The sequence below is a fragment of the Diuraphis noxia genome, unplaced genomic scaffold, assembly GCF_037042655.1.
Source record: "Diuraphis noxia isolate RWA-SAM2 unplaced genomic scaffold, SU_Dnox_SAM2 contig0002, whole genome shotgun sequence".
In the NCBI taxonomy this organism is placed as follows: Eukaryota; Metazoa; Arthropoda; class Insecta; order Hemiptera; family Aphididae; genus Diuraphis; species Diuraphis noxia.
Window position 1 is genome coordinate 68339475 of NW_028301712.1, and position 60948 is coordinate 68400422.

Here is a 60948-nt window from a genome sequence, read left to right on the forward strand (position 1 = left end):
AAAATAATCTAAATGTAATTTGCGCCACATCTTGAAATTAATTTTGGTAGTTTGTGCCACGTTTTGGTACATTCATACATTTCAATATGAATATTTTAAATGTACATAAATTAATATACAAAATGAAGTTGTAGCCGTATGTATACAACTTCATTAAAGTATATTTGTATAAAATAGTTATATTACAGTTTATAAAATACTTACAAATTATAAATATATTATTTAAATATTACTATACACTAGCTGAACCTATGCATTTCATACCCCGTTAAAAATCCTACCTCTGATATATTAGATTCGTTTCCTGTGATTTTGCTAGCAGTATACTTTTAGATTATACATATAGATAGATAATGGTTAAAATATATTAAGTGATAATCTTACTACAGTATTAGCTTATCTTCTGCCCATAGGTCTGATATATTATCTCTGTACCAAATTTCATTGCAATTGGTTCAGCAATTTAGGAATACATAAGGGACTAACTGACAGAAATCTATTTTTATATATATTTCTGAAGCTTGTATTGCCATTTTATTTCGTGCTTGAGACGTATAACTATACTGATGGACATTTTTTGGGAAGCATAACTGTTTAGAAATGGAGTTATCATAACAAAAATACAAAAAACACATATAAGACGTAGAAATATTTACGGACTATGAAATACACAGTTATTCAACTGAAGTTATCAATAATTCGGGGATATATCTATAAGTATATATAAAAATGGAGACAAAAAATTCGATATTGCATCCGTTGAGAACGGCTGGGCCGATTTGGCTCAAATTTTTTTTAAATGATAGAGAATGTCGGGGAGCGGGTTTATAGCATAAATTATGGACCTAACTCTTGTGAGTTAGAGATTTAGAGGCTTGAAATCGATAAAAATCGAAAAAAAATATATATTTTTATATTCTGGTTGATATACATTTTTTATTATAGACACTTAGAACTTTAGAGTAAAATAATAATAATAATAGTTGGCACATTATTCATTTTATTTTGAAACATTATCGTTTTATATTATTTATGAATTTTTTCAATCAAAAGCGACTATTGTCTTTTGGAGAGAATTTTTATGCTTGTATCATGCCTCCTATGAGAAGAACAAACATTGGACGGCGTACACGTAATGCAAGAAACATTAATGAATTTAGACGTGCTCATAATACACAGGGCCGCGCTGCACAAACGCCGCCTCAAATTCGACAACATGTTAATATAAGAAGAAGAAGTTCAGATGTAGCCTTAAATCGCGCTGCTTTTGAATACGATTATAAGTATTATATTATATTATAAGCCTACGTGCACAACGACCAAGAATTCAGCGACAGCGAAATCGTTGCGAGAATGCAAAATCATCATTTGGGATGAATGCACGATGGCACCATAAACTAGCTTTGGAGGCAGTTGACCGAACGATGAAAGATTTACGAGGTAATTCGAAACGATTTGGTGGGGCAATGATATTGCTCTCCGGAGATTTTCGTCAAACACTTCCCGTCATTCCGAAATCTACTGCTGCCGATGAAATTAATGCATGCCTGAAATCGTCGTTTTTGTGGCGGCACGTCAAGAAGTTGAAATTGACGACGAACATGAGAGTTGCGTTGCAAAACGACCCATCGGCTGCTGAATTCTCGAGACAACTGCTGGCGCTTATGGTAATGGACACATTCCGATTGATGTTTTGACTGGATTAATATCGTTTCTGGCAAATTTTTGTGAGTTCACATCGTCGAAGGAAGAACTCATTACAAAAGTGTTCCCAAGCATTGAGGTCGATTATAACAATCTTGATTGGATGAGTGAACGGGCAATACTAGCAGCGAGGAATAAGGACGTCGATAGCTTGAATTTTACAATTCGGAGTAAAATTGCTGGAGAAATGCGTTCGTACAAATCCGTTGACAGCACGACCGGCGAAAACGAAGCGGTCAACTATCCGACAGAATTTTTGAACTCGCTTGATGCGCCAGGAACTCAACCGCATAATTTACAGGTAAAAGTGGGATCGATCATAATTATGTTGCGGAATCTAAATCCTCCTAAATTGTGTAATGGTACACGATTGTCCGTCAAGAAACTGATGAACAATGTAATACGCAATCAACGATCATCAAGGGCAATTTCAAAGGGGAGGAAGTCCTTATCCCACGAATTCCGATCATTCCAACAGATCTTCCATTTCAGTTTAAGCGGATTCAGTTTCCGGTTAGATTGGCTTTTGCGATGACAATCGATAAATCGCAAGGCCAATCGTTGGAAGTCTGTGGGATCAATTTGGAATTTCCATGTTTTTCGCACGGGCAGCTGTACGTTGCCAGTTCGCGTGTTGGAAAACCGCCATCGTTGTTTATTTTTGCACCAGAAAACAAAACGAAAAACATTGTTTATCAAAATGCAATATATTGATTTCTGTAACAATTCATTACAATGGAATACTTGAATTTTATTATCAATCTAGATTTTATTTGAAAGCGTTAAGTTCACCGGGTCAACTTAATTTAAAAAAAAAATTTAGGCAAAACAACGTTTGCCGGGTCAGCTAGTATTATATAATAATAATGAGTAACCATCACTAATAGCAACCGTTTATAAATAAACAAAATAGTAAAACTCAAAATAGGTATCTGTTTTAATTTTAAACACCTCACAGGGGCCTATCACTTTTAACTTGACCTATCTTCTGCCCATAGGTTTAATGTATCTCTGTACCCAATTTCGTCACGACCGGTCCCGACCTCTAGGAATGCATTAAAGACAAACAGACAGACAGTCAGAAATCCATGTTAGTATATACAAATAGATCGAAGAAAAATTAAAATATGTAGCTTAGATAATGTGGTTAATTTATAAAAATATAGATTAGGTAGGCTTAATACATTCGTGTCTGTGGAACCATACCCTTATAAAATGTCAACCCAGGACCTCGAGTTTGGTGACCGGAGCCGGCAGGCGAAGGGAGCCACTATACTTGAAAATTTTGTTATTTAACTGTTAATAATTTAAAAAAAAATCAAAAAGTAGTTTTTTGATGTTTTTTTCGTAGATACCACGTATTTTTGAAAAAATTAATGTTTTATAGTTTTTTTTTAATAACTTGCAAAATAATGATTTGCGAGAATTTTGGAATAAGACTTTTGTGTTCAGTGCTTTAAAACACACATTTTTTTTTTTTTTTGGGGGGGGGGGGGGAAATCGCGTGGGTACTAAACTGCATTTGTTCCCTATAATCCTTATCACAAAAGACTTGCACCGTGCACCGAAATCGGTACCCACTCATGACTCAAAGCCACAGGCCCCCGATTTTCACTTACATCTTGCATGTGACGGGACATGCATGCAATCCGCAATACGTGGATGCCATATCCCTCAAAGATTTGCATACAGTGATGATTGATAGCTAGACATTCGATTACAATTATTCGCATTTCCTAATTGCTTATACAGTCAAAACAGAACAGGGCATGCGACAGGACACGGTATTAGTGTATTACACTAGAAGAGGAAAGACCGCTTGACACTCAAAGTCACAGTTTTCGGTTTGCCTTAATTTCTTTTTGAATTTCCGGTGAAACGATTTTCGCTTGACCACCACGAAGGCGCCGGAGGTGGCTTCCACAATGCCCGGAATCGATTTGCACAAGCAGCTATAGTACCCTTATAAAATGTCAACCCAATCGGTTCAGCCGTTTAGAAGTTATGTGAAAAAGATAAGTACGGAAGGATAATTCATATAACTCGTTTTCTCGTATGATGTATGAATGAATCATTTTCCCGTGGTAAAAAGTAGCCTAGTTCATCAGGGTTAAGGGTTAATGTCAGCTTTTATTGGTAAAACTATTTTTCAAATCAGTCAGTAGTTTCGGAGCCTATTCAATATAAACAAATTAACAATCGATCAAATCTTTCCTCTTTATAATGTTAGTGTAGATGTAGATATATTTTTTTAACTGTCCAATTTTTATTGTTTTTATAATTATATGGCAACACGATATATATATATTATTTTTGTTTAACAACCCAAATGATTCATAATTCATATTTTGTAACGTTGTAAGTGGTGACTAGGTGAGGCGAGAAACTATAAACTGCTTATTGTCACAGTTGTTAATCATTATTTAAAAATATATAATAGTTATGTTTTTGGGATGGAACAAGATGGTAGTATTACGGTAATTTATCCCATATTTGTTGTCAACGAACTATTGATTGGTTATGTGAGTTGATGTCGAAATAGTCGAATTACTGATGGAAAATTATGGGTCATCTCATCGATTCCATTCCATTTTGTGTCGATAAATGTAAATGATTTTTCTAATATAATAATGATCAATGTTAATGTTATTATTATTATCTATCCATGACCGTGATAACGCGAGTTCATTTATCATGTTGTGATAGTGAGCACAATATTCCATTATTTCCATTTCCTTTTTAAGGTTATTACTGTTATTAGTTTATTACTTAATAAGATCGAAGCGGCAGCTAGGTATTAGTGAAAATTTTTTCGGCGACTGAATTTTGCAGGTCGTTGACTAATTGTATTTATAATTTTTTTTTAATCGATTTATTAGAAGTTTCATACATTTCGACCGTCATGTCTGTTTTAATTCAGTGCTCAAAGCACATACGCACAGCGTACAATTTAGGCCGCCATAGGATTAGCAACACATTAATATCAAATACGAATTCTCATATTTCCCAAAAAACATTTCCAGAAACCAACAATAATGGAAGTATTCCATATCGCAATACAAATATACTCCCAAATCGGTAAGTTTTGCTAGTTATTTTCAGCATATTATATGTGTTTAATTTTTTACTAAATTTTTTGTATACTTAGGTCATTTTTTTCATCAGCTATTCATCAAAACTCGTCACTTAACAAAATTGATGAATGTATTAAAAAACTTGATTTTGATTTAAGACGAATGGGACGTATTTCGAAGAGGGAAATTGAAGAGATTCTTAATGAAATTCAGATTTCTAGTGAGTTCTTCCTGGAGTTTTCACCTCAATAATATAATAATTCTTTAATCTTGTTTATTATTTATTTAGAAGCTGCCACTCCATCACAGTCATTAATGGTCCTTCGATGTTGTGGTAACTTCGTACCTGATGAATTGCCTGAAAATCGAACAATATTAGTTCAAAAAATATGGCAAGCTATAAATAAAATCGGTAAGAAATTATCTATTACAGTATTTATTACAAATGAGTTAGAATTTTATATTCATTTATTTATATTTTATTTTTAGGTGTTCCTCTGGATATAAGTCATTACAACACATTGCTGAAAGTATATTTGGAAAATAATTATGTATTCTCCCCAACTGAATTTTTGGAAAATTTGGAGAAAGCAGATATTACACCTAATCGTGTAACTTTTCAACATTTAATCACAGGATATTGCCAAAATGGTGATATTGCTGGGGCTAGTCGCATATTAGAATATATGCGTGATAAACAGCTACCAATCAACAAAATAGTTTTTAATGCTTTAGTCATGGGTCATTCACAAAATAGGTATTATTACTATTTGGTATACAGTATAACATACAATTATGCATTTTTTAATATATTATACATTTTTTTCCTATTTAAAGTATTTATATTTTGCTCACAATTAGCACTAAGGCATACTCAATTATTATACACATTTATGATTTGTAACTAATCCTAGTTCCTATTTTAGTGATATGGAGAGTGCTGTAGGTGTTTTAAATGTTATGAAAGAATCAAATCTAGAACCCACATCAGACACATATACATTATTAGCTTCAGGGTATGCTAAAAATGGTGATATTGGTAAATTAATAGATGTTTTGGACACCTGTGATAATAAGGAAATATATTTAAGTGACAAAGAATATCTAGATATCGTATATTCATTGGCAGTCAATGGTCATAGTGATAAAATCGATCAAGTAAGTGCATTTTAAATTTTTTTATTTCATTATTAAATATTTTGTTATCAATTATAGATATTGGCTAGAATTCCAAAAACCTCTGGATATAATCAAGATGCTATTAATTGTATTTATAAATTAGTCACTTGTGGCCATGAAGAAATTGCATTTAAAATATTCGATACAATGACAAAACCATTAAAGGCTGATGGAACTTCTCCACCAATTGGCCGTTTCTTGATTGGACATCTTACAAAAGTTAATAGTGTAAGGGCAGTTTTAATATTTGAATTCTATACATTTGTTAATTCTTTTGAATTTTATTCATATTTATTATTAACTTATCACTGATTACATATATTTTATGTATTATGTATGGTCACAGAATAAGTAATTAATGAAAGAGATAAACTGAAAAATTCAAAAATCTATTAAATTTTTATTGAAACTAGTCTATTCACTAATTTACAATAATTTAAATTTTCTTTCAGAATTTACCATAAAGGGTGATTCACCAACCATGTTCCCCATTTTTTTTTTAACAATACAATTATTCAAAATCTGATTTTTGTATTTTTAAATGTACTTAAAGTACATATTATTTTAAAACTTGAGAGTTTTTATACTATAGAAGTGTCCTTAAGAGATATGCAAACCTCTGTTTTAGTAATGTAAACACTTTTTTCTCTCTACTAAAAATTATTTAGGTGATCATTTTTCTGTAAATTTTGTTTTTTTAGGGTTAGGGCTTCAACAACTGAGGTCATTAACCTGGGGAACTGTAGGGGAAGGTATTGTAGGTTTTAACACGTGGGTTTTTGGAAAAATTTTGAATGGGTACCCGTAGGTTTTGGCCATGCGCGGTGGGGGGCAGTGGCGACCTCTCTCTCCAGACACCGCAAAATGCCCAAAGAGCAATGCCGCCCGTGACTGAGATTCGAACCGGCGACTGCGTGCGTCGCAACTGACGCCTCAGTCCGCTCGGCCACTCCACCCCCCTTTTCTGTAAATATTGATATATTAAGATCTAAATTTTAATGATTAGTTTTTGAGTTAGGTATTTAAGTTGATGTATAAGAATAATTAGTGAAAGGTATGGGAGTAATGTAGATCTGAAAATGTTTGTAATATATTGAACTTCCAACATTTATAATTTCTAAAATTGGTCCATGTACAATATATACTTGATACAATATTGCATAATACTTATTATGTTTTATAATTTTGTGAAAATATTTTTAGCTTTATTCTTATAGACATGTTTAGAACCGAAACTTTGTTTTTGAACGACTCAAATTTTAATACATTTATTATTAAAGGAAAAAATAGTGGTAAGCATGCTTTGTGAATCAACCTTTATACATTTTTGTCATTTTATTTTTTCAATTCAGTCAATTGAATGTTAAAATTATGGGAATTATTTTTATAATGACATTATCAGTTTGCCAACAGGTGTAGAAAATCTGTCCCCCAAAAACCCATGTTATAAAATAGTATTAGTGTTATATTGAAATTTATTTTTTTAGTCTTTGGATAATGTTATTGGGTTTTGCAAGAAGTTAGTATCTGAAGGGTCAAATTCTAAAGCATTTGAAATTGCAACTGAAATGGCATTGAAAAATGGGTCAGTTGATATAGCATTAGGCATGTTTGAGTATTTGAAAGAAAATGGGCAACCTATTAGACAACATTACTTTTGGCCAATTTTAGTTGCTAAAGATAAACAAAATGATTTGCAAGGTAATTACTATTTTGTGTTAAATATTAATTTTAGTAAAATATGTTATAAAAGCATGATTTAAGTTATTTTATTCAATTGTTTTATTGTAGGATTAAAAAATGTGCTGAGTATTATGGTTAACAAGTATGAATTAAACCCTAATATCGATACCCTTCGGTATTATGTTTTACCAACAATGTTTAAAAATAATTTGGATGGAACAAAAATCATCAATGAGTTGCAATTGTTGGGTATACCTTCAGGCACTACTACACATTCATTAGTGTTGTATTTACTGTCTGAAAAAAAGATTCGTTTAGCGGCAGACATTGGTAATATCTGAATAGATTTAAATATAAAATATAATAATGTATACTAATAACTTTTTCATTTTTTTTTTTTTTAACAGCTGCTACTAGCCGTGCTTTCTATGTTCCTTCTTTAATTCGCCGTCCTTTAGTTAATGCATTTTTAGCTGGTAATGATATAACATCATTAATTATATTACTCCAACAAATTTGCAATGGATTTTCGCGATACTCTCTTGTAACTGCCCCTGAATTGTCAAAACAAGACAAATTTGATAAAAACTCGATTCATACAGAAGACCAAATCACTGAAATGCGAGAATTCATCAGTCAAGTTCTAATTGACCTTGTGCGAAGTTTAAAACAGACTTCAGGAGTTGTGGAAATTGTTCATGAATTATTAGAAGTAAATTATTAAATTATTATTTACTAAATATATAAATATTCAGTTATTCAAATGTAATAATAATAAATTTAATTTTTATAAAAAAAAACTAGAACATGTATGGAAAAGGCTTGGGAATTAATTCTTATGCATCAGAACAAGTACAAAATCTTCTACAAGGAAAATTAACATTTGAAATAACAAGTTTATTAGAAAATTTAACAGATTCTAATTTAGTGCTTAAAGCTGAATTGAGTGCCAAGCCAGGAGGTTATACATTATCTAATGTAGTATGTGTTATTAAATTTTAAGTTTCTGTTAAATTAACTAAACATATTTAAATAAATTAAAATGGTTGATATTTTCAATTTAAAAAATTTATTTTTTATTCTAGGATGAAAGTACATTGGAAAACATCATTAGCAAAGCAGAAGCCTCTGGTGAAGCTAAAAACGGAACTAAAAGACAATTATTAAATTTGTATTGTAAAAATAACAATTTTGAAAAAGCTTCTGCATTTAAAGATGTAAAAATTCATTTATAATTAAGAAATAGTTGTATTTTTATTATATTTTCATTGTTTATTTTAATTTCTAAATTCATTTTATGTATAGAAATTAATAGCTGAAGGATTTAGTATACCACCTGGATCAATGGTTTTACTTATTGATATGTACTTAAATCACAATAAACTGGACGAAGCAAAACAAATTTTACATGAATTAAAAACTAATAGTTCTGAATTTACCTTAGACAAATTTAAGGTTGTTAAAATGGCGGAATTGATAGCTAAAACTGATGGTATTGAAAGTAAGTATCTATTTGCTTGTGATTTAAATTAAAAGTTTGTATTCTGAATTTTGTTTATCAATTAAAATAACATGGTATGTTTATTGATTTAGACGCTATAGATTTTCTATCTTCACTTAAACAATTTGATGATAATACTGAGTTTACATCATTTCAACATGCCAATCTTTGTTGGAAATTATTAAATACTGTTGCTGAAAGTGGCAATGTAGAAAATCTTCAAAAAATATTTGATTTACTTATCAAGAATAACTACATTACTGTTTCAAATATACTTTTAGGACCATTAATCAAAGTTCATATTGTCAAGTAATAAGTTATATTGTACTATTTTAAGATGATTTTAATTTAAAATTGTACTATTTTTTTGTGTTTAGCAACGATATTAAAGGAGCTCTGGATAAATTTGAATGGTGTTGCAAGACATACAGATGTACTCCATGGAAAAACGAATTAGCTTTAAAGTTTATTCAAGCAGAAGATGCTATTTCCTTACAAGTGTTAACTGACTTAAGTACTACTGTACATGGTGAAGTAAATTCTCTGTATGATCTTATGTTTGCATTTATTGAATGTGGGCGTGTCAAACAAGCCCGTAAAATTTTGGAAGTAAGTGAAAAGTTAAATCTTTTATATTCCAAGTTGATTATTGTGGTTCAAGTTAAATATTTATTTATAAGGATTTTAGTACCTTATAAATTAACATCAAACATTACCTAACTGCAAATAAAAATCTGATATCATTTTTTACATCTTATGTATTGTTCGATCTTAATTAAAAAACTCTTGTACACTTTTTAAATATTTGTATATAAATTGAATGCGTCTTCTTTTTGATACTTCGACATTTTATCTTATTTAAATAAAATATCTACCAATACTAATTTGAAGTAATTTCTTTTGATTTAAAATTTTGATAGTTTTTATACTACATTATATTTAAAAAAAATTCTTAATAAACATGAATGTTAATTTTTATTTTTAGACCCCAGGTTTACGAACTAGACAAGATCGTATTAATTCAGCTTGTGCCAAATATGGATTGGATAATGATGAAAAATCCCTCATTCGTTTACTAGAAGTTACAAAAAACATTGGTCAATTTGACAGGACTAATATATTTAATGAACTCCTCCAGTTATACAGTAAAGTTCCTTGATTATTATAAATTTCCGTCCATAATGATATTAACAAGTTTTATTAATTATATTTGTCTTAGGTAAAAATAATAGAGTAGAAGAAGCAATGGCTCTTTGGACTCAAATGCAAGAAGAAGATTGCCAACCATCAGAAAATTTCATGTGGTCTTTAAGCCAGCTTTTAAAGAAAAATGAACTCGAAGTTCCATTTACAGTTAAGAAACCAAAACAAAATGTTTCAGTTGTCCCTAGTGATGTTAACAAAACTTTATCTACTGATCTTGAGTCATGTATCAATAGTAATAACATCACTCAAGCTCTTGCGTTACGTAAAACTTTACGATCCAAAGGATATAATATTAACTCCTCACTTGAATCTAAAATTATTGAGTTGTTAACTCGTGAAAAAAAATTGAATGAAGCATTTGAAATTGCTAAAGACATGTTGGAAAATAATAGACCAATAACAAAAAGTATATTAAATTTTTTGGTAAAAAATCTTTCAGCAGCTGGCCACACAAGAAGTTTAGAATATCTTAATGAAAAAGTTACCAAGGTACAATAATTTTACTTAATATGTATCATTGTACTAATACTGGTCTCAATCACTAATACTAATTTAACAGTATTGAGTTATCAAAACAATCATTAACCCTTGCACTGCTACTAACATACTTTTACATTCCTGTATATTATATTATCATTTGCTGGTAATCATACTATTTTAGCAAACCTGGGCTCACATTATTTTAAACTTAATAATTAGATCATAAAAATCTAAAATTTAAAAATAAAAATAAAATCTTTTTATTTTATGCAGCATACTCAGGTTGCATAAATGGTGCATAAATAGTGTAGCAGTGCAAAGAATAACATATACTTATGTTTTAGTGCTAAGTCAATTTTGTTGAGTTATTAAGATTTTACGGTTTCTGATCAATGTAATCTATGTCAATAAAATCAATTAATTTTTTTTAAGGTTATGAGCAGTAAATTGAATTTGAACAACAAAATATTTAATGCTTATCAAGCAAATGGTAATGTTAATGACTTATTAGTTCGTTTGGAAACTGATATCGATGAAAGATTAAATGATACAAATAAATTATCTGAATTCATAAAGAATGTGCCAGGTGGTAATTTAGTGAGCATCTTAAATAAAGACTCATCTTTCATACCAATAAGTTAGTATAATTTATTAAGAACTAATTATTATTTTATAAGTATGTAAATATATATTTATATACATTTTATGATTTCAATTATTTCAATTAATATGATTTGTATGTAATTATATTTTTTTAGTTGAAAGATTACACACCAAAATCTCACCACATGGTTATAAAGTGTTTGCAAATAGTTTGTGGTCTCATTTCATGTTGAATAAAATGTTTGATGAGGCTTCTAACATCGCCAAAGAATTAGAAAATGAAAAGTTTATTCAGTATCGACAATTACTAGCTGATATTCGGAATAACAACAATATTGAGTTGGGCTATAAGCTCTTAGAGGTTATACCAACTTTTAAGGAAGTCAATCAGAATGCAAACCTAGGGTTAATTTATAGTGCTATAATTGATTCTTATGGTTAGTTAAAAAAAAAATAAAAGTATTTAAATTTCATAATTTAGTTGACTGTTAAATGTTCCGATCTAGTTAATCAAAACAACGTCATTGAAGCTAGCCAAGTATTGGATAAGGCTTTAGAAAAAATTACACTTGCAGATATAAACAAATCGGCTGTATTAAGAATTAAAAAAAATTTTGATTCCCTGGGAGAAAAATTTAAATACGACACAGATATTTTAGAAAAGGTGAGTGATATTTTATTATTTTAGAAGAGTATTAATATTATGATGTAATAATTATAAGCTGTAATTTCAAGAGTAAGATTACTAAATTTTGTATCTATTTCTTTAAAATTTTTTCAAATATATTTTGATATTATTCATATTTAATAATTTATACACATACATTAAAACATTTCAGTCCTAATATTTCTGATAGCCGACGCCTTTTAGTTTTTAGTATAATATATAAATACTATAAACAAAACATTGAAATGCCGCAACGTTTGTTTTTTCACAGAAAAACTTCAAGAGTTCAAATATTCATAGTGACGATTCTAGTGATTCATCTGATGATGAAAAAGTAGCTAAAGTCTAAACAAAATATTTTAAGTGTTTACAAAGTAGTATATTCCTTCATTATAAATTGTGTTATTGTATTTTTTGTCATGTAAATATATTTTAACTAATTAAAAGTCCTAAATTGTTTTATTTTGACTTAAATAAAAATTTCCATTAAAAAAAAAAAAGAATTTTGAATTATTTCATTTGAATTAATTAAGCAATCAGTTAGAAATTATGATAAATATATTGAGTATATATTTAAATTACTTTTATTTCTCCGAGTCAACTTGGGTTTTATTGTGGTCGAAAAATGACTACTATACTAGTGGAATAAACTATTTTCATCATTCATCAAAGATAGATTTAAGCATAGTGGTCAGGTTGGTGTTATATTCACAGATATTTCAAAAGTTTTTGATTTAGTAAATCATTCCGTGTCAGTTGACATCTTCGACTAATTATGTGAACACTTTTGGTTAAAATCCTGCTTAACCGATAGGTATATATCAACTTGTACCTTTATTTGATCCTTGAACATCTTCTTGAGTATTACTTCTCGGCGTACCACACATTTTTCTACACTACTGTTTGATATTTTAATCAATACTTTTTGCCAGTCACTTGACTGTTAATTACTTTTGTTTGCTGAAGGTGTACAAATATTTCATTGCATTAAATCTAAAAATGATGGTATTCTTTCTATTACAATAATCGTGAAATAAGCATTAAGTAGGTGAAAAAAAGTTGAATCGACTATACCTATATACTCATTTGAAATGTTACTTATGTAATTTTCCAGACATCAGTTAAAAAAAAAAAAATGTGATGGTTCTTTCCACTTTTGGTGACATAATATATTGGCATATTGTACCGAGTAAATTAGATTGAGGATCTAGGTGGTTTTATTTTAGCACTAATATTATGGGTGTGTTAATGTTTGCCAAAAATAAATTCCATATATTTAACAGTTTATTACTTAAATATTATTTGTTACAAATCATGTTACAATAGTTGTTGTCATTAACTTGTAGTAAGTCGATATCGACGTAGAATGATATGTACCATACCTACATGTTTCCCGGAGAATGTGGTTACTTCACGTATACCGCGGCGCCAGATCCGACGAATTCGTCTCATCGAATATTTGTGTGCTTTATCAGCCCACTCAAACTTAAAATCAACAACACCTACAATCTTAGACTATGGTCTGTGCGAGTCCAACACTTAGACTCCATTTTCAATTTAACTCTGAACATGTTTTCGGTCAACAGCTTCATGACTTAACGACCCACCGAGTCTGGCTATCATTGAATTGGCTCCCAATTTTGGGTAAATATAAATTAGATCCTTGAATTGGCTCCTGAAAAATGTATATTTGAATTGGCTCCTTAAATTGTAAAATATTATTTTTTAACCAGGGGTTCTCATATTATAGGCATTTAATTTTACGACGTAAAATCCAATTAATATATTCAACTTTCTAAATATATCATATATCGTATTCAATCTGATACAAAAATTATTATAAGGAGTTCCAATACAACAAAACCACACAGAAAAGAAATTAGAGATAAAATAAAATTTTTAGAAAATGAAATTAGTAAACACTAAATATGATACTGGTGTAGATTCGAGGTTTCAATACATAAAAATATTGACTAATAAGTATATGCCCCCAAAAATTGTCTAATATAATATTTTTATTTAACTTATTAATTTGTATGTATATACATTTTATTATTTTTCGTTATCCTGTACCGTTTCTTATTAATGTATCTTTAGTTTTAATTGTCAAGCTGTAATAATTTTATATTGAGAGCTTTAAAAATAAAAAAAATAAAAAAAATAAAAAAAATAAATTTTATGATGACACACTTAGCTAAAATACTGTCTGTTAATTTAATTTTTGATTTATATAATATACATAAATTTTATAATGACGCACTTAGGTAAATTATTGTCTATTTTTAAAATTTTAAAATTTAATTTTGTGTAACGATGTAAAATATACGAATTACGAATTATACGTACTTTAAATTATTAACATTTTGGCAACCAATACATTTTTGAAAAAAAAAACGGTAGGGAGCCAATTAAACAGTAAATGGGAGCCAATTCAAAGGTACTTGTAAGGGTAAAATATTGACTACCTGTATTGGGGAGCTAATTCAATTGCCCCGCCGAGTCTTACTCCGCAATTCAACGGGTCAATCCGGTCCTGCACATACGACATGTGCTAAGGGTTGAGGATTTTTCATTTTTTTTTATTGTTGCTGGTTACGATTTGTTTCGGGTTGTGTGCAACTACGTTTCCTCGGTGAACGAAATGATGAAGAACTAAAATGTAATAAATTATGGACAGCTGTTGCTATTTTGCATATACGATACGCCGGATAACAATTAATGTTTTCGCGAATAATTTAAAACAATATATTATGTTATTATCAAGCCTCTTCCGATTAAGACCTTCTGCGGGGGACCAGAGATAGATATATCCATATATCTGATATAGATATTTTTCTAAAGAAAAAGTGAAAGACAACAGGAGAGACTGCTGCTTACCTCTCTCCCCCTCACCGTGCACAAGTCTGTGTAGACTGTAAGCCTTATATACTATTATCTGACAAGAAATAAGTGAAGGTAAAGCGTACAGCTATACATCGCACGTTTTGTTTACTCGTTTACTCGATATGTATCATGATGATAGTGCGGGAAATCACTGTTTGTAGGGTAACCTATATATTATAATATTATTGTAAATAATGGATTCCTAGCCACACCGGAATAGTGGGAACCGAAAGAGTAGACATGATGGTGAAACAAGCAACCAGTGATCAAACCATTGAAATATTAAATTTTCTTTCCAAAGATGACCTTAAAAGAGAAGCTAAAATTATCAAAACAAACTTATGGCATAAGGAATGGAATTTACTGAGGGACAAGAAATTAAGAGAAACTACACCCATCATCAATAGACGGATTAACCCAATAACTCTAACAAGATAAAAAGACGTAATTTTAACCCATTTTAGGATTGGACATATCTGGTATATCTACCCACAAACTCCTCACGGATAAAACACAGACCTAGAACCATACATCAATTGTGGATCCGAAATCTCCATCAAACATTTTCTATTAGAATGTCGCCAATTTAATAAAGAAAGAGGCAAATACAAATTTCCAAATAATATCTCCGAATGCCTCAACAATGAACCTCTAAACATCAACAACATATTCAGATTTATAAGACACAAGTCACAAATTTATACAAAGCCTTATACCAAAAAACCTATTTTTTATTTTGTTTTTTTTCTTATCTCTCTTCTGTATATCTGTTTATTTCTATTTATTAATCATGATTGTTACTTATTTCATTAATAAATACTCCGAGTCAAAAAAAAAAAAAAATTATAAACCCATAGTGAATTAATCAGTTTGTAAGTCACCAAATGCGGCTAATGACTTATGCAGTCGAGGCCTGGTTTCTTTATAATAATAATAATAAAAAAAATTATTGTATCTTGTTGACAGCCTACATCACTGTGAGATGTTTTTTGTCGCTCAGTGTAATCATAATTCATATGAGCAAATTGCAGAGTGGCTGAATATCTTAATTAATCAAAAATAGTTGTTATAAAAATAATAATAGACGCGTATAAAGGTACACATATTTTGAGATCGTCGTCACACCTAATAGTTTTTATAATAATTAATTTACAAATTTAACGAGTCGAAAAACGGTGATATTATTTTACCCAAACATAAATTTTAGTCTGTGTTTTTTGTATATTTTCTGTGATTTTTCTACTTTTATTTTTGTAATTATTGTTTATTTACATATTTCACTTATTATTTTACTTTCATTGGAATAAACAGCTGCACTTAATCTAAAAAAAATCTGAAGTATTCTTGAGTACCTACACTTAGACTTTGGGGTCTATTGTTTTTTTTTTAATTGTGAAGTTTTTTAAAAATAACTAGACTTTTATACTTTATAAGCAAATATAAAAACATACATAATGTTATGCTTGCAGTATTGTACAATTTCTTATTCAAATCAAATCTTCAATATGGTGAGTGGAAAGGGTGTTTAAAGTTAAACAGCCACAGATCAACCCTTGTATACTCCTTTGTAATATTTACCCATGATTTGTAATTATTATATATTTTCTACAGCATATAAATCGATGGGTAATAAAAGGATAAAAAATATGTAATTATACATACTATATAGGTTTATAATTTACATGTTTATTATGTAGGTATTTATTTTTATTTATTAGTGTAGTTCTAATGCGCTATTTAACATATATATTTATCCAACATTACAGTATATAGTATATTAATATATTATACATTTTTTTTATGATTTTTTTAAATTTTAAAACCAAAAAATACAACATTGTTTTGGGATAGCTTATGAAAAAAAAATTATAATCAATTGTTATAAAATAACGAACAATATTTTTAACCAATAATATATTGCATTATCAATATAGAAGTTTCGGTATAACCGCAGGAACACAAATATTATTATTATATTTTGTTGTTTAGTACGTTTCTTATATTTTATGTATACCTAATGAATTTTATGCAACATGATATTATTAATGTTTTTTTGTTTTTCTTTCGTTATGACTTATGCCTTATATCGTTCTCACAAAATTACATAGCTTTTCATAATGATAATAATATATTATATAATATCGTTAAAATATGATACGATCGACTTTCGTTTTAACTTCAACAAAGGCAGGTAATGTAAAACGTAACATAAGTTTTAATATGTTCGCGGTTGAACGTTACAGTTATTTGATTTATATAATATATAATATATTATAATGACAACTGCACGCTTAAAGCGATGAAAACATATTTTTGGCTGACCAAAGTTTTACTGATCATATTGGGAATTATATTATACTGTAATTATATTCAACGATTTTTAAAGAAAAAAATCATAAAGAAAGTTATAAGACGTTAGGTATCCTTTTAAAATAGACAGGTGCCTGGTATCGATAACATTATTGTTGTTGTACCTATAGTAGTATATACCTATCCCTCTAAAATGTAATATTATTCTCTACCAATATGAAAATAAGAGGAAATGCGAGCACAGTATAATAATATTTTAATGATAGACAAAAACTCAGGCCTTGCGACCGAAACGTATCTTATTCCCGATCTACGCTTTATTTCTTTTATATAATATAGACTTACGCATTTATTTCGTTTTTAATATATAATATTAATTAAGTACCTAATAATATTATTCGAATATAATACAATTTTTACATAAATAAGTAACAATAACAAGATAAACAGTACATTTCTTTACGAATATAATATAGGTATATTTTGTTTGACTAAAATATGTTGTGTTATTGTTATTATTGTTTTCATTTTTTTTTTTTTATATATATATATAAATTATAATTTAGAGAATAAGTATAAACGAGACTGACAAGAAAAATGCGTCTATTAAAAATGTCGATATAACTTTTTTTCTAAGGTATAATAAACTATCGTTGTTCTTTATTATGATTTACTTGGAATGAGGTATTTTTTAAAATTTTGTGTAAAGATAATATAAATTTTGTTCCAATGATTCATTTATAAACGCACCTCTCAGGTCTTCGAGGATAACAATATTATTACAATTAAATAACGAAGACTATTTTATAATAACGTGTTAAATCTATCCAATCAAAAAAAAAAAAAAAACGTAATGATGGTAATTATAATAATAATAATAATAATAATAATAATAATAATAATAATAATAATAATAATAATAATGGTGGTGGCAAAATAGTATTTACACAGAGAACTTAATACATTTTTTTATATATTTATTAATAATAATAATACGATGGTATTATTTTCTGTACTAGGTTTAGGGTAGGAAGGTGTATTAAAACTAAATAATGTTTACACGAAGCGAATAACAGTGGCTTAGTATAGAACAACACCCATGGGAGGGTTAACGAAGATAATATTATAATTTATATATAATATATAATGTATGTATTAATATAATATATTTTATATTTTTTGTTTTTATTTTAAGTAGGTAGGTATATAATTTCCGTTAAGAGAAGGAAAGAAGAAAAAAATAAAATGATAAAAATATGAGAGTACCTATCTATGTATAATATACTACCCGATAGGATGATATATTGGCAATATATTATATAATATTATGACTGTCAATATTCTACCAATATAATAATAACGCTGAGAAGAAATCAGTGTATACTATAAGACGTTTTGTAATTACAGTTATATCTTTTTTTTTTTTTGTTCGGTATTGATAATAATTTCGTCTCACTTTTAAGTACAACATATTATTATACGAAAGATCTTTCAGGATTTTACTTTGGGGGTAGGGCTGATAATTTTCTTAGGGGAGGCTTAACTGGGATCCCTCATAAGTTTGGTATGCTGATGGTGAGTATGTAAAATTTTAGATATTTGCAGTAACTTTAATAAAAATGGTTACCCATTATTTTTGCATAAGCATTATTAAATTTTCCTGAAATTTTGGGGTGGTTTTCAGCTCACTCAGTTCCCCTGGCTGTATCTCTGAATAATATTATTTTAATAATACGCACCACAATAAAACGAGGTTTGTTTTTACAATATCTCTAACTCTAAGTTGCACCAGGACGATAAACGACAATCAGTGTATAATCTATTAGGTATAGCAGGGATGTATAAATATTGTCCAAGTTTATAAGTAAATATATTATGTCTATGCCTCTATGGTGGTTGGTGATAATTTCATTAGAGATAATCTGTTATTCTTTTTATCTTTTGGGGATAGTGACGACGGAGGATATAAGTTTAACATGTGAAAACACGCACTGATAAAAATATCGTCATGTACACATTGTGTACACGAAGAATGTTAATATAATAATATATTTATGTGATAGGTACGCCAACAATTAGTATTAGGTATATGTTTTTTTTTTTTTTTAGGATAGAGTTTGAATAATATTGCAACATTCTCTACGATGATATTAATACACAAAATGGCGCGTTTTCTCGTTTAGACAATTAATCTATTTTGGTATTATTTTGAAGTGTATGCCTATATTAGATATAGGTGTCTGCTTATATTTCCGATTTTAGTGTGCTGTTTGAGAATTATTATTTCTGTATTATGGTATTATAATATCCGATTGGGGCGAGTGGTTAAGCGATGGCAATGACCGGCGGCGATGGTCTGTCGTTCGGTCGGTTCTTGTATATTAGCGTTTTCTAGTTTTTAGCATCGTCGTCCGGATCTTTCAGCGTGTGCCACTGCGCGATCGGACGCCTTGGCGACGCCAACATGTCGGACCAGTGCCGCAGTTCGGTGCCGGTGGCATTGTAGCCCAACACCACTTTGCCGATGGGCTCAGATGTACCGATGCGATCGTAGTCGACCACTGTCACTACCAGGTTCACTTTCTGAAAGTATTTCGACAACATTAAAAAACATATTTTATTTTATGATAATCTTATATTGTTATCAGTGCTAGGGTTTATATCATGCATGGATAACACAGCCAGGATTTTTTTCTGGGGGAGGGCTACAATATTTTATTGCTAGGGCTAGGATATTAGTGGTACTACTAGCCTGGTATTATCAAGGATAGTAAGTTTGATATTTCAGTAAGGGGCCTTTAAGCCCTTAAGCCCCCCCTAGCTACGGTACTGCATGGATATTGGATATTATGTTTATTTTGTAGTGGTGTTCTTTTTACTCATTGATTAGTAGTTACCCCATGAATGAAAAAAGTATAATATATCAAAATTGATACTAATTATCTATTTTTCACTTTGCATATTTTAATCAACATAAAAAATGCATATTGTATATGAATGTTCAAACAAAAATATAGTGTGAAAGGCTAGAGCTTTATCATTTTTAATGTCATAAAATCGTTGTTCTTGTTGTATTTGACAAAAAAAAGTATTTAAAATTGTTATGGATTTATATATTAGAACTAGGGCTAACAAAAATGGGACAGCTTACAAAATATGTCACTTTAGTCAATATATTTTAAAATTATAAAATGTTTTCAGTGGTGAATTTATATTACTTTCTTTGAAGGGGAGGAGGAGACATAAAAACATGTATTTCAAAGGTATTATTTTTATTAAAAACAAGTATTGGCTGCGTATTTTATATATACCGTGTTTCCATAAAGATAAGGCATGCAAAAGAAGTTAAGTTGCTACGAAAAATATAACTATTTCGCTTTCGTTCACAAGTAGATAGTTTGGAAATCGTTTTTAAATTCATTGTAAATTTGATTATATTTCAGATTTCTATTGTGTGTATTTTACAATAAATTATTGTAAATTAAACAAATATTTTACTATTTTATGTTGCATATATTATTTATATAAATCCTAGCCTTAGTTGTTATATAAGAAATAAGATATGTATTAGTATAAAAGAGTAAAATACGAATAAGTAACTAGCAAGCAAAGTTGTATAACCAGTACGAAAATGACTCTTCGGTTGCATACAAAAAATTGTACACTTAATTTCGACACCAAGAGACTAACGAAGAGACAAAAACGACACACTATATTGATTCGTTGTATTAAGACAATGTACTACACATTTTTAGTGTTTTCATAGGTTGTGTTGTCATATTGCAATAATTTTGCATATAAAATAGCGTACGTTCAACCTTGATTTACTATAAAATGAGATACGATGCCACACGTCCTGTTAGTACACGGTAGTATCATTCTTTTCAACTTGTCCCATAGTGTTGATGATTTTTTCGGGACACATAAATGTCTGGTTTATTTGTTTTGAGAGTTGATATTTTTACAACATATAACACTTAATTTTATTAATTATTACTAACTAAAGTTTCAAGTTTGTATAATTAAATACTATCGATCGTCATTCGTTGATAAATATGAACACGAATGCGGTGGTTGCTAGCCGCTCGGTATGAAAGGCATAATCATTTTTACTTCAAATCATGAGAGTTAATTCATATTGACTTGATCCTACTAAGAACCTGTAATCAAATAGCTACTGCATGTTGTACAAGTATATTAAGTAAGTACAAGTGTAGGTACTATGACGCACATATATAGTGGAGAATACCTATCGTATAGCCACGTGGAAGAAAAATGAGAAAACTTCTAAAGATGTATAAGTGTATAACCGGATATTTTTAATATACATACAGCTTTACTAAATTTAATTAAAATCCTAAAAGTTGCCTCACAAAATAGTATAAAACACATCGAAGTATTATATACGTGACATGGATAATGAAACAGTTCGTCGAATATATTATAAATTTATAATTTATATCTACAATGTGATTGTTTTAAATGTAAACACGTAAACAATAATTTTCTCAAAAACTTTAACGTTATAAAGTATATTTTTTTTAGATAGCTTGAAGTTGTTACAAAATCACATATTGCTGTTAAAATCATAATTATTTGTTATTGCTCTAATTTTTAAAGTTTTTACTTTTTTTTGAAAACTGCAGAATAAATCATAAATCTGCGATACCTAGTTTTATTAAATATTTTGAAATATTTTTTTCTAACTATTAAAATAAGTAAAAATATAAAATTTTAATTTTGAACGAGTAATTAATTAGTTATAAGTTTAACATTAGTATTTATTATTTAAAGATAAGATAATTTGAGTGAAGTTACCAGTATGGCCAGTCGTCTTTAGTAGTTAACTTATAGCTTAAAATTTTTTACTATAAACTTAACCTACTCCAAAAAATTTTAGTCTATCACTCAACTTAATTTTGAAAATTAAATCTGATAACTGATAAGGTTATGGTGTTAATTATGTGATCGTTTAAAATCAAATTTTTATACAAGTATTGAAATTCTCAGAAAAATATTCTGCTTAAGATTATGAAATGATAAATATATCCTTCAAAAGTTCAAAAAGGAACAAAATGATTGGATAATAAAAATAATTGTGCACGTCAGTACGTCACGCTTCCATTTAAAGATATGTGTAATATGAGTAATAGTCAAAATACTATTACAAAGTTATTGTTGAACTTAGAATATTTTAATTTGGTTTGAACGCTGAAATCCACTAACACATGAATAATATATGGTTAAAATAGATGGTTTCCGTTAATAAACAGAAGTTGACGTAGGTAATACTATATTTACTATGTTGGCCCACAAAACTTAGGTATCTACATAAAAAAGTACACACAGGTATTTAACATACCATCATTTAAATTTTTAAAAGTAATCATAAACTAGGATCTCTAAATATTATTATAAATATAATAATTTCAGTTCCATATTTTAAATTAAACGTAGGTGAGCTATTTTCATATATAATTTACTAGATACACAAATGATATTTATGTATTGTTTGGACTGCGTAACCTTGAACTTTAAAAGTGAAGTCTGAAATAAATAAAATGTAGATTTTTGTGTAGCTACAATTACCTACGATGGAAACTTTGGTTGACAGTCACACTTTCTGGATTTGGGTTGCAGGTTATGCATAATATATTTTTAAATACTTCGAAGTTTGAAGTAAAAAATTTTTCTATAGTAAAATAATTTATGTGACCGGCGTTTTATAAATAGAAGAAAATTGGCTTACACATATTATCATATGTTTTGACATTTCAAATCGGGGGACAGTTAAAAATTTCCATTTTCTGAGGTATTTCGGTGATTTGGGTTTTTAACCTTTTTAATATTAAATTAAATTATATAGATAGTTCAAGGTTAATTATCAATGAGATAATAATTTATCGTGTTTTGTCTGTGTACAAATATTGATAAGTGATTTACGAACGTTTATTTTTTTCTACCTAATCATTGTATATTATAGGGAACTACCTAGCCATTAGTTACCTAGGTATTAACTTATTATATGTTAACCATATTAACTATCTTATTGTAATTGTTGAAAATATAAACTGTATTTAGGGGTGTAGTTGCCGGGCGGATTAAGGCGTCGGTTGCGACGCGCACCATCGCCAGTTCGAATCCTGGTCATGGGTGGCATATCGCTTTCCGGGGCAGTTCATGGTGTCTGAAAGAGAGGTCGCCGCCCCCCCCCCCCCCACCCGGGCATGGAAGAAACCTACGGGTGCCCATTCGAAATTCTGCCAAAACATCCAAGAGTACCAAGACCAACAGTTTCCTCCCCGACAGTTCCACAGGCTAATAGCGCTTGTTGTCGAAAAAAAAAACTATTTACTTGTATCTGTTCGAATGGCACTTCGAATGTGAACGACTCGTTGTAATATGGATTTAGGGTACACTTTTTTATACTAGTTTTCTTTTTCTTTAATCTTTTTCCATTTTGCATCAAAGCGATCTTCACGTACGGATCTACTCAAAAATAATATTATATATGCCATATGAATTATTAACGAAAACTGCAGATAAATACGATGGTTTTCGTCGTATGGTTTTTACCTGAGAGTCCACCAACGTCCATTTTCTTCAAGTTTTTAGCTTCCAATATTACTACTGTAAGTTTTCCGGCAGTGGGCACGTAACGTAATGAGAAGCAAATGTCTCCCAGCTTGTTGTCCTGAAAAAGCGAAAAACAGATAGTTTTAACGTCAATGCGTGTTTGTAGATATAATCGTTCGAATCGGTACAAAAAAAAAAAAAAAACAATCCAATTTTCTAAAAATAAAAAACAAATAGATTTTTTACACGGGAACTTGTACTAGGTAATACAGCATGTTCCAAATGATTTGTGCCACTAGATGTGAATTTTGAATCTAATGATGTTATAATATTATTATTATTTTAGGTCTTAAACGCTTTGAAATAGGTATTCAAATTCTAAGTATCCACTATACCTAAGTGTTTTGACATTCTACGCTATATAAGGTCTAGAACCCACTGTTCTATATAATATAATAATAAAAACAGTAATGTTAGTATAACAACAAATAATTAATATAATATTTACTATAGGTCAATATATATATATATATAATATAATATGTATTATAGGCTCTATTGATTATAGAACTTAATATTCCGTTTATAATACTATCCATACTATTGTGCCTGGATGTTATGCGTCCAGGTTTTGTCAATACGATATCGTGTTTCATAATAAAATATTAAGGATATTTTTTCAATTTTGATGAACGATTTATACTATGGATTTTTAAACATAATAATATACAACGTTAATATCATATTTTTAAATTGAAAGTTAATTTTTGAACTTTTAAATTATTAGTCGCACAAGAATTTTGAACTTGATAGAACTATCGAAATATTAATTAATGAAAAACTAAAACACCTACGTAGGTTTATTTGTTGGTTCTTTACACGGTATTAGTAATATTTTATCCTTAATAAACACATCGTATTTGTACAAAATTAGCGTAATATAGTTATTATTATTATATTCAGCGCCATTAAATACCTACAACACAAATTATACATACTATATAATATATATTCTAATAATATTATTTATACTCTGATCTTAATTAAATCTAAAATAATATCATACCGTTGTTTTTGTACGTAAATGTTACTCAAGTCTATGTACAAAAACATAACCTTTAGATCATAACAATAATATATACGTGAAAATTTGCATATTTCCAGAGAACTACTGTATAAAATAGTTTCGCTCACACTTGAAATTGGTATCAAAGGTCGAACGGTGTCGATTAATATACATAGGTAAGTAATTATTCTATATTAAGGGTAACACGTTGTTGTACAGTTTGAGTTATTGATTTTCTAATATATATTCTTTATTAGTTAATTCTTGGCGAAAATGTAAGTATCTCTACTTAATATGAATTCTTGTATATTATAATAGATTTTCGTTTCTGTCATTACTGTCAATATGTAATTAATGAAATACCTAAATGATTTTTAAGCACGCATGACTTATAATATCGTTTTGAATAGTAACAACTGAAATGAAAATTGTTTAGTCTTAGAGTTTAGACCATTGATACCAACTCTGCGTCTGCGACACTTGATCACAACAACAATAATATTAAATATATCGTCAACGCTAATCGTCGACGAGGGAAAAACCGTGTAAAAGTTTTTTTTTCAACGAGAAAAACTGTCAAACGCATGAATATCTAAAAAATATTCCTAGAACATTGAAAACAAAGGATTTAAATATAAAACTGATGTATATATAATATATTTATATATATATATATAAAAAAAATAATAAATAAAAATCATAATATTAGCAGAACACCACAAAAACACGAGACACAGCACACATTTTGGTATGACACAGGCCTATATTTCGGCTGAGGAGGCCGTCGTACTTACGTGAGTATATATTTTTTACATTGTTGGTTTTCGTGGTGCACCGTGTTCCAAAAAAATCGGGTTGATTTTTTGTATTCAAACCAAAACAATACAAACAGAAAAAAATAACAAAATACAATGCTTGCGAACAACAATAGATAATAATATGAAAAAAATGTAGATGTAAAGAAGAAATAAAATATTGCAACAATATATAGGTATATATAATATAAATGTAAGTATAAGTATATACAGGGTGTTTTTTTTAAACCGAACATCATAATATTATAGGTTAGTTTGTGAAATATTTGTATTTTAGTTTTATTTTTCTGGAAATTTTAAACCATAATATATTACTTTAGCTTTACTAGGTGCTCTTAATAAATTAAAATAATATATAGGTAGTATAAAAAAAACAATAATAAAACGATTATTACAAATATTATTTGAAACATAGCCGGTTAATTAAAAAAAAAACCGTATATACAATATATACTACACTCCACACACACACACACATATTATAATATATCTAATAAATATATAGTTATATTAATTATATATATCATATTATAATATATGTGTGCGTAACGATATAATAATATATAGAATAGAAAAGTATTGCATGCTCGTTTCATACGAAAATCACTGATCCCAAAATTAACCAATTAATTAATTAAGTAGATAAAAATAAGAATTAAGTTCAAACAATAGTTAAGTATAAAATAAAAATAAGTTAGAAAATAAAACTAATATTATCTATATGAAAATAACCATGAAATAGTGTATTTTTCCTGTCCGCTGTAGATAGTTATGGAAAAATGCACATGGTATTAATAGGTGATAAACTGATAACGAGTTGTACTAATTGGTTATCATGATCCGATTGACAGTGGAATAAAATATTATCATAACAATGTAATAATTTATTAATTTGTCTTTTAAAATGTTGTTGTTAGTAATTAGTATTTTATTCTGAAATGCTCTCAAATGGAGGAATACTTCAATAGATTTCGAAGAATTTGTCATACCATAAAAATATCATAAGTTTTGCGTGTACATAATTAATACGACAAAATAATAATAATGATAATAATAATAACAATAATAATATGTTGCTTATGGACAAGAACAATATAAAATTATAAAAAAAGCTTATTATTAATATACAATATAGATTCTCATAAAAAATTCGCCACGATCGCATTTTATTACTGACCTGTCCTCCTTCTCCTTCGACCGACTGCAGTTCTCTCCATTCCTCAATCGTCTGGGCCAAATCGATCTGACACAAGGGCACTTTTACTTCTCCTATCTGATCGTGCTTGGAGAACCGGTCGAAATCGAAAATGGCAAATACCAATGTCTTGTTCATTGCATCTGCATAAGGTATTCCCTGCGGGATGATGGAAGAAATACAAATTAAATAATGTAAACTTCCAAGTTACCATACATTCATCGATACACATATAATATACTGAATAATACTGTGTGCGCTTATATTCTAGGTTGAATATAAAAGGGGAAAGACAAAATAAAATAAAATTTTTATCTATCAGTGGTCAGAAATATAGTGGGTTTGTAAGTGAAATCCTTTTATTCCTCAAATAATTTACCAATTATATAGTAGTCTTTGTATCTTATAGAATTTAAAATTAATGAAAATATATTATGTTAGTATTATTTTATTATTTTTTATAATGAAAAAAATTTAAATCTACCTATACCTATTAAAAAATAAATATTTAAGTGATAAATACCTAAGTAACTATAAAAATGTACATGGAAAAATATATTGCTTAGAAAAAAGTGTTTTAACTTTCAATGAATAAGAGCTTAAAATAAGGAGGAAAAACAATACATATATTTCACCACTATAAAATTATAGAGAGCATCTGCCTCTTCCACCATTTGACAAAAACAGATTACGCCTAAATAGGTAATTATTATTTGATTTTGGGCATGTTCATTTGGAAAATGATAATTATGAATATATATTAAAAGTACCTTGAACTGGAATGTTTCGTTAAAGACGGGATTCAGCGTTTTTCTATGCACTTTTGTTTCGAATTTCTTCTTTTTGTCCGGCAATAAGTAGACCTTCACGTAAGGGTCCGAGGTACCTCCCATGTCGAGGGCTGGCAGGTCTTCCGCTTGGATCACGGTCACGGAGAGAGTATTGCCTTGGAAATCATATTCCATCTGTAACATGTGCATCATTTTTGCACAGAGTCAGCAGGTTAGGAAAAAAAAGGGCGTATATTATTACAACGTAATTATACCTTGAACTGTAACCTTCCTAACTTTTTCTCGTCCTTTGTACTGTCTCCTTCTTCCGCAATTTCTTCAGCATTGTCAGCCAATTCTTCCATATCTGGTTGTATCTGAACAATCACCAAAATTATAGTTTTGAAGATGTAATTTTTTTTTTTATTAACCAGTTAAAAGTTTTCTTATCATATTATTATGCTGACAGTGGAATTTGCATTGATTTGTATAGTATGATCCGTCTTTTACTAATAAATATGGAATCCTTTTAATAATTTAATATGTTTGATAGATTTAATTTCAGAGATATAATTATACATAATCATATAGAGTTACAGCTTTAAAGATCGATAGGTATATATGTAATTTTTTAATTACTTCCGTTGAATTATAATGAATTAAAGTTTATAACAGTATTAAACATACAATTCTCTTAAATTCTAATAACAAAATATTATAATTACGTTTTATTCACTATTATTAAATGTACTTATTATAAGACAATAATTTATTTTATTTGATTATTTTGTACAATTGTGTTGAAAATGATTAAACCATAAACCGATCATTGAATTATTGTGGTTACGCTGTCTAATTTTTTTTGAAATCCTTACTTTTTCTTTGTAGGCTGAACCCAATAGTTGGACCGCCTTTAGATCCACGACGCCTTTTCCTTTTTTGCCATCTTTTGTTCTTCGCTTTCTGAAGAATCTGTGTATGCAAAAGCCCACGAATCCGACTGCTAGTAGTACTACCGCTATGTTTACATAATATTATATCAATACAAATAATTAAATTAGTGAAGTTATTGAACGAAATATGAGAATTTGACTGTATTAATTTACAGAAAATTGTTGCTGACCTATTATTATAGACCAAGATGCCCATGGTGGCATTTCCGAACTATCCGTTGGAGACAAGGTGTTTGGCGTAGACGTTATGAACGGTATGCTCGGCGTCCTCAAATCTTTGTCTGATAGTTTAGTTTCTGCACATATATAAAATTTCAGTGGAATCAGTAATGTAAAATAAAGCACTTTTTTTATGCATATTGGCCTACTTATACATTCATTTTGTCCAATTTACGATCTAACAGAGCGATATATTGTGTTTATTTCGCACTAGCCACGTACCGTGTGTTCTGTGGAAGAAGGGGATCAGTAAAAAGGAGGTTAAGGATCCACCAAGATATATATATCAAGGCAGGCAATAAAGATTTATGCAAAAGCCATTCCAATATAAACTGCTTCCTTTGGTATTATAGGCTCATCGCAATATGCCAGACACGCGCTTTTGTGTATTTTTTTTTACGAATTTTATATGTATTACGTGTGTGTATTTTTTACATGTATAACTATAAAACGAATCCAATTATTTAAAAAATGTCGTTTATGTTAAGTTATTTCTAACGAGCCAATCATGAATGAATGGAAATATATAATAATTTGTAATAGCGAAAGTTGTATATAGGTAGGTGGTAGGTAGTATACGTGCAAGCGACAGGCGCTTTTTTAAAATATCAATAAATAATTTTCCAGTACATTTCTCAAACAGCCATGTATTTTGAAATATGACGAGGTCGTAATGTAATAATATAAATTACACGAGATGAAAAATGGTGGCCGAGATCTTATAGATGAAATTACCATTATTATTTTACTGCACACCAGAATACCTTTAGTAGCATGTAAGACGTGTAGGTGGTCGTGTACTCACTTATGTTGTCTGCGTTTTCTAGTTTGGGACTCATTGTCGTATCGGCATATCCATTGCCGTCCAGAACAGGCGTGCCCTGCCTGACTGATTGGTCGATCCCTTGGGCTGACGTACCGCCAGCTGTCTTATTTTCGCCGATCGCTGGACTCGGTGCCGACGTACCCGATTTGTCTGCTGAATCGGATCCATCAGTCGACTTGTCAACAGGTGCCATATTTTATCCTGAAACGAAACACTGTTGTTAAAGTAAGAATAACAATAGTAGTATACACATAACCGGTAACCATAAAATATGCCTAGGTTATATTCATAATATTGTAACACTAAAGTCGGATTTACAACTACGTCGTGTGCCGTGTCGTGTTGATCAAATCGTTTTGTGATTGGATATAACTTTTTTGGTATCATATAATAACCTAGTTGCAACTGATTATACCAAGAATTGACTACATCAGAACTTTACCATCTAGTATTTTCAATCCTCCTTTTAACGCATGTCTAGAAAGGATGAAATTCTATTCATCCAATGTCTCAAAAATAATTATAATCCTGTTTACATATTTAAATAAAATAAAATCTTGAGTAGGTTAGGTTAGGTTAGGTCACCTCATGATATTTCGTATTTATTTAAACAATGGACTTACTCATTTCATATTTTATTTATTTATAGCTCAGGCTTTAATTTTTTTCTACCTATTTTCAATAAATAAAATCATGTGTACGCTCAGCTTTTGTAGTAACTTTCCGAATTATTGGTCAAAACTTGTAAATCTTTAGAGTTACGTCATTTATGGCTTTCATTACTCAAGTGTTCTATGACATTCTTATGACATTTTGTGGAACATTTTGAACTTTAATAATGTGTAACAGGGCTTACTACACTTTGTAAAGTAATAAATAACTCAGTAATTTAATTTCATATATACGACCGGGAGGAACGGCGTGTTTGCTAATATTTATAAAATTCCTTAGATGGTTTTTCATGAATTTTTTTTTTATTCAGAATTTATTGTTATTGAGTCTAATCGATAGGTAGGTAGTGTTGGTTTATTAGTTCTTCTTCGTTTAAGTGGTAGGCCTTCAAGACCTTGCAGAAAAACATGTTATTTTATATTAATATCTAGAAATGTATTATAGGTACATAGTACAATATATACCTATTTAGTACGTTTAGTGCAAATTTAATCTTATTTAATTAAAGTATTTATATAATTTTTGTATAAGTATTATACAGAATAAAATACCGAGCATGCCTTCCCTCCAGCATTTATTCTTTTAATAATTAAATTTAAATTCTGGTTTTTAAATTTTGATTATTCTTAAATATAATATTTTTAATTATTAAAATATTTATACTATTCTAGTAGTTCCATGTAATCATGAGGTGATACAACCTTCTTTTTTAATTTAATGAAACCAACCTTTTTTAGAGTGAATTGTTAGGCTGATGATTTTTTCGAAAATGTTGATAAATGTACATAAAAATTTGAACTAGTAGTTTCTGAATTATTTATATGTATATACAATAAGAACAATGTCTTAATAAACGCTTTTACAAGACTAAAATATATGTAATAAATATTTGAATTTAAGTAAGTGGTTATAGTATGTACACTAGTATCTCAGCCTACTTGCTACCTATACTCAGACAATCGTCACAAAATATTAAATGTTAATGGATTCATAATAAAATATTAAACACTATAATTTTTTTAAATCACCATAACCCCTATATTTTCTACTCCTACTAGTTTACCAGACTTATTATTCTTAGACCTTAGTACACACAGTTAAGCAGTTTAAAAACTATTCGTTCGAATTTAGATTTAGATGTTTTATTTTCAAAAAATCATTTATTTTATAATTTACATTTTAGTTCAAATTGGTATTCGTTTTAATTATGTATGCAATGGTATCAGCAAAAATTGTTTGAAATGGTTATGAATTATGATCATGAAGATTAGAGGTAATACGTATATAATAAAACCTATGTGGTAAAACGTAACCCATCTATCGAACGACGCGCTCCTGGTGACAGAATAATCATGTTACATGTTAAGTTATATTTGTATACGAAGATTGGTTTGGCTCTAATCTTCATGGTTATGATAATATTAAATACAGTAAGTTGTTTAAATAAAAAAAATCTCGAAAAAAAAAACAAAAATTTATGCCGAAACCAGGGATCGAACCAGGGACCTTTAGATCTTCAGTCTAACGCTCTCCCAACTGAGCTATTTCGGCTACATGACGTAAATATCATTTTGAGACTTTTTTAACAATTACGCAATACCTACTAAGTACTTAACACTAAACAATAAACAACGAAATCGTCAAATCGAATACCTATGTCACTTGTCACTTGTCAGAGTTTGAATAATTTGAGTTAAGTTACATAACCTATTGAATATAATATAGAAGTATAGAGTATAATGTAAGACGTAAATATAGTAATAGGTATTTTATAGTTTATTGTAAAATGTTTTTACTTTCAAAGTGATCTAGAATTTAGCACGCACCTATAGGTACTAGGTGTCTAGGTAGATGTAAGATATTAGATTTATACGTGTCTAGTTATTTTAATAAAACTTAAAACGTGTCAAAGCCTTAGGTCTAATAAATTGAACAATATTTTTATTCCGTAAATTTTTATTTATACCTAAGTACCTACTACCTAGGCTATAGGTACCTAGCTCATTGCTTTTAGTTCTGTGGTGTTATTCTAGGGGTTAATTACAAATTAACGTATTAAAATTTTTACAGTTTTCATATATGTATATAATTTAAATAATATATTTATTGGGGGTAAAAATATGGATGAGTTCACAGACCCCCAGGGGCGTATTTAGGCCGGGGCCGCCGGGGCCCCCTAGGTGTGTCGAAGTCGGGGGCCACAGGACCTTTATTGTTACAATATTACATAAAAAAAAATACTGAACATTTTTTTTAAAATTATATTTACGTAGAAAAAAATTTGATCTAAAATACGAAACGAAAATAACGGTGTCCAAACAAAAATAAAAGCTCATTGTTCTCTTGCAGAGTATATTCACTGTAACGCCCATAATTTGAACTTGGTTTTAAATGATACTATGACTGCCTCAATTGAAATTCAAAATTTTTTTTCTATTTCTCCTATTCGATTTAATTTTCTAAATATTTTAAAAGATTTAACAAAAATAATATTATTGTCTAAAAATAAAAATGAAATTTCAGAAGCTAAACAACTTGTAAAAAGTCTTGAAAGTTTCAGCTTTGTATTAATGTTTGTATTTGTGAGTGATATACTAAAAAACGTAGATGGTGTCTCACAATTATTACAACACAGAGATATTGATCTTCACAAAGCTACAGGACTACTACAAACATTAACAAGTAATTTGAAAATTGTAAGAGGAAATTTTTCGGAATTTTTCACAGAAGCTACAAATCTTTCGAAAACATGGGGCATAACACCAACATTTAAAAACCAAAGGTATAGCAAAAAAAAAAATGTTTTTTGATGAGCTTTGTGAAGACCAAAGATTAAAATCACCTGGAAAAAAATTTGAAGTTGAAATTTTTAATATAACACTTGATCGTAGTATCAACGAAATGGAACGTAGATTTCAAAGTTTTAATTAAGTTTCTCACTTTTTTAAATGCTTACAACCTATTTCATTATCAGAACTAAACGACGAGGAACTACAAAAGGAAGCAGAAATAGGTACTACAAAAAAAGTATAACCACGATATTTCTCCAGACTTTGTTCATCAGATTCTATCTTTTCGATCATGTTTTAAGGATATAATATTGAAAAATTCAAAAACAACAAAAGAAATTGCAGAAATGTTATTAATTGAACATTCTCCTCTTACAACAACATACCCTGATGTATGCACTGCTTTTATTTTGTATTTGACGTTACCCATTACAGCTGCAGCAGCAGAGCGATCGTTCTCAAAACTAAAAATAATAAAAAAATATTTACGGAGTACGATGGCTGAGGAACGACTGAGTGGTTTGGCAAATATTTCCATTGAGAATAGGCGGGCACGGCAATTTAATTTAGTAGATGTAATTGACAAGTTTGCTCAAATAAAGGCTCGAAAAGTTAATTTTTAAGTATAATACTAAAACATATTATATGTTTTTATTTATAAAATATGCAATAAATAATAAAATAAAAAATATATTTTATAATTATTATTAGCTCATGAATCATTATTGAATAATTTTTTATATTTGTATTATTATTAAATTTCTGTGTTAAAGGGGGCCTCTGTCTCTTATGGCCCTAGGGCCACCAAGTTCCTCACTACGCCACTGAGCCCCCCCCCCCCCCATAGTAATCAGTTGGTACTTCATCATATTAAGTATGATACTTTTATATCTATGTATATAAGTATTTATATATACTATTGTTTCTATTGGTGTAAAAAATACAATTTACACATGAAAAGTTGAGAGGGAAGACATACATAAAACAGTGCAAATTTAAAAGTCCTACTGGTCTTTTTTGTTGTTACTTAAGGCTCGTGAAGAAATTTTAAGAATACCATGAATTTTTTAATAATTTAAAATATTTTTTCCAAGGCGAATCGGAGTGATTTAAAAAATAAATAATACCGTTTAGAACCTAACCTTATATACAATAGGTATGTAAAATGTAAATTACGGAACTATAGCTGTAAAATGAAGAATTAATAAGCATTGATATATTATTATTATTATGTGTACCTATAACTGTTTTGTCTTTCTCCGTGTTGATTCGAAGTTATTCAAATATTTACAGCGTTAATCGATACAATATCATAGCAAAAAAAGTTGTGCGTGCAAATCCAAATCCAGATTAATCCTGATCGATAGGTTTTACGTGACAACTGACAATTGAACAAAATAATATTACATAGTAATATTGTATTTTGTCTGCTGAAATTATCGCATCCGTATTTTTTTTCGCGTTCGGTTATTATCGGCGCAGTTATGATGGGCTAACAGATTTAAGAAGACAACACGCATTTGTTAATAAGATTTAATAGCCTCATGTGTTAATAATCATTTTCTTAAATGTTGATTTTGATTTAGAGGACACTAAACTTGTATGTGTTGTCTCCATCCTACAAGTACATGACATACCAAATTTTATGCTCAGCAGATCACGTTTAGCTCCGTTAGTTTAAAATTTAGAGTGAGTTGACTTCTTATAAAAATTAAAGGCAACATTATTATGAAGTGCTTCTCATAGGCTTTTTATTATAGTTTAATTTAAAAGCGAATTATTAGTGTATTAAAGTTTTAGATTGTTTGTATATCTTAAAATATTCGAGCGTAAAATTTGTTTTGTTATACACTTGTAAGACGGGGACAACACTTGTGGGTGCAGCGTCCTCTTAAAACCATAATTATTGTAATGAAAACACGCATTATTTCTTTAAATTTTTAAGGGAAGAAATAGTTCCTTCTCACACCCCTAAATAGCACCACTTGGCACCAATTTTAATCCGGGCATACAATGACAACCACGCATGATTGTTAATCTCCCAATAAAATCAAAAATGTTTGAAATCTGGAGATCAGATTATAAATATTTATTGGTTCATATAAACACATTGTTGACTGTTTTTCTTTAAAGGTTAGTGCATATTCGAATTTACGGTGTGCATATAGTATATTATGCATAATGCAAAGTGTAGAGTCTGGATAAAGAGCATTCACATATATTTCCTGTCGTTTTAAAATGCGTAATTTGTCTATAAAGTCGCTTTTTATATAAAAATATTAATATATCCTACGTGTTATGATTTAACAATCTGATTTTTTCTGGACGAATACAGTCCATTTCCTTTACATCATTTTCGTACTAAAATGGAACACTTGCCTTCATTACAATGTTGATATATATTATATATTATACTTTACTAATAGTTATAAAATCAGCAGATAATTTAAGTCACGCAATAACTTTTTATTTTTAAATGTAAGAAATCTACTGAAATACCTAGTGTAGTCGTATAAGGCCCTGTAAGTCTTCGGCTGTGACTAAGGTACACGTTGGGGGCATAGTATAGCAACACAAAAGCTTTGCTATTTTTAATTTTTGTAGAATATCTTCCTATGACTTACTATAGATTAGAGATTTACATCTGTATTTGTGTATTGTATACAAAATTGGAAATATTATATTTTATGATAAATGGCGTAATTTTTAACTAAGTGCAGGGAGTTATGCAAATAAGTAAATATTATTTATATTAAATTATATAAATTTATATTAATAAACACGAATGAGGTTTGTGTTTAGTGTGGTAGGGTGTAATCTATTTAATAGATTAGATTAAATCTAATATCAGTATATCACTATCAATATTTAGATAATTACTTTACACTGTACACAGTCTTGTAAAAGATACTTTTAAAAAGTATTCAAGTACAGATACAGATACTTTTAAAAAGTATTTACAGATACTTTCAAATACTTTTTTTTTTTTTAAATATGTTTTATCTTTTTTCCTTAGCCTAGTGACCTTATAGATAAATTGAATTATTATTTATTAATCAACTAAATTATTATTTTTATTTTAGAACTCTAATTTTACTTAAATTAATTAGAATAAGAATAATTAAGTTAGAATAATTAAAAAGTAAGACGAAAAAGTATTTAAAAATAGTATTTGATTTTAAATACAGATACCTTCAAAAAAGTATTCAAATACTATACCCAAGTACTTTTTTCAAATGTATTTAGAATACGTATTTGAGTACTTAAAAAGTATTTGAATACTTTTACTCAAATACTTCTACTCAAGTACTTTACAAGTCTGACTGTACAGTAGTACATAACTATAAGATGAAATGTAAAAATTATTCGAGGGCGTGATCATAATAATTGTAGTTGTATAATTTGCGTAGATTTTTTTCTTGTAACTCACAAACAAAAATGTAAATTATTACAAATAATTCATAGTAAAATCTATAAAATACTTAAATGTTGATATTTTTAGTAACGCTTCGATAATGATTTCCTCGCTTCTCAGGACTACTATTCTTCTTTTTTTCGTAAATGTATAACTATGATATTGTTTATGTTGACATGATATGTATATGGTATTTTGTAATGTTGCTATTAAGTTCTTACCTACATCTTCTTGTAAACCACAAATATTAAATATTCGGCATTTGTGGTAAAAATCCTGCAATAGTACCTAAAATAATATTTTAATTTCTTGTATTCTAAATGTGTTTCAATAATTAATCATAACTAGCTGAACCCGTGCACTTCGTATAGTCCGTTAAAATTCCTACCTCTTATATGTCTCAAAATGTGTGTTACAATTGTCATTTTACTATCAAATTTTTATTTATAGTGTTTTATTTTAATTAAATCATAATCAAAGTATAAAATAAACTTTTTTATACCAAATGTTCAAGTTGATGAAGAGGGCAATTGTCTACATGATCCCCTGTTCCCCTAGATTGCGCCTCTGTAGCTAATGCCCATAGTTCATAGTTGTCGGGCTTATGATTAATAAAATCAAAATAAATATTATAATGTAGTGATTTTAATTATTATTACTATGTATTAATGTATTTATGTTTTTAAATTTTTGTTATTGTTGTGTACGAAAACGGAGATCATTTTTAATTATTTTAATATTCTGTAATTGTAATAGCAATAAATTAGTCTATCTGTCACCATCCGGCCATCCGCCAAGTTCAGACCGTTCAATATGTTGTAATATAGACATTATCTCTAAATTCTGTCATTGTCTTTTTTCTAAATTAACATCATGACGGTCGAATGATAAATGTAACCACCATAATATCACCAAGTTAAAAACTCTTAGTCAAATATCTCAATGTTTTTCTTATACGTACCAAATATTAAATATGCCACAGAACCTACTATGGGAATTAATTGATATTCCTTTTTAAATAAAAACTAAATTTAAAAATAATATTAATATATTATACATCTATTTCACTGTTATGACAACAATGTAAATAATGTATATGCCAGGTAGTGCCGACGACAGCACAGCATTATTGCTGTTATAGTGGGGGTTGTAAAGATGTGTGAGTGCACACGGCAAGCAACGCGCCTCGCTACGTAACAATACGGCAGACTTTATACTTCCAATAACTATTTAATTAATTTTTTGGACTTTTCTCATTAGATGACTCATATGCACACCAAATACTTGCGTTAAGAAAAAAAATCGTGAAAATCGATCCGGTAGAACTTCAGATATAACTGTCATAAGAAATCGCCTCACGTTTTAATAATATAATAGATATTCATGTGGTTCGTCGTGCATATATATAGAAAATTGATATATAGGTAGGTAGACATACATTTCAATATGATAATATGGCATACGTCATCAGGAGCCCAGTCGTGTCAGCCATTTATTATTTTTGTTTCTATGTACGACCCTTACATTATTATAATACGGTTTTAGTATATTGTAATCAACTAATAAATATGTAAATTAGTAAATCAATATAATTTAATGAAAAAATATTTACTTATAACTAATAGTTTTATAATTGTTATTATCGTGTAGACATTAAGTATGTTTTGTACGTATACATTTCGTTATCGACGTTATTGTCTTGGTCCTTGGATGTTAGAAACTAAATATGTGCTGATTTCGAAGACACTTGTTACGGTTTCCATCAGCTCTTTGATCAGTATTCTGACGAAGGAGTATAAAGGGATTTAGACACTGTATATTCTTCAGACGACATGACCGTTTAAATATAATACATCCATTGACATGATAGTACCCTTATATAGTATACATATGCGTAAATATTACGTTGAGTCGGATGTCTGGAGGATCAATAAAGTCGTATACACGTATAAGAAATATAAGAAAAGGCAAGTTTCCGGGTGACGTTGAAAAATCGCCCGTGTAAATGCCAATTAGAATTAAACAGCGGGGGATTTGTTGAAAGGGTTAGAGAAACTCTTTTCATCTACCAAGTATATTACCTATATATACACGAATACTGTACCACGACGTGCGTTCATGTTGTGCAGCTACGCGTTTTTTCCCGCTGCTCGTTAGTACACACACACACACATATGTATATTATATACAATTGTGTATATTATATACAATTATGTATAATTGTATATACAATAGCAGGTACACTGCTACATTATATTATAATATAATAATATTAATATACCTGCACACCGTTCATATAAAATGTGTAGGTACCTACGTGAGTATAAAGTGCGTGCTTGTTTGGTCGACGTTTGGCGCGGTGGGTCGAAATCGATAAACCTCGTTGTATAATGTTATATACACACACGCCCGTGGCAGGGAATACTAAAGTGCGTGCGCGTAATTTATGGAATGCAGAGTGCAGTACGGATATAATATAATAACAATACTCAGGAGATGGATAGAAAGAGAGAGAGAGAAAACATATACAAGTCATAAAATTATAATAGATAAAACTTAAGTTAGGTATTGAGTTTACGCAATACGCATAATACGGCTACATAATTAATGCAAGAATTTAAGTTTGAGAATCGTCGCGCACCCGTTCAATATAATATTTCAAACGTATATTATAATCGGTTAGGTACAAGGGGGAGGGAATTGGGGGTTTTTTTTTAGAATTTTGGAATCTGTTAATTGATCTCCCATCTGATAGTCATTCGGAACTTGCTGGTAGCACTGAGTTAAGATATGAAAGAATAATATTATACCTATAAAATTCGAGGATGTTTTGAAAAATAACTTTCACATCAACTGTAACTGGCTTAATACGAATTTATTAATACTTCCGATATCTGTGTATACCTACCTGCAACGCATTAAAAAAATCCTTAAATTTTCAAGGACCCGGAGAAAAATAGACAGTTAGCTGTCCTACAGCTATAGCTACCTTAAAAGCTATAAACGAATACAATTATAGGTACCAGTAGCTAGGAGCTAATTGGGGTCATATTATAAATTATTACCACAAAATGTATGGTTTAAATTTCATGCTCATATAATTGGCAATTTTTATACTGCCAAGTATAAGTAGGCATTCAGTATTAAGAGGTTTTCTATTTGTTTATTTTATTTTGTATATCTATTGAAATAATTTAGTAATCAATAATATTGTTTCAATATTTACAACACTGGCCCTGTATTTCGCTCAACACATGTAATACAAATAAATAGGCAGTATAATAATAATAGGCAATAATAATATTTTAATTTCATATTTTAAAGCCAGACATTAATTTTGAACAGTACGATAATAAGCGAACACGCTCCGACACATACTCTCCGACTTGAGTGTGTGTTGCCACGGCGACGAAGGATTGATAGTCGGAAAGTGGTGGTGGCGGTGGCCTGCTATTTCGCTCTCTTGGTTATCCTCTTTCTAACACTCCACCTATCTATCTCTCTCGTCGTTATACCTCCATTGATAAAAATCCAGACCGCTAGTGGTGTATTCCATCCATGACGTCACCCGCAAGCGCAATGAGTATTACACATTTTGCAAACACGCCCTTCAAAGATGTATATAGCAACTACATATTGCCGACGACAATATTATAAATATTATTCGTCTGTGCAGATGACGACGGATTCTTTACTATATACGTATATGACGTCGTAGTCTGCAGTGGGGGATTTATAGAGTTATATAATATTTTTGGAAACGGGTGCAAAGGCCTGAATGTACAATTTACCAACATGTATACTGTACAGTGTATAAACTATAAATTCTCATGTTACCTTGGAAATCCTACCAAGTCTTTAAATGTCAGTCATTTTTCTACCCTTAAAAGTGTATGCCGAAAACACGTTATTTGTATTTTTATACAAATACATTATAAAATCTTGTTTTATACGTATAAAATAATTGGTCATGCATTTATTTAATAAATAATATTTTATTTGTATATATCGACGTATAAGATAACCTAATGAGTCTGCCTATATTTTTAAAGGTTAATAAATACATTTACATTGTCTTTCGTTTCTTATAGAAAATATTTAGGTATCTTTACAGTTCTTAATTCGTAAAATGTAATTTTTGAAGAAGTTTATTGCATAGCGAATCACCTAACAATAGTTTTATAACACAACTTATAAAGTTATATGAAATAAAATTACCAGTAATTGCATTATTAAAAAATATGATACATGAGTACCTGAAAATGTTATGATCACAATACCTACTAATGTAACAGAACATTTGATTCTTGAAGGTTGGACTTCCCCCGGACAGAGATGAAAATTACTGATGGCCACCTCTTATTCTTTGGATCCACCACCGTGTATTAAAATGTTTGCGCTGGTATGATTTGTTTGACTTTCAAGGACAGAAGCGTCAGAAGCTGAATATTACTAAATTTATGGCTGATGGATATAAAAAGGTGGCACCCGCATATTTCAAGAGTTGGCGAAATTCTATCGAAAATTTACAAAAAGATATCGTGGTATTTATAAGTTTGTATAGATTTCGATTTTGTACCCGGGTACAACTTTTTTTTAAATTCATAATAAACATATTATTATAGTGTACGGTACACGTCATGGACAATAGTGTAAGACTAAACATTTTAAAATTAATGCGTTGTTAACTTAAGTAACAATCGTGGATACCACATCCGTAAGGTGGAAATTCTATACAGCTATGCATTCAGTTTTTCATATTTAGCATTATAATAATGCATATCTTGCTAAAATATGACGTGGCATTAAGTCACTTTAGTTTTCGTCATAATGTATAATTTATATGCATGGCAACAAAACCACCTATTGTGTATTATAATATTACGATACATAATTATACATTTTTGATATGCTTGTTTATACATAACGTATGTGATGCGATTTACACATTTTATGTGATATTTTGGGAAACACGTGTGATCAACCACAATATGTGAATAAAATACAAAACATGTCACTGCTGCGTGTCATCTCTATCTCCAGCGTCTTATAAATTTTCAAAATTTAATATTAGTTTGGATCACAAAATTCAGGATAGAAAATACTATAGAATTTCACGATTTTAAGATTTTCAAAAACTTTCTTGTTTTTTCAAAGCAATGATAGTGATGTCTATATTAAGTTATATGAATATTTTATTTGCGTATAAAAAATATTTCAAGTGATATCAATACGCATTGTTTTAATTTTTGCGCTTTGAATCTTTTACATAAGCCATATGACGTCATAGACTTGACATATACATATTATGGAAATCATAATTTGATTAAGTATTCACACATTTTATTTATTATATCATCTAAGTACTTCAGAGAAGTGAGGAATGTATGTGTATATTGGCTAACAATTTTATAGTGATTTTATGTTAACGCTTAAAATATCAAAATTGTTGCACTGCTCCCTTATTTTTTGGAACTCACAGATCAGTGGGGATCTTTGATTTTTTTGGGGAGATTTTTGAGATAGCAAATCATATGAAGTGGCGGAGATAAAGGGTTACACCTCTCACAATTGTGTTCTTTGTTTGTCTCTTTGGTATCACTACTTAAATTAATTTAAATGCGTTATTAATAATAAAAAAAAACCCTCATCTCTGAATAGTTCTGTGTACGATACTGAACGCATGCTTACTTCATGAAGCACCTTTAAATGGAGCGTGAATGGCATTCGTATTTCTAAGTTGTAAGTTCTCAGTTCATCATAGTTATCAGATTTATTATTTCTCTTAAGTAGAAACTGGAGAAACTAGTTGCTCATTTCCTCGTCTAACTCTATTATTATATTGAATTACACTTTACTGAATTTAAACTTTTCCTCCGTCTGGAAAATCGATATGTACTCGTACCTACCAAATGTGTCTGCGTGTTATGTGATTTGCAACTTTCATAATGCAATCTGCACCGCACGTTTATTATATTATATTTATTACTTGTTACGTGTTGTATTATTTGTGATATATTGATTTCAATATTTTCGTACTTAGTGTATAAATGCATGGTATCGGGTGCAATATGATATGATACAACTAAAAACGTTTGAAAAATGTCTAAATACAAAATATAATAATTGTAATAGAGACAAATTTAGTACAAAGGTGAAATTGTTGTGACGGAAAATAACCCTATCAAAAACATGATTTTGTGATGACACTGCACTATCACACATGACTTAACGTTATATATATACACATTATTTGTGTGTTATATAATATGTATATTGTATAATGTATATGTAGTAATATACTACTATGCTAATGACGTTGCATTAATTATTGGGCGTATGTAATTTATGCCAAAAATAACCCTTAAAAAATATACAAGTAATTTGTGCCACTTTTAAGGTTGTAGGTACTCGTTCATTATGCCACATAAAACTAAATATAAGAGCAATAAGTAATCTGCGCCATTTTATACCTTAAAAAATTGTTATTTGCGCCACTTTCAAATAAAGTAATACTTTGTTTTAACAGATTAACATTTTGTATTTTTAATAACTTATCAATCAGGTTTATTTTAATAGTTATGTTTCTCTAAAATTACTAAAAATTATTAAAAAGGGTACTAAAAAGCATAAAAATCAGTCATATTAAAATTATAAATAAATATATTTCAGTATAGTATGCACTTTAGTCTTAGAATATACGTGATCAATCTCGTCTTTACTTATTAGCAGTAGAACATAACACTATGTATAGGGCATGCGTCAGTATATTATCGTATAGCCAATGCGATATCAGTTAATTTATCAGCTGGAAAATTCAAAAAATTATTGAAGTTAAAAGTGTGTCGCAGATTACATTATATTCCATTTCGTTTTCTGTTGTGGCAACAAATTACCAAAACTAACTTTTAGATGTGATGCAAAATACAAGTTATATTTTTATATTTTGGTGCAAAATACCATCCCTGAATTACATCTACTCGAACGGTTGTGGCAATTACCCCAAAAGACACACCATGGTTCCCATTACTGGCGGTGAAAATTAATTTTATTTGTTCTGATCTCGTCTTTAAGACTGCAGAATCATGCGATATTGTATGTATCTTTTACTTAACCGAAATACCTAACCGTATAACTCACTAAATACATAAAGTATATGGATATATTATAATCAGTGGCGTATCCGTGGGAGAAAGTTATTACAATCCTATGTTATTTTATTAGGGTTCTAAAATTTCATATATTTTTTTTATAAATATTGTATGAAAGTTTCTTGAAATATTTCATTTTGATGAAAAATAAAAAATAAAATTTTAATTTAAAACTAAGGGAAAGTATAGTAATCACTTTTACTTAGTTTAATTTTAAATGGAAAATGTTATAGATACATTATTATGTTATAGTACATAACATAAATTATCATAAAATACATAATTATTATTTATCTTATATATATATTATATATATATATTTATATTTTTCATATATCGTGATCAGGAATACAATATTCATAATCACTAATCAGATATGAAATCAGTCTGATCAGATGGTCACCATGATGATTTTATGAAATATATCAAACAACTCAAAATTAAAAAAAAATTATTTCAATATTATAATATTCTTAAAAATAATACTGTGTAATTTCATAATAAAAATATTGAATCCTTATAGATCTCCCATGTAGATTGATACCGGATACGTGCTAATTTATAATATCGTATATTTAATTTATTGATAGTAATTTGAGCTGTAATGTTTATGATAAAATTTAATTACAAAAAGTTTAAAAATTTATTGTATCATTTATATACGTGTGTTGCAAGTGTTTACTATGTTTATAACTATTATATTTATATACATACACATATAATTATAAATTTATAACATATTACTCTTATGTAAAAGTTATATTGGATAAGGTCGTAAGGGTAGAGGGTTACGGTTGTTTGAAATAATGAAATATAATTGTAATATATTTATTATTGGAATCATTTTTATGGTTTTATACATAAACATCATACCAATTAGCGTGCAGTACAATGCATGTTTATTTGCGTGTTTTGCGGTGAACCGAGAAAGGATTGTTTTCACTTTATTTCACTTTTCTTTACTTCCCCTAGATGAATATAATACAACCTAATCAAATGAAATATTGTTTAATCAAAGTGATTATATATAGACAATGTTATCAATTATTTAGACTCAATTAAGCAGCATATTACAATAAAAATAAAATAGTCAATTTGTACTTTAACAAATAAAGTTAATTGGCTTTAATTTTTAATTTACTACGCGACTATTACATAATTATATATTATATTGGTACTCGGAAGAGAGAGAGAGAGAGAGAGAGTGAAGTATATGTTGTGAATCGGAAATAGAAACCATTATTAGAACTAATGAATTTCGATTTCGATGCGATAATTTGAAGTGACTGAATTGTATTCCTAAATTGCACTGCAATATCAAATTACTCTGAAATTTCTCAACCATGTTATGGAAAATAATTTTAGAAGAATATGGAGAAGGGAGAATCATAGCAGCTCAACTATTTTTCAGTTAACTCACAGATATACTTTGTAAGTTTAACAGTTTTAAGAAAACATTAGACAAGTTCCCGAATAAAGAAATGTCTATGACCTATAATAGTTTAATATTAGTGGCTAACAAAAAAAAAAAAAAATAGAATCATAAAACACAATTGTTAGACTTACTTAAGTGTTATAAACAGAAAAGTAATAGGTGTGTAGAACTAATAAATATACTTTTGCGTTGCTTTTAATAATGCACATCCTCAAATAATATGGACGTTAATAGATTAGTTCGAACAAATTAAATTTAAGGAAATACTCAGTGTTTGTTAGTTTTATTTTTAAAAGTATCAAATTAAACATTTAAGTCAAAGCAATCAAAGTAAGTGAAATAAAAATAATGAAATAAATAATGTGTTGTTTATCTATATAGGTATCAATATATTAGTTTCATATATTGACTCCTTAGGAATACTCCATTAAAATAATCTATCTACTATCAAGTATCCCTCTACCATCGTCTTCATATCAACATCCTTTCATCATGTTTAACCACCCCAGGTAACTTATAACGTGTTATATTTTGTTTTATGAGTTATAACTAAATGAGGTTTGAGTTCAGAAACAAATTTATTAAATATTTAATAGTTAAATCATAACATTATTTATTTAGTTACGAAAATCAAAATGTCATTACATTATTAACTATCTATTGTAATTATATTTTAACGAATTTTTCTCAGATTTTTATAAATGAAAATCATGCAATTATTCAACTAGATTATATTTTAGATGTTTGTCCACCTATATTTGTAATTTAGCGCTTGGAGTTTGATCTGAAGTGCCGTAAGTTTGTTAAACGTAGAAATATTTTAAACTTACAGAATACTCATTGCTGAATTATATTTATTAAATAATAATCATTAACTTATTACATTTTTTTAACCGTTTTTAAAATTACTTCTCGAGTCAATTGCAAATTTGATTTTGAGCAAAATAATAAAATACATTTTAAAATATTTTTTTGCTGTAAAACGATTAAGGTAGGTGGGTGGGTAGGTAGTTAATAAATTTATATATTATACATGTGAATACGAAAGGGTCATGATTTCATGAATTATTAACGTTGTTTGTGCGATCTAATGTCGATTAAATTGTGTGTACGGTATACCTATAAGAACATAAAAGTATTCGCCTGAAGCCTGGTTGATTAAAATAACGAGAAAACCGTGAGTAATGAGATCATTGGACGAGTTATGTATAGTTGTACATAAATATGAATAATGTAACTACGCCACTACGGTGCACACATACACACCTAAGTACGATCACCCCTTTTTCCTTGCATTTCAACAATGCATTTTTTAAATTTTGATTTTGGAATATTCAATGACACGAAATAGCCATATTTCTTAAATTTTAAATTTTTATTCCATTCAAGGAGTGTCCATTGGCGATAACAACTTTTTTTCAAACGATAAATACCCTTTTCCCTGTATATTCTTAAGTAAACTATTTTTTTTGAAAATGTCAATGATCCTAAATCAAAATTCAAATTAGTAGTTTTTGAGGTTTGTGTAATAAGAAAAATATAGGACCATCATAACAGGCTTAAAATATAAGAGGGCTATGCTGACTTTAAAATTAAAGTTATCTATCAACATTTTATTACTTTCTACTTGTTTGTAATATTATAATAAAAAATTTTCAAAAAAATCACTTGTTTCATAATTTCTAACAGAAAATGTTGGTCCTAATTTGAAAAAAAGAAGTTTATATGGACGTTCCTTAAAAGAGAAAAAATGAAGTATTTGAAAATATGATTAGTGAAGTATGCCTACTTAAAAAAGTCCAAGAACCCTAATTATAAATTCATTACTAAAGGAAAATATGTAGTTGAGCTTGGTGAATCATTTTTTTAATTGAATGGTACTTACGTAATTGTAAAATGAATCGATAAATACCACGGATGTGGTATAAAATCATATTATATTTTATTGTCAATTTTATTATATTTTTCGTAAAAAAAAAAAACTGTCTTTCAACGCTATTATGTGATGAGTATAATTGATTTTCCGATTTCACAAATTACCTCAAAATTAATCAATGAAAGCAAATATTTGATTTTTAAGCTTATCTAAAATACATTACGTGCTTAATAATAATAATATATCCCCTGCAATAGAATTAAAAACGTTTGAAAAAAATATTCATAAATGGGGTGTAAGTACCTGTAGGTTCGTGTTATAAAAAAGTATTTGAAGATTGATATTGGAGAAAAAAACGAAATTATTACGAGTTAATTAATTTGATTTGTTACTATATGGTTTATTATTCAAATTATAGTGTGCCAAAGTTCTGGTGGATTTTATAGTTTCGATAAAACAATATAATAACTGTCCATTTCGCATCACTACCATGTCTGCATAACACAAATAATAAATATATTATAATTGCATATCGCATTTCTGCACTGTTTTCGTTATGACAGACGTCATATTGCCTTAAAAAATGCATTTGATGGGATATAGAAAACAAAAAATATGTTAGATTTCCTAATTTATTTTCGTTATCGTAGTGCTTATGACTGATGACTATATATTATATGATATTATAAGAGTATCAGCGTTATTATTATTATTATAGGCACGCACTTTGTGAGGAGTCATCAAATTCTGACTTCTTTGATCAAAAAAATTTAAAAAAAACAGTGTATATAACTCACATTAATCGGTTATATTCGCTGGTAAACGATTTTCCGTTTCACCGAATATCGGTAATCTAGGAGATTTAAAACCACTAGGATTTTGGTTATTTAATTGTATATCTAAACCCGGATAGTTTGATTTAATGTCATCGGTTATATATAAAATATTTTAGAAAATTAAAGATCTGAGTTTGGGATTTTCAAACCATCGTTTTTGGCGAATTAAGATTTGCATAAAACTATAGCAGTGCTGTGAAAACTAGTATTGTTATTACTTATTATAATATAGATTATGGATATAAAATGATATGTCACGTTGCGAATGAGTAATGAAAACTCACGTTTTCGTATTATTTCCGTTTCTATTTCCTTCTCCTCCTCCTCCATCAACTAACACAGAAACGTGGAAATCGACGCACGCACTTTCCTTCTCGGCGCTTAATACGTATATAATAATAATGTTATAGCAGCGATTTTCTCGGTCGATTTTTCGATTTAACTCCCATCTGCTGCTACGCGGGCATGCGTGCGCACATGTGATACCGCACCCGGGGCGGCACTAACCGCGGTTCAGTCATGAAAACGGGCCAGAATACGACGACGCTGTCGCCGCTGGCCATGTGCGCACGTCTATGTTCGCTTTAAAAAACGAACATCAAACCCTTGTGAATTGAGCAATATTATAATATTATGAATATATCACAGTCTGCTCAAACCCTGAGGGGAATATTTCATATCCGACATCTGCACTACCCTCCGCGATATAAATCGAAATTTATATTAATATTTTAAATTCGATATTATATTATTTTATCGTCATCGAATAATATTATTATCCTATATCTATACCTATATCTATAGACGGATCATAATAATTATTATAGTCTGACATTTTAATTAAATCGAATTTCACATTGCATATGTATTGTTATGTTCGTATACTATCGCCACCGAAGGGTCTACTACCAATTAGTCACGAAATATACGTACGCCATACCTCTACAACACACACACACATGTACATCCTCAATTTAATGCGTATTGTTTTTAAGGAGATGATATGGTTTGTAGTGTGATAAAAATCAGTGTGCGGGTATGTGTGTGTGTGCTCTACTCATGCCGCGTGATGGTGAATATCAAACTTGGACCCTTCGGTTGTGATGGCAGACGATGTAAAATCCCATTGTTTTATAAATCTAAACATATAATGATGTATATTATATGGTAGGATTTTCTTTCTTTGACGAGTGCCCTTTTAGCTTTGAAAACTCTTCTTGAGCTTGTATCTTTATATATAAATATATATGTCACCGTGTACAACCTGCACTTCACTCGTAGTATATAGATAATATGTTCGTATCGAGGGGAAAAAAATACTAAATTCATTATCGCGTAGATAGATTCGTTCGAAATATCGGTGGTTGAATTTAAAAGGAAATGTCTGCTACATGTTATAATAATCCGTTTTGTTGTACATCCACATTTTTATGACATTATAAACATTATTATTACAACATTATTACCTACATTATAGAGGTGTATAAAGATACGCGTGTCCATTTTAAACGGCGAACATGTTTAATGTACTTTTAAATTTTGTGTTTGTCACGCGTGTAATCCATAATAATATTTTGATCGCAGCTAGCTGATAAAATGTGTGTTTTATATAACGATTTTTACTCACACCGTATTATTAAATATTAAACGCCGCCACACATTCATCGGGATGATAAACCAGTAATTACATTGGTTTGTGTAATATTTATTTTGATCACGCGTATCTACCGTATTCGTACCGTACGAACTACTGAGCTATAATACTGTATATAGGTGCTAGTAATATGCCCCCACGTGACCCAAATTAGTGCTTTCATTTATCGATTCTCCAGGTTTCTTAATTGAGAATTTTATTTGTTCTCCTTAACTCCTTATTTGAATAATCGCTGTTCATTTTTCATTATGGCTATTATTTTATCAACTGTCAAAATATAAAGAATGCTGAATTTATATTTCAATTAAAAAAAAAAATTATGTATATATCTGCGCTAAATAATCGCCAAAATGCGTGCTACATGTTTGATGACACTACGGTGTTAAATAATTTGCGATTTGTTTCTAAATTAAAAATAAAGAAATTAATGAAAATAAAATTTTGAAACGTTAATATATGTATATTTTCAGAAAAATAAACTCTACAATATGGCTATAGTTGATTTTTTTGGAAATAATTAAATATAAAAATATATTTTTTAACTTTTTTACCAAAACACAAAAATAAATTAAAATATGAAATAATTGTTGTTCTTGTCCCTGCGAGTCTTACTACAAAACCATAATTTTGATATCTACATTATTTAGGGATATATCACAATGGGTTATTCCTCGCGGGACACCCTATATGTATGATTGAATATTAATTATTTATGATACAAAAAGGCAAATATTGTCAGTCGTTTAATTACGGCTCATTGAATCAATAATTATATATTATTTCAGAAAATATGTTAATACCTATCATGTTGAATAAAGTTTCGTACTGTTAACAACTAAAGATGTAAAAGCACTTAGGTATGTTAAATTTTATCACGAAAACATTATATTATATAGGTAGGAACTGATGGTTGAGTATATAATATTATCATACCGGAAGCTGTTTGGATAGGTAGTTTGTGTGAACCATTTGACATTTCGGAACCAAAACGTATATTATACGTGTCACATTATATCTTTTTTTTTGGGCTAGGTAAGGGAAGAATAACACATATATTATTATTAAATGCTGCCATGTCACGACAACCATAATAAATAAGATGCATTGAAAAATCGCTACTCTGGATAAAAGTGCGACCTGCAATGGATATTGAAAGTATAACAATACATGCAAAATGCATCAAGAAGCAATACAAGTCAAAACTCTTATAAAAGTAATTATAATTAATATTAAGTTATGTTATTAAAAATATAAAACTTAATTATTAGTATTGGGGTAATAAGTGTGTATGTAATCAAAAGTTGTGCTTTCATCAATGTATTATTTTCAACATCTAAACTAAAAATGAATAAATGGGTCATAGGATCAGAGATTTGCGACTCGGTGAATTGGAAATGTATTCAACCATCAGCCCCAACAGAGCTGCTGTAGCGACAACATCGTAGAGAAGTGCAAAAACAAATGCAAATTGAATCGAGAGAATTAATAGTATTATGTATGTATATATATTACTTTGTCCTCGGGGTTTATAATTAGTTGCATTAGACAGTATTGTCTTAGTTAGAATCAAATTCTCAGTTAAGATACAATAGAATAATATTAATAATATTCTTATATGTTTATTACAAGATCAGTATAATATAATAAACACATATTATGTGTATCTACTGTATACAATTTAATATACAACAAACACATGAATTGTATAAGTAGGTAGATTTACACAATGAAATACGTTTCATTAAACTTATGTATAGGTATACCTACTAAGTTCACATAATATTAGTATTTAATTTAATGTACTTACACGGGGATGTAAAGGTGAATGGAAAAACAGAGCTTTGAAAATAAATGAGTCACATGTTAAATTGCTTCGAATATATTTATCCGTTTTTCAGGTACATTTTAGCAATGAGTGTAAATTAAATTATATTATTATGACGATAAAAGAATTAATAACTTATGTCTTATATAGTATAGACATTGAGTTAAAAAAAAAAAAAAAACGTTGCGTGTTTATCGGTAAATTAAAACAAGATATTATTTGAAATAAGTTTAGAGTTCGCGGATATAATTAATATAATTATTTATAATACGTTTATCGAGGAAGTCGGATTAATATATTGGTTGTAGTAGCGGTAATTTAAATAATAAAAAAAAAAAAAAATGAGATCTAGGTATTTGTGATTATTTTTGGATTTTGAATACCAACGTGTGCTTAGAAGAAATGATGGTGGTCAATTGTATGGGGGATATTGTGTTATTTTTACATTGTGCGATTTATTTTAATATTAAATATTAAAATAATATAATTTATTCACTATTGTAACTTTCGTTGTAATAATTATACAATATATCTAATATAGGTTACTGCCTATGTATATTATAGTGGGTACACGGTACACCGATTCGATTTTATACAAAGCGATATGCGTACATCATTATACCTACGGCTAATAAACTACCTATAAATTATTATACCTATGTATAGATACGTCACACCAAAACACTAAAAATTATAATCGTTGTGCCTAAATTGTATTGTCATTTATATTATGCCTCGCGGTTGCAGTGTTTAAACATCACGTAGTGTCAACAAATGAGAAACCCACGTTGTAGCCATTTCGTCTTCGGAAAACAAACAGTTTGCACGATCAATTTGTTTGCACTGTGTGTACTTATACTTACACTATGTATATATATAAAAAATATTATACTATGTGTGTATGTATGTGTGTGTGTCGGTGTGTGTGTTGTACTAGTAATAGTATACTTAGGTATCACCTAACTTAGGTTGGGCTTGGTAATTTCGGCCTTCGGGGCTTTGTGAAAAATATTTTTGTTGTGCTATTCAGTGGTGTGTTTAAACGGTAGTTTGGAGTCTCAGTCAACGAGAGTGCGACTTGATAAACGAATCTTGGATAAGTGGATGAATCATACATGAAAACAATTCGTTCTTTAGCCATTTGTATCAACTAAGAGCTAAGGCCAATTAATATTATATTATAATACAACTGATACTGTATTACAAGATCAATAATCATCTTGAAACTTTAACAGTATGAAATTATCTTAATATCCGATCATTTATTCATATCGACTAACCACGGAGTTTTATATTTATATCGAATAACCACGGAGTTTTAATGGAACACCAACCTAACATGCTCAGTAAATCACGATCATAAGTCAAATCATCCACACCCTTTACCATGGCACAAAACATTGAGTAGGTAACTATATGGATCAAATTATTTTAGATTGATCTGTATCTCTCTATTAGCTCAAATTCAACCACTTGCATGGTCCATGACTATCAAATTATATACATAGTTGAATATACTGTATATTATAATATATATATATACAATGTGATCACAATATTAGTTAATTCTGAATATCTCAGCAGGGTAATCTTGAATAATATTGAAATGAGGTTTTCGGGAGAAAAGGTAATAAGTACTTAAATACATATTTTCAGATTAATTTCAAATGTTTAGTTTTCTCGGTACGCACATGCGCAATACAACTTACTTTTTTTAAATGGAAACCCACATTTTTTTTCTGAAGATTCGGGTAGAGTATTTTTTATTTTTTTATTTATTGTATAAAAAGTTGTTTTCTATTTTCAAAACTGACCAAGTTAGAGTAAGCCAAAAATTGAATTTCTGCATAATATTCGTGTTTAATGATATTTTCATTTATAATCACTGGAAATAATTAAACAAGTGTGAAATAATCAAACACATTCATTCAACAATTTAGTAGATGTTGTTAATTTATGGTGTGGGTTGGTTGGTGGAAAGCTAATGAGACCATTCTTCTATGATAGTATTACGCTTAATGGCAGATGATATCTTAATTTTTTAACCAAAGAATTTCCAAGACTGTTGGATGATGTTTTACTAGATACTCGAGAACGTATGTTTTCCAGTAAGATTGAACAGTATTCTAAAATGCAATTATTGATAGACAACATTTAAATTAGATATTTCCGATGAATAAGAACTAATGACATTGTTATTTGGTCTGCGTGATCCCCAGATTTAACGCCATTAGATTTTTTTATGGGGATATTTAAAGACATGCAAGTTTATGCAGATTCAACTGTCAATCTTCAAAACTTAAAAAAAATACAGGCTGCATGTGATATTTTGAGTAAGGACCAAGTTAAGGCGGCAACTTCGACTAGATTTTTGAGACGACTTGAATCATGTTTAGAACATGATGGCAAAAATTTCGAACAATTCATACGATAAATTTATTTAATACATTTTATTTTTATTATAATATTAATATTACTATAATCGTTATAACTATTTCGTTAGATATTTAATAAATGCAGCTGATGAAATATCATACACCAAAAATAATGTTTAATCATTTCACACTAATTTAATTATTTCCAGTGGTTATAAGTGAAAATATAATTTAACACAAACTATGCATAAATTCAAACTTTGATTTACTCTAACTTGGTCTGTTTTGAAAATATAAAAAAACTTTTTATACAATAAACGTTTAAAAAAATATATTCTACTGAATCTTCAGAAAAAAAATTTGGGTTTCCATTTAAAAAAAGGCAAGTTGTATTGCACATGCGCGTACCGAGAGAGCTAAACATTTGAAATTGATCTGAAAATATGTATTTAAGTACTCCCTATCACCTCACAAAATCCCATTTCTATACAAGGTAACTCAGCTGAAATATTCAGTGGTACCTAATATCATGATCATACTGTACATCTATGTTAAATATAATCACATTTTGTAAATTTACATAATACACCTAATGGACATCAACGTCAAAAAGTACGTTATGTACTTCTCAAATATTCAATTTACCAATGTAATATATATATATATATATATACTTAAGGCTTATACTTATTTTAACTATAAATATGCAAAAACATAAAACAAAAGTATAATAATATACAAGAGTGGATTAAATTAGTTAAATATGTGTTAAACATTTATTGGATATGATATTGTGAAGTCAATTTATATTTTATATTAAACGGGGCTTAAAGATTTTGAAAAAAGAGAGTGATAGAATAAACTATAAAAAATTCAAAAACATTGAGCAACACATTCCCAGATTGATATATGAATATATGGTACGTTTAGAGGTTTAGAGGTTTTATGAATTTTCCAGCAATTATAGAAAAAATAATAAAATACAATGAGAGAAGATGCCAAGATGGCATGTGAGTGAGTGAGGACATTTTTTCAACAATATTTTTTGCGGGAACCACGTAAGTTAAAATGGTTTTTCAAGAGGATTAAATATGTATGTACTGTAGGTATAGTAGACACAACAACTGAATCATACCTTTTGTACGTTATTTAATTTATTAATATTATTTCAAACAATAAAGGATTTTTTTTTATCTTGATTTATCAACAAAATATTGTTAAAGTAATAAAATATTTAGTTATACACGATAAGTAAAAACTTAAAATCTGTATACTTGGGTAAAAATATGAATTTTATTTTATATTTATAATGAAAGGAATGCACGAATACACATTGAACAAGATTTTGAGTATAAAATATCTCTAAATGCACTAAAGTCACAAGTACCGGTAATACAACAACCAATAAAATGATAATTAAGATGTATGTTTAATTGGGGTTTTGATACAAAGGTATTATCGGGAAATAAAATAAAATTCTATATACGTTATAATAAAAGAATATCATAATACTGTTATAAAAAATAATACTATACAGGGTGATTCTTTTATCAAACAACACTCATTATTTCAAAATTTTAGAACCATCTTGTTCTAGAACTATATATTTTTTAAATATTTTCACCCTTATATTTATCAGGTTAACCATTATCAACTTTTGATTTTCAAATGACAACCTATACTTAAAATTTCATAAACTAAAAAGGCTATTTTTTCAATGAATTTTCACGTTTAAATTTTCATTTTTCGTTAATCCGTTTACAAGATATAGCCTCCCAAAGTTGGGTGGTATTGGGTGGTGTTTGTGTGTTATAGGTGTATGTTAGGTGGTATTTACACACAAACACCATATAAGTGTTGTTTGATAAAAGAATCACCCTGTATAATACAGATTTTATTGGTAATAATAAATTGTGCGTCGAGTAATTTAATAAGTATCTTATAGAGGTGTTGACGATGTTGATTGTTCAGATAGAAATTATGTATATTTGAATATTTGAATTATTATGGCTAATTTCTCGATAAATACAGTTAAATGAGGGTTTTCTTTCTATGTGTAGGAACTTAATATTTTCCTATGCCTATTGTATTTTTCATAATACGAGGCTGCTTTTGTGCCGCAAAATATAAATTTTCCTGGTCAGTCCGAAACCTTAATCTATATTCTGTGTATATATTGTACGTCTTTTGCCCGACTACTGATTGCGGACTCTCGTTACCACGAAACATACGTTTAAGTATGATTATAATTATTTATGTTGTGTATAGCCGTATAGGTAATGCAAGATTGTAGCAAGAACCAGTAGTGTTCCTATCAGAAAACCAAATTTGCGCCCTCTCATTCAATTACGCTAAAAATAAACGACAATTTTTTAGATTTTTTTGATTTTCGTAATTGTCATATTTAAATTCAGAATGCCCACTCGATGAAATCACGCCCCTGGCAAATGTTCTCTTGCCAGTCCCTAGCTATGGTCTTGAGGTAATGTACCATCGCACTCGAAGGGCGAACACCATCAAAAACAACATCGCAGTCTGTCGGATTCACGCGTTTACCTTTATTTTTCTTAAATTCGTCGTCGCTCGCTCATCCGGCCGGCTTCTGTCGGTATAAGAAATCGGATACACGCCGCGCAACACTTATTAGCACTATTCAATAATTAGGTTTATAATATGAGTAAAATATTAGTAGTGGTCAGTTTAAGTATGACTTTAAGTATGACTTTATTATTAGTATATCATGACGTTGATATATATTATATTATTACAACCGAAAAAATCTAATGACGATAAAACGTTTTATTGTTTTATTTTATAGCATCTACGGAGACTAATGTAATAATAATATAATTATAACCGACCGCAGCGGCCCTGCAATACTGATACTGTCTGGAACAACACTTCACTTGGTATTGTGGAAGCGGCGCGGCGGCATTGGCAACGGCGGTCGAAGCAGCGACGACGACGGCGACGACGGCCGATCGATCGACATTTTGTGTTTTGCACACACGCGGCCGAATCGCGGCGACAACAAATAAAAAACAATAAAAAAAAAAAAACATAAAACCGAACATCACAATAATATAATAATATTACACACATACATATCCTACACGGGCGTATATAAATATATCATACCACTTCATGCCTAACAGCTATCGCTGCTGCCTACGCGATACATCCGCGTTTTGCGACGACCATAACCCACATAATAATATTATTATTATTATCATATTGTGATACACGTCATATTTTGTAATGATATGACGGTGGAGAGGATTGTTATAACTCGGTTCGGTGATGGCCGTTATAACGAATATCTTCGAAAATAATATTCGTCGTCGCCTCGTCGGGAATGTTCGTGTTGTTAGTTGTTACACACGTGTATGAAGAAAAACATTGAGTGTAAGTTGTTACACTTTGGTAAGTTAGGTTACCTACTGATTTCTTTCGAATAAGATTAACCACGCCAATATTCATGTATGTATAAGACCAGTACAACAAATGCTTATAAAGTGTTTTTGTAATTGTATGCATATATGAGTGAGGTGTGACTAGACTTCATCCATAGAGGTAGAATATTTTATTTTAATGTACAACGCCTTAATTTTAAAAACTAGTAACGACTAGTGGTACAAAGGGTTGAAAAATAACGATTGTCTAACTCATTTATTGGTGAGTACATAAGAGTAACGAAGTTTTTTTTATTATTATTAAAGCTTATAATATTATAGCATAATATTATGGTTTGGTCGTTTGATGTAATCGTTTTTAATGGAACCTTTTTTCGTGTTTATTACTTTATTAGTAATACTAACCAATTTGTTTAAAAATAGAAATACAAAAGCAGATACCCAAAAGCCAAAATCGTAGGTATCTATTATATAAGTAATCAATATTCTCTATTCAAAGAATATGAATATTTTTTCTTGAATCTAGACCAAAGAGGCGGTTCTTTTTGAAAATCGGAACACATACAACCTCTGCAGAGCTGCCACTGTAGTCACGTGCTCACACACATGTATGTATGCATGTATATATCATTTATTTAAAAAAAGTAAATGGTTTGACAAAAAATGTATAACATAATATGTAATATGTTTGAATTACGATTTAAGTATTAAAATAAAAGCATGACTGAATAATAACAGATATCACAAGGAGCCAAACATAGTTAAAAAGTCAGGACAATGATTATTAGTAAATGAACTTAACCTTACTTGCATATATTTCGTAGGTATAATAATGTAACAATTTAACAATTAAAGTGAGTATTAATTAAATAAAAAAGTTAAAACATACGTACAAACATCATGACGTGATACTATGCTAGAATCATTATAATTCAAAATTTGTACATGAATATTATCGTCGTCGCTCATACAGATAATGTGGATTTCATCGTTTCAGCAAAAATAATAATGAAAAAACTCGATACTGCGATAGATATTAATTACCTACCTACGTAAAAATATTAATATTACGGTCGTCGTGTTTTGACGCGTTTACGTCCTGATCACCCCCGCCAACCCAGTTTCCAATGTTTGTCGAGTACACGTATAACCACTTTTCCTCCCTTACCTCCTACGCATCATAGCCAACGCCACCACGCCACCACCGATACCAAACTTTGAAGCGCGTTTGACCCCGCGCGTGACCTACATTCTAGGGGTGTGCCTTCCTCTAGCGTGGCGTGGCGGTACGACTAAAGGGAACCACATCAGCGGTCATGGTTGTGTCAACGAGACGATATTGTTAGACAACAATGTCAATAAGAACAATTGGACTTTGGACAGTACCTATATTAATTCACTATGCACATCATAGTAATTCAAGAGGCACACTACGCTGCTTTTCTCGTTTCTTAAATCATATTATATTATACAACTCTTAATGCACTCGTGCAAAATCAATAGATTTTGTCGTTTACCACCCCTCCATGCGTCTCGCGTGGTTTTTTCGTCGAGGAAATCGGTAAATGGGTCATACTCCGCCTGCGACTATATATAAAATAACTATATCCGTAAGTAAACACGCGCCTCCAGAACTATACTCTCTCCCTCTCGCACACACACACACACACACACACACACAGTATTACCTATATTATCATTACCCACATCAGCCCATCATAATCACCATCATCGGGACGACTTACCCGCGTTGTCGTGTCCAAATTCAAAAGCTATATTGCGTCGTCGACCGGCTCCGCTCACTTCTCTTCGGCGGGCGCGATAGACTCTCGCGCGGTCGGTGGTCCCGTGTGACTGTACGGAGGTAGGTAGGAGTGTTTATCTAAAGCGTGCACGTTGTCTCGCCCGACCCGGTACGCACACACGCACGACGGAACAGTGACTCAATGACGAACCGCGCGCGCACGGTACTCGCGTACACCGCGACTAACTACTATAAATGGGCCCGTCCCTGCTGCAGGACGTGCGCGGTGGACCTCTCTCGGCGTGTAACGGCGGCGGCCGCGGAGTCCGTCCCGACGGATGTCCGTCCGTAAACCGTGACGACGTGTAGGCGGTGGAATAGCTGCAGCGATTGTGTCCGCGCTTGTCCCGTTTTCAGTCCATTGCCGAGTCGGAGTCGTCGGAGTCGTCTTCGGCGGGGTTGGGGGGCAGGTCGTGGTTTGACGGCGTGTAAAGCTCGTCGCAATATGGCGACGACCGTGAGAGACTGGACCAGCGGAGCGGTCGGCCGCCTGGCGCGCGCGCGATCGATAAAGGAAACGCCGCTGTTGTACGCGCAACGGTCGGCGCACGCGAGCTAGGCCTGCGCGCCCACAGCCGTAGAAAGTTTTACGTCTCCCCGACCCCCACGCACTTTTCACACCCCCGTCCACCCTTCGCGTTCCACGCGGACTGAACATTCGCCTACGCACACCACCGCGGCCCTCGAGTATTGTGTATGTTTGAGTTTTTCTACGCCTCCTCCATAGCTCTCCCACTCCTACGTTTTTTTCGTAACTCGTCGTTCTTGCCCACGCCACCGGGACAACTGCTAGACGTTTAGTCTCTCGTCGACTGGGTCGTCTCCCGCCTAGGAGACACAGACCCAGCCGTGGTACAGCGAGATGTGCTCTCGCGAGGGGCTACTGGATAGTGTAAGTGCCCGATAAATGTCTTCTGGATGATTTCACACAGAGTCCAGAATTTTTCGATACAATTAATGATGGAAAATTCTGGTCTGATAAAATATAGACCAATTAGAAAAAACAAAAAAGAAATAATAGATGTTACTTATTGGTTCAATTATTTAGGTGACCAGTTACGGACCAAATTATATTTCACTGCATTTCCATTTATCGACCGTCGATCGATATCATAATATTTTTGATCAGACACATTTATTTATAAATACTACTTCACGCTATCTTGGAAAAGTTTTATATGCAATAATTATGAAATACGATTTTGAATAATTATATTTCGAATTTTTAATAACCTAGCATATATAATATATAAATAACATAGATGGTCGATAAGTAATATGGACTATTCACAAACAAACAATTTAGTAGATACAAATATTTGTGCATATTTTTGGGTAATTCTGAATGTGTCCCTGTGTGACTATTGCACAACAATCATACCCAAACAGCCAAACATCTTTTGATATTTGTCAGATTACCAACAAATTTCGTTTATCTATGCCTGCTAGTCAAATATTAACAGTCCTGAATGACTGGGGGTCCAAGTGTAGTAGTTTAAAAAGTGAGAAAAATAAATTTCACTATTTTATCGACTAAATTTCAAATTGTGACTATTGGCCGTTCTGTTGAAATAAGTCGGTAAATACTAATTTATACATTTTATTATTATTATACAACCTTAAGTCGTTGTATGAGTACTCTATGTATCATAATGTATTGATCTTCTACTAATCTATTTGTTTTATAAAGAGAAAATAGATACTACAATGATAAAATGTAGTATGAATTATGATAACTACATGTAATGTTTTTGGAAAAATTGATTAACCATGCCTTTTGCAAAATGCGTCCTAATTGAAAAATAAAATATTTGTTTCAAAATAGAATATAATATTATGACAATATTTAAATATAATATATCCTAGACTTACAAATCATCTCCGTTCAGAATCGTTTTTCGTATACAATAATACCTATCATTGAATTCAAATCTTACCACCCTAGTCAGAGGTCCACCCCATCGGCCACCACCTAATGTACAGCAGAACGACA

General features: G+C 29.8%; 3 protein-coding genes and 1 non-coding gene across 6 annotated transcripts; 2 read left to right on the forward strand and 2 right to left on the reverse strand.

The window, feature by feature from the left end:
* The first annotated feature begins 1373 nt into the window (after positions 1-1373).
* Positions 1374-2239, forward strand: LOC149058841 (uncharacterized). The gene is made up of 2 exons (XM_089218483.1): positions 1374-1667; positions 1748-2239. Exons 1-2 carry the CDS (start codon positions 1374-1376, stop codon positions 2237-2239), a joined length of 786 nt encoding a protein of 261 aa, XP_089074609.1.
* Positions 2240-4457: 2218 nt separating this feature from the next.
* Positions 4458-12551, forward strand: LOC107166282 (leucine-rich PPR motif-containing protein, mitochondrial-like). The gene is made up of 20 exons (XM_015514880.2): positions 4458-4782; positions 4853-4998; positions 5068-5190; positions 5268-5535; positions 5705-5936; positions 5994-6185; positions 7445-7658; positions 7749-7970; positions 8048-8352; positions 8445-8621; positions 8726-8857; positions 8946-9141; positions 9234-9450; positions 9519-9750; positions 10127-10286; positions 10361-10836; positions 11260-11464; positions 11586-11867; positions 11937-12094; positions 12369-12551. Exons 1-20 carry the CDS (start codon positions 4607-4609, stop codon positions 12444-12446), a joined length of 4191 nt encoding a protein of 1396 aa, XP_015370366.2. The 5' UTR covers positions 4458-4606; the 3' UTR covers positions 12447-12551.
* Positions 12552-16665: 4114 nt separating this feature from the next.
* LOC107166281 (synaptotagmin 1-like) lies at positions 16666-59433 on the reverse strand. 3 transcript variants are annotated; one of them, XM_015514879.2, is made up of 10 exons: positions 58897-59433; positions 29690-29911; positions 28836-28961; positions 28588-28730; positions 27988-28089; positions 27713-27907; positions 26925-27101; positions 23867-23975; positions 23646-23779; positions 16666-19873 (listed from the first exon to the last, which is right to left on the reverse strand). In XM_015514879.2, exons 2-10 carry the CDS (start codon positions 29901-29903, stop codon positions 19682-19684), a joined length of 1392 nt encoding a protein of 463 aa, XP_015370365.1. In that variant the 5' UTR covers positions 29904-29911; positions 58897-59433; the 3' UTR covers positions 16666-19681. The 3 variants fall into 3 exon arrangements, with proteins under 3 accessions (XP_015370365.1, XP_015370363.1, XP_015370364.1); XM_015514877.2 differs by having other exon boundaries at positions 23867-23984; positions 58897-59432; XM_015514878.2 differs by lacking the exon at positions 58897-59433 and adding an exon at positions 56295-56616 and having other exon boundaries at positions 23867-23984.
* TRNAF-GAA (transfer RNA phenylalanine (anticodon GAA)) lies at positions 31861-31933 on the reverse strand. Its single transcript has one exon. It is a non-coding gene; the product is annotated as a tRNA-Phe (tRNA).
* Positions 59434-60948: the final 1515 nt, after the last annotated feature.

Bases quoted from the DNA above. Each gene is read 5' to 3' on its own strand.
- LOC149058841 (XM_089218483.1), top strand. From the start codon at position 1,374: ATGAATGCACGATGGCACCATAAACTAGCTTTGGAGGCAGTTGACCGA. The intron at 1,668-1,747 runs GTAATGGACACA...ACATCGTCGAAG, and splicing joins GACAACTGCTGGCGCTTATG to GAAGAACTCATTACAAAAGT.
- LOC107166282 (XM_015514880.2), top strand. From the start codon at position 4,607: ATGTCTGTTTTAATTCAGTGCTCAAAGCACATACGCACAGCGTACAAT. The intron at 8,622-8,725 runs GTATGTGTTATT...TTTTTATTCTAG, and splicing joins GTTATACATTATCTAATGTA to GATGAAAGTACATTGGAAAA. The intron at 8,858-8,945 runs GTAAAAATTCAT...TTTTATGTATAG, and splicing joins AAGCTTCTGCATTTAAAGAT to AAATTAATAGCTGAAGGATT.
- LOC107166281 (XM_015514877.2), bottom strand. From the start codon at position 29,903: ATGGCACCTGTTGACAAGTCGACTGATGGATCCGATTCAGCAGACAAA. The intron at 28,090-28,587 runs GTAAGGATTTCA...GTGATTGTTCAG, and splicing joins GTTCAGCCTACAAAGAAAAA to ATACAACCAGATATGGAAGA. The intron at 23,780-23,866 runs GTAAAAACCATA...ATTTTTGAGTAG, and splicing joins GGACGTTGGTGGACTCTCAG to ATCCGTACGTGAAGATCGCT.